Below are 72,089 nucleotides of genomic sequence, written 5' to 3'. Positions count from 1 at the left end.
AATTAGCAATGTACTCAGATTAAGATGATGCACACACCCTTTACTCATCAATTCTACCTAGGAATGTAGCCTCTCTAGATGTGCTAAGCTACACTTATCAGCCTAGAACAATGCGCCTGACACAATACAGACACTAAATATTTGTTGAATAATGTTTGTGGCAGCACTGAATGAAAACAACAAAAAAGACCTTTAATATGGAGGAATGATTAAATAAATCAAACCTGTTCAATAAACTATATTATTATATGCAGCCATGAAAAAGTATCAGTTGATCTTTATGTATTTGAAAGATCTTCAAGCTATTTTCTTAGGGACAAAAAGCAAAGTGTAACCACAGCATGTATGCATGGTATGCTCTCATCTAAGTAGGGAAAGAGACACACACAAGCTTAATAAGCAGAGTTGAGGCCAGTGGTTCCCCTCAGGGAAATATTTTTGGTTGTCACAACTGAGGGGTGAAACGGGGTCACTAAACATCCTGCAATCCACTCCCAACAAAGAATTAGGCAGCCCAAAACATCAACAGTGCTGAGGCTGAGAAACCCTGGTCTAGCATATAAAATATACAGATTATCTCCGAGAGGACACTAAGTAGTTGCCTCTTGAAAGGGAGAATGATGATGAAGTATCTAGGGTAAGAGAGTGACTTCCTTTTGAGTATCCTGTTGCATTATGTGAATTTAGGGACATTTGAGATTTTGCTCCCTGGCATATGTTGATAGCTTGGCTCAAATAAACTCTTATAAAAATTTTTAAAATCCATAAGCATAATTTACTTTTAAAATAAAAACCCCTAATTAATGAAAGCATACTGTTTATCACAAGATAAATTCATTGTGAAACTACAAGTTCATTTTTTAACTAAAGCATTTGATTGGTTTTACTTACGTGTTCAGGCTTATCTTTAAGAAGTTGTTTTATCTTGTTTACTGCTGAAGGTGTCTGAAAAAGAAAATGTTATTAAGTTTTTAGCTACAAAATTTGCATTCTTTAAAGCCTTGCATTTTCTAGTCTTTAAGACTACTCAAGTCTACCTGCAGCAAATTCATGTGATAAATTTATGTTCCATTCTCGCCAAAGTACTTTGTATATTTTATATACAAATAAACGAACTCTAATAAGTTAAATTCATTCTTTGTTTTTATTTTATTTTATTTTATTTTTTTTACCCTCACCTGAGGACATTTTTCCAGTTTTTGTTCAGATAGAGTGGGAAGAGAGAGAAGGAGAGTGAGAAATATCGATGTGAAAGGGACACATCGAGTGGCTGCCACCCACATGACCCAACCAGGGCCGGGGACAAACTGCAACCGAGGTACATGCCCTTAGCGGAAACCAAACCCGGGTCTTTCTGGACCGCAGGCCAATACTCTAACCGCTGGGCCAAACCAGCCAGGGCTTTATTTTTTATTTATTTATTTTAAATCCTCACCTGAGGATACAGTTTTATTGATTTTCAGAGAGAGAGAGAGAGAGAGGAAAAAGAAACATTAATGTGAGAGAGAAACATCGACTGGTTGCCTTCCACATGTGCCCCAACCGAATGTCGAACCTGCAACCTAGGTATATGCCTGCAAAAGGAATCAAACTCACAACCTTTTGGTGTATGGGACAATACTCCAACTGAGTCACCTAGCTGGGGCTTAATCACTCTCTTTATTTTTAAACTATCTTCTAGCAACAGCCTTTTCATCTTGCTCTCCCCAGTGAAGGTCCACTCCCTGTCATAATCTCTGTGGTACTATCTTCTTCCACCATAACTTAATTTTTGTAGGGAGCAGCTATTTTGTGCTCCTACTGTATGCCCAGCAATAAGCATCTGTCTGACATATAGAAGGCACTCAATAAGCCAATGAATGAATCAAGTACCTCACTGGAAAAGCCAACCTTCAGGCATTTTTCCTGTTGATTATTAATATTAACCACACTGCTCTTTTTACTTACCCAAAATCTATATCAATCCATCAAAATACCTAGAAGAAAGAGTGCTACCAGCATCAAACAACCCAGAGTGTGCCTCCCGTCCTAGTCCCACCAAATGTTCATCCAGATTCTAAAGTTGGCTTAAATCAGTATTTCAGGGTATCTGAGCTAGTCAACAACAGAAATAAGAAAAGGGAAGAGTTTTTCGGGAGAAATGCTTTTAACCCAGCCTAGCTATCCTCAAAATAAAAATATCACAACGTATTGCATATGTATAAGTCAGCATCACCAACCCCACTTTCTCGAAAAGGAGGCTGTTAGGGACAAAGTCTGTTCCAAGGTATTAGTGGTCCAGCTCCCAGATATGTCCCAGCCCATTTCTTGGCTTAAATGGGTATAAGAGTCCCTCCTCCTCAGGATTCATGAAGGAGCATTTAGAACAGTGCCAAATATAAGCCAGCTGTAGTCACGATGAACAAATCATGTCCTTTGTATTTCATTAGCTCCTCTATCTGGCAATGCTGTGCTGATCCTCAGCTTTTTGTACTGGCATTTTCCTCATTTGTGAAATCCCAAAGAGTGGACATCATGACCTGTGGCTGGGTAGTAACTGTAGCCAGAACTCAAGCCTGTGCGGAGGTAGCCAGACCCAGTGGATGGCCCCACATTATGTTCTTCTGCTTCGTCTGGTGGGGGCTCACCCAGATGAGCATGGTGAAGCAAAGTCTGACCCAAATGAGAAAGGTCATGAAACCAATTCAGGTCATTTTTTAAAAAACACAAAATAGAGAACAAGGCATTGTACTTAATAAAGATGAATGTGTAGTGAAACTTTGACTTCAGTTATTAATATACAATGAGTATGTGTGTGTAGTTTTTTTTTTTGATCCTCACCCAAGGATATTTTTCCATTGATTTTAGATAGAGTGGAAGGGAGGGAGGGGGAGAAAGAGAAAGAAACATCGATGTGAGAGAGACACATCGATTGGTTGCCTCCCTAACAATTCCAAGAGGAACCAGGGATTGAACCTGCAACCTAGGTACGTGCCCTTGACTGGTATCAAACCCTAGACCCTTCAATCTGAGGGCCGATGCTGTATCCGCTGAGCCAAACCAGCCAGGGCACATATGTATTTCTTTTCAAAATTTTTTTTCCCTTTTATTGATTTTAGAGAGAGAGGAAGGAAGAGGGAAAGATAGAAACATTGATGAGAGAGAATATCAACTGGCCGCCTCCTGCATGTCCCCCACTGGGGATCTGGCCCACAACCTGCGCATGTGTCCTGACCAGGAAATGAACCAGCAACCTCTTGGTGCATGGGTCGATGCTCAACCACTGAGCCACACCAGCTGGACACATATGTATTTCTTATTGTGTGTCACTGTAAAAAGAATGAAATCACTACCAGTCTCCATAATGGCCTTTTCTCACAATTTTATCAGAACAAGACGTAAGCAGCCCAAGATACAGAATAGTAGTATGCAGAGGGAGGAAGAAAATGCTGAAGAGAAGAATTATGGCTTTTATTTTTTTTGGGAACCACAGAATACCAACCTCAAATAATTACAGAAATATTAATGGAAAAACATTTTTTAAGTGCTCATTTACCCTTCTAAATGATTGCCAATGAAAACTAGCTTGCATAATTTTCATGGTCATACTTCCCACGAACCCTAAAAAAATTAATCAAATTATTGTCAAAAAGCAGAAGATATCTGATTAAATTACACAAAAAAGCGCACAGCCATGGGAAAATATTCCTTGGAAGTACAACCTAAGGCGTAGCCTTGGTTAAAGCTGGCGGGTCAAAGGTGCTTGAGGCAAACAAAACATGAGGGGCCTGCACACTAAACTATCAATAAGCTCCAACGGTTTTTTGTTTCTAAGTGATCTAGTTTAGTTTTACAAAATAATATATTTCCTTCTTTTTTCAACTCTTAAAAAACACAGAAACGTAGGCATATCTTAATTTTCCCGTCAGGCAAAAACCAAATATACTCCATTGGGAGCAAGTGTTGCCAATGATGGATAACGCAGTTGAGTACTCATTTAAGAGGAAAGATATGGTTTTTATAACTTTTCAAGTGAGGGATCTGATTTTCAGAACAAGTCAGAAAGACTAAACAGGAAACATTTGGGACTAAAGGAAAACTTCTGGCTATCAAAGGTACTTTTTTTTCTCAGAACCAGGCGGAAGCTAAGGTGCCTACTTTGTGCTGCATCTATCTGCATATTCCAGCAACTTTGCACTTAAGTCAATCAACCTGGGGAATAGTGTAAAAACTTCAACAACATGCTGCAAGCCTAGCCGCCTTTCTATTTCACCAAACAATTAAGAAACTCATAACTTTCCAAGAAATGTATGTATAATTAATAATTAAGTCACCTTAGATTTGGCCAGTGAATTAGAACTTGAGATTCTTAAAACGCAATGAAATATAATGATGGTTTTAAATCTACTTATATGTATATCAAAGAGCAAAACATTCTTTCAAATGAACTTTTTGAGTGAGATAGTTCAGCCTTTTAGAAAAAGACTTCATTTGTTTTTGGTGTTGAAATTATGGGAAAAGGCACTATAAATGATGCATTTTTCACCTACTTCATAGCAACATAATTTTATCCAAATGCCACTGGTTTATATTCCTTGTAGCAGAAATTTCATCCTAAATACTGCGTTTCCTTAAGTAATTACCGAAGCAATTTTCATTTTTTGCTGCTTAAGAAAATAAAATTAAAACCCAAAGTTAGCGCTAGCCAGTTTGGCTCAGCAGTTAGAACATTGGCCTGTGGACCAGGGAGTCCTGGGTTTGATTCCTGCCAAGGGCAGTACCTCGGTTGCAGTTTGTCCCCCACCCAGGTTGGGGGTCATGTGGGTGGCAACCAATTGATGTGTCTCTCTCACATCGATGTTTCCGTGCCCCCCCCCCCCCAACTCTGTCTGAAGATAAATGTAAAAATATCCATGGGAGAGGATTAAAATAATAATAATAATAATAATAATAATTAAAAAACCCAAAGTTAACTCCATGATTATGTATACTTAACATGTATCAACTACAACCTATTTTAATTTCATTATAAATCTAGCACTTTAAGGTTTAAAAGATGGTAGATAAATAGCGAACAAATTCCAGTTTATTTTGTTTAACTAATTCTTTAACAGTAACAGCTGGCATTATGGTGCTGTTTCCCTTTTGTTTTTCCTTATCCTGTGTGTGTAATCTGAGTATATATACACGCGTGATTTTGTAGCCCACAGTTTAAAAGTTTAACATGTTTCTCATTTGATACATAGTAATAAACATATAGTCACCATTTATTATCTTCTAGGTGCTTAATGGTTTATATGCATCATCTTTTTATTCTTATAATTCTGTGATTTTGGTATTAAAGATTAAATAATCTGCACAGGGCTAATAAGTAAAAGAATAAAGAGATGCTCCCAAACTTAAAAAAAAAAATCATTATTTACAATGACTACATAATATTTTACCAACATGATCTATTCTAATCTACTTAACCGATCTTTGATTGTTAGACATTCAGGTTACTTCTATTTGTTTCCTATGTAATAGCCCTTACATTGCCTACATGGTCTATCTACATGTACAAATTTTATGGCTTGGTCACTGTTTCAAGGGGAAGTCCTTCAACAAGTTAACAGCTCCTTATTGAGCACCAATGTATTTAATATCTATTGTTTCCCAGCCCTTCTCCACCAGACACCAGAAAGATAAGCCCTAAGGCACCCACTGCACATAATGAATTCTCCTCTGCATCAAGAATGATGCTGGCTATGTACACCATTTTCTCACAACTTTAGTAGCTTTGGGTATCCCTAATCCTAAATTACCGTTGTACTAATTCTGATTTATACAAACTTGGAAATAAAGGCCTCTGCCAGAGGCATAGTGTTAACTCTTCAGGCTCTTGACTCATATTTTACCTGGCTCCTACAAATTCAATTCCATTTGTCAATTCCTGGGTATATAGGAAAGTAAGGAGAGGGATGTCATCCACCCTGGATGTGCTATGCAAGTGGTCCAAGGGTACTCACTTTGATGTGGGGGTTGAAGTCTTAAAGCATTCAATTAAGGAACTGTCTATGGTTTGCATAAAAGTGTCATGGACAGCCTGCCATCAGCCTTTTAAGTCTTTCTTTCTCTCCAGCAAACCACCAATCCTCTTCTGGATTAACATCACTTAAAGCAGATAATTTAGTGTTGACAACATGAACTAGGATTTCATTCCTTTTCCTAGCCTCTCACTGAGCTCTGGTAGATTTCATAGGTACTAAACTTCTCAAGGCTGCAACATGTCAAATTCCTGATGTCAAAATTTATACGTATATCTAGGTAATATTGAGCTCTTCTTACCCATTTCATTGAATTACCTATAGTTTCATTTGCTCTCATCTTGTCTCTACTCTTCTTTTTTAATTCTCACCCAAGGATATTTTTGCATTTATCTTTTGATAGAGTGGGAGGGGGAGAGAGAGAGAAACATCAACGTGAGAGAGACACACTGATTGGTTGCCACTGGCACAACCTGGGCCAGGGACAAAGTGCCACTGAGGTATGTGCCCTTAGCGGGACTCGAACCCGGGACTCCCCGCTCCACGGGCCAACGTTCTAACCGCTGAGCCAAACTGGCCAGGGCTGTCTCCACTCTTTACCTTTGACAACTTCACTCCTTTTACATTTCATAGAACATGTTGGAGTTAAAAATGTTTGCACGAACACTTGAATACTAAGCACAAATGGCAAGACATGCAGGCCACAGTGTCTTAAAAGTAGAAAACATATGCTAGGATAAAAATGACCGCAAGCCTCTTATTCCACACTGTTGGTGGAAGGCAGCACTGACATGCTTTTTCTCTAGCACCATCTTCTACGAAGATCACAGAGAAAAGAACTAGAGTCAGCCAGATAATTAAGTAGGATGAATTCAATTAATGGACTCCGGCAAGTTAATCAGAACAGTGGATCAAAGGTAACATGGAGCCCTTATGAACTGAGAATTGATAATGATAAAGCAGTGCTGGTAGTAGAACTGGCCTGGTTAAGTGGTAACCCAGGAGTTAAGTGTGGAGAGAGAGCCCAAGTCTGAGAATGTGGGCAGTGTTATTACGTCTAGTAATTCCTACAGGTGGCAAAAGGTTGGCCTGTGATTATGTGCCTGGAGAGTGGGAACCGTGTAACATTTATTTCTTATCCAGAAACACAGCAGGTCTTAAATGTCTGTGGAATGGAGAAGAAGGGGATGACTCAGAAATTTTAAAGAAACAGGCAACATGTCAAATGGTAGAGAAAACAAACAAAAAAGGCAAAAAAGGGTCTCTGCACTTCCTGGCTCTACCATTACTAGTTGTAGAATTCATTTGAATTCTGAATAATTTTTACTGAGATTAAAAGGAGACACAAAGTGTGAGTCATACCCTCTCATTTTTGTTATTTCAAGACCTTAGAAAATCTGGATAATCGATGGTGTATCTTTCAAACATGAAAATAGGCTTGGTGGTACAGAAGGTAATACAGAATACAGTACCCTATATAATCAGAATAACCTTCTTATGGGCCTAAAACATTGTAAAAATGAATTCTCCCACATGACCATGACTTTCTTCTATTTTGCTATAACTAATTTTCTGGCTTGGGGCATTACAATCACTGGAACCAGTGATTCCATTTAAATACAGTAATCTATCTTTCCAGTCTGTAGGTGATGAATGCTTGCACAAAGTCTTCTCCTTAACCAAGGGGAGCGGGAAGTGTGAGAGAAGAACACTGACCTAATCATAAACTTCCCAATGAAATTAATCTTTCCAAACTGCAAATACAAATGACCGCTTAACGGATACAGGGCTTTCTTTTGGGATGAAATGTTTTGAAACTAAGCAGAAGTGATGTTTGCACATTGTGAAATGCACTAAATGCCACGTTACTGAACACTTTAGAATGGTTAATTTTACGTGATTTCCTTCGGTTAAGAAAAACAACCAACCACTGGGTAGTACGTCGGGGGCCCAGTATGACATTCTTAAGTATCTGCGTTTGTACTCTAGCGCCCTCTGAGTGTGTCAACCTCTCACCCAGAAAACGCAGTAAACAAATCCAGAGTGGAAACCTTTATTCTTCTTTGTTCTTCGTAAAAGCTGACGGAGGCCTAGGATGGCCGCAGCACAGAAGGTGTTTTCAAAAAGCCTCTGCTGACCCCAACACCAGGAAGTAAGGTGCCCTGCAGCCTTCATCTCCGCCAGGGGGTGGGCTTTGTTGGGGACGCGCTCTCCCTGCCAATCATCGCACTTCCACTGGGTCCGGCGGCAAGCTCCCGTCCTCCCCCACATCTCAAGGGTAAATTCTGGATTCTTCTCCCAGCTATGCCCCGCCCTGGCGCGTCGACCTCTAAACTTGCGACCTCAAGCACCGCAGCCCCAGTAACCGCAGGCGACCCTGGGCTCCAGGCAGGCCGCCGCGGACCGCCGGGGGTCGCGCGCGCACACGGCCCCCTCCCCAGCACGCGGCGCGCGCGGCCTCACGGGAAACGTAGTCTCCGGACGCCGGCTGCCGCGGAGCAGCCCCTCCCGGATTTATTTTCCCAGCGGTTCGGGAAGAGGGCGTCCAGCCGCGGGGCGGACTTGGGCCCCGCCGCTCGGCCGCACCGCGCTCTGCCGCCGTGACCTCCCCTTGCGGGACGGAGGTGAACCAATGTCACGGCCCGGCCGCGAACCCCGGCCACTTACCAGGGTGAGGGCGGCCCGGGTAGGCTGCAGCTTCCTCTTGCTCACAGCCCGGACGGTGGCCCGGACTAACGAAGCTGACATCCTCGCCCTCCCGGCGCCCTGGTGCCTTGTGCCGGAGCTCGGACGCCTCAACCTCTCACCATGGACACAGGGGCGTATTGACGCCACAAGCTACGGCGCAGTGCGCCTCAGGCCCCGCCCCGCGCGGCCCACCCCTGCTGCGGCCATTGGGCAGGCCACTTGAGTGACGGGCGGAGGGAGGGCCTCGGCCACGTGACTGGCGGCGCAGCAGCGCAGAGGCCCAGGAGGAAGGTGATCACCGCCAGGGCATGTGGTCGGGAGTGGGGCAGGGGCAGGCGGAAGGACCTGTGACTTGTGGATACTGAGGCACGTCGCTCCAGGCCTTGCCCATTGGCCAGGGCGCCACCAACACTTAACACGAAGGAGTCATCCCAGCACGAAGCTGGTGCTTTCGAAGGCAGAATGATTCCGAAGCCTTAACAGAAACAGACATTTGTCTCTTGTTTGGTCCAGCTGCGTAGTTCTTAAGAAGATAGAACTACCGCAGAGTCGTACAATCAAGAGCCCCTAACAAGCGTGCTGGACTGCCTGGGATGTTGTAGGTTGATGCTAAAGCAATTTTCGGTTTAGGTGTTGATTTTGGAACCCTACCCTACTGTAAGATGTGACTGGGCAGCTCTGGATACTCAAATTTATAGCGAGACCCAATCAATAAGCTTGACTGAACAACTTTGTCAGACCTTGTTGTGGCTGCTCAGGGGTCCTGCCTTTTAATTCTGTTAATTCAGCCAATATTCCTGAGCACCAGGCACTAACAGTAAGCCTGGTAAACGGGGAGCCCAGGGAAGAATGAGGATCCTGGATGGACAAATGTGCAGCACGGCTTAGCAGATGGGAGGACATCAGGATAGAGGGGCATTTCTCGCAGAAGTGCTAGAGGTAAAGGGAAAAAAAAGGTTCTGTGGGGTGGTGCTGTCCGGATAGATTCTTGCTCAGTGTTGTTGTTGTTGTTGTTTTTTGTTTGTTTGTTTTTTCATTTATCTTCAGATAGAGTGGGAGGGAGAGGGGAAAAGAGAGAGAGAAAAACAGATGTGAGAGAGACACATCCACTGGTCCCCACCCACACGACCCCAACCAGGCCGGGGACAAACTGCAACCAAGGTACATGCCCTTAGCGGGATCCGAACCCAGGACTCTCTGGTCCATGGGCCAACGCTCTAACTGCAAAGCCAGACTGGCCAGGGCTCGCTCACTGTTTTGATGTGGAAAGAAGAATTGGTGCAGTGTGTTTTGGAGCCCAGTTTATCTTAAATACCCTGGAGCCTACAGGATTGGATAGTTTGAAATCCCGTTAGGTAGTTTTCTCTCCCTGCTACTAAAATGCAATTGCATTGACAATAAGAGGACGTGTTATTTCCCCCCTAAAGTCCGAAGCACACAGAAGAAACTGGGCTTAGGGGACAGAAGTGTGGTGGGAAACAGTACAGTCGTTCCTCGCCACTTCGCGCTTGGACATTTCGGCTTCACTCTATCGCGGTTTCAAGAACTATATAAATAAAAAATTCTATTTTGGGAAATTCGTTTATCGCGGTAGCGTCTGGAACCGATTAACCACAATAAACGAAGGCCGACTGTAGTTGGGTGATTTAGGAACAAGGTATTTTTCTTGTCATGTCCTTCCTCCTACAGATACACTGAAGATTAAATGAAAAGTCCTTAGAAGAGTGCATAGCACACTGTAGTATCCAGTAAACGTTAATTATTAATGGATATTTAAAGATGCCATATATTTTTCAAACTCTCTGACACTACAGTGGTGGATACATTGCCATTATATATTTGTCCAAACCCATAGAATGTACCACAACAAAATGAATTCTAATGTAACCTATGGACTTTCGGTGATATTGTGTAGGTTCAAGGATCCTAACAAATGTCCCACCCTGGTGCAGGATGTAAATAATGGGGGAGGTTGGCCTGTGGGGGACATAAGGACACTACTTTCTGCTCAATTTTGCTGTGAAACCAAACTGCTCTAAAAAATGAAGTTAATAAAAATGTACAAAAAGGCCCTGGCTGGGTGGCTCTGTTGGTTAGAGCATAGTCCCGATATGCCAAGGTTGCAGGTTTGATCCCTGGTCAGGGCACATACAAGAATTAGTCAGTGAATGCATAAACAAGTGGAACAAAAAAACAATGTTTCTCTCCTTTCCCCTCTAAAAATCAATTAAAAATACATAAGGAAAGTCCTTTAAAAATGTAAAAAAAAATACGTTATCATTTTTACCAATTATTGAAACAAGTTGTGTAGCACTTTACAGCTCTTTTTTATCCTCACCCGAGGACATTTTTTGTTCAGATAGAGTGGGAAGGAGAGAAAGAGAAACATCAACGTGAAAGGGACACATCGAGTGGCTGCCTCCCACAGGGCCCAACCAGGGCCGGGGACAAACTGCAACCGAGGTACATGCCCTTAGCAGGAACTGAACCCAGCCTCTCTCTGGACCGTAGGCTGACGCTCCAACACAACAGCTGAGCCAAATTGGTCAGGGCACCCTTTACAGCTTTTAAAAGAACTCTTGACCACAGTTATAGTAGCCTCACAACTCTGAGCTGTACAGGACAGGAATGTTGGTGCAGCTATTTTACAAATGATGCTTTAAACTCAAGCCTTTCAATATAATGCATCAGACACTATTTTTAAAATTTAGTTCAAAGATTTCTGATTCATTACCCTGTGTATATTAAACAACCTTCTTTCCTTTAATATACACTAGTCAACTTTTAATGTGGTTAGGTGTTTTGCATGTTAAGTATTAAGTCACAAAATCTACTTGTCAGTGGTTCGGTAATACCTAATGTTACTTGAAACTGGCACAGGTCCCTTAAATTGGTGTTAGAAGAGTTTCCATAACTATAAGAAACATGTGCGTCCTTTATCTCAGAGCAGCAGCTGTTCTGTGGTGTCGAAATGAGGTGAGGGTGGGAACTGGTTGAAGGAGATTGCAAGCTGTAACCGTTTTTAGATTTCCATTAATAGGTTAAAACTTTTAACAGGGAATCGTTCAAGACTGCACCCCAGGATTTAGTTTCATGGTTCCAGACATTTTAAAATGTCTTTTCCTAGTAAGATCTCAACTGATCCTCACTACAATGTGGAAGAATAGGTATGATTTCCATTTTATACTCAAGGAAACAACTGCCAACAGGTTAGGGGGAGTGCCACACTCTTAACTGGAAAACTGGCAGAGCCAGACCCACATGGTCCAGAATTTCACACAGTGAAGTTTGCTCAAGTCTTGACTGCTGTCCATACACACCTGCTTTCAAAGAAAAAAGCATGGAGCACAGTTTTAGTTTTATGGGGGGTTGTTAACTTCTCTATTTGCTTTTCAACTTTTTTTTGCCTATAACACTATGAACCTTTTGACCTAGCTACCCACATATTTTTCTACTTGAGAAATATTAAAAAAAACCCAAAACATTTGTGAAATACCTTTTAAGATGAAAAAATAAACTGCTTATCTCAGAACATTTAAATAACACCTCGAAGTGTGCACACTTTTGACATTGTACATACTGAGCAACAGATTAATAAGTTTGATTGGGGCTATAAAAATGGATTTCATATATTTGTTTTTCCCTGAAAGAAAAAAGAACCCCAGTAATGGGCATTTGTAGAGCCTGTTAACTGAGACAGGTCAGCTGCATTCAAAAGATAGCTATGCCCTGGGAACTGGACATGGTGTGGAGCAGATATATCTGTCCCCCAGGGGCACTGAGAGGGTCTGTACCAAATAAAGGGAACAGAGAACCAAAGGCAATCTATTCTCCAGGTCTGCTGGCAAATATTGGTCACTGTCCCACTAATGGATCCAGTGGGAGGGAATTAAAATAAAAAATGTAATATAGTAGGTAGAATCTACTTTGGAAATCAGAATAGAATGCAGGAAACTAACATCCCAAAAAGGATGTAAGAAAACATGGTTTCTATGAAAAGGAAGACAATAAAAATAAACTAAAATGAGAAGAAAAGGAGGGTGGGTAAAGTCAGTCAAGAAAATCAGAAGTGAAATGACAAAATTTGTTAGAAACAGTACACAGAATGACACTGAAAATCAAGCCAGTCTTCTGGAGATTAAATTTGAGACATTTTCCTAGCATGAAGGAAAACGATGAGAGAGGAATATTAAGACAAAAGTATGTTTTTAAAAATCTTCATCTGAGGATATTTTTTCATTTATCTTCAGATAGATTGGGAGGGAGGGAGAGAGAGAAACATCGACATGAGAGAGACACATCGACTGGTTGCCTCCCTCATGACCCTGACCAGGGCCAGGGGCCAAACCGCAACCAAGGTACGTGACCTTGACTGGAATCAAACCCAGGACTCTGGTCCAAAGGCTGATGCTCAAATTGCTGAGCCAAACTGGTCAGGGCAAGACAAACGTGAGAGGGAAAAATTAAGACCACAGATACTTTCTCAAATTGATTAAATAAAAAACTTGGGTAGGGAGATACACTGGATTCAATTTTGTTTAAGACAAAAGTTACTGGGATAAATAAACATGGAAGTACCCAAGCAGAAAAATAAAATCTACAAGGGAACAAAAAGGCTGGCCTCAGTCTTCTGCTATAATGCCAGGAGAGAGCGTCAACAGGCTTTGCACAAAAAGTGTGATAAGAACTGTATACCCAGTCAAGTTGACTTGCGTGCATGAAGGGCAAGAAAGGAACTCAAAAGAGCAGCAGCTGAGGAAAGCCATGTAGAGCAAGCAGAGTTTCAGCCCAGACTGCATAATTCACTTACATTTGTGTTCATTCAAACTGAGTGAGCAATGATCATGAATTCTTTCTACCACAACTTCCAATTCTGAAGTTAATTTTTATATGATTCTTCTTTAGCTGGAATGTTTTCAAGTAATTTGTTTAAAAGAAGGGCCAAAGGTGTGTGTTTTTTGAGTTCTCTCTTCTCTGGGAACGCTTGCCCAGCAAGCACCCCCTGCATCTCTACGTATTCGTCCCCCTACGTACTGTGCCTCTTTGCGCCCGCCCAGTGCATGCCACAGTGGGTATCAATGAACACCAGGTTGCATGAGCACAAATGAAGGGAGCACGAGATAAAGAGGCACGGATCTGTACTGCCCATACACACCCTTCATCTACTTTCCTCATAAAGCTAGGATTCTCACTAGAAAGGGATGTGGATACAATTACTGGTCAAAATTTTGCTTTTATTTCACAATCAAATTGAAGCATAGTTCTGACCATGTACTACTTCTGAAGGGCTTGTGAAGTTACAGAAACATTTCCATAAGGGTTCCAGTCAGACTCAAAATGACACCAACCAAACTTGTGATTGGTAGAGATGGCCTCTTTAATCTCCAGGGATTTTTTAAAGTTCTCCACCCTAATTTCTGAATATCATAAAAATTGAAAAGAACTTTTATTTGTCATTTTTCCTTTGAAAATGTTTTTAGCAGCAAACAGGACTACTTGTTTTCCTCACTTCATTTTTATGAGCATAGGAGTAATATGTCAACTTAATTAGAATTAGAGAGGGGGGAAAAACAAAAAGCCCTTCATTGGCATTGCTCATCCATGGAAGACACATAAACAGATAATTATGTTCATGTTATCACTTCTACAAATATCAATAAAGTAAGGTTTGTAAATTGTAAATACAGTAGTAGCAGTTCACACATATTTGACACACTTTCACACAGGATTCAGTAAACAACAATAAATATAATTTCCCCTCTTTAAAACAAAAAAGGGATTTACAGGAAAGAAAGGATTAATTTACTTGGAGTTTATCAGCACACCATTTTAGTGTGTTTTGAAAGAATTAAAAACCACGAAATTGTATTCACTGAATACTGGCCCATAGTTACATTTTTTTTTTTTTTAAAACCTGGTTTAAATACATACATCATGGCTTTCTATTAAAATCCTTAAATCTATGAGGATTTGTGGTACATAAGACTACATTAAAATTTTTTCCTTATTATGAATTTCATTCAGTTAAAAAAAAATCTGACATTTTCATTAAATGTTAAGTTGATCTATGCTTCTGAGTCCGGTAAAATGAACCTAATTTTCAAAGTGATTAGGAACGCCTGAGTGGCCATGTAGAACGTTGCCTTTCCCTTCCCTCATGATTCCTGCTGGGTCCTCTTCGCTGAGGCTTTTCCCTGAGTCATATATTTACTGGAAAGGCTACCTAGAGGAGAGGAAGAAACAAAACACAACATAAATAAAGTAAGCCTCACTTCATCGCACAATCCGTAACATCACTTCTTACTGTTAATTATTCATAGAAACTTTTCACACTAGAAATGGTCACTTGTTTCGACTTAAGTAATTAGGCTAGAAATAGAAAAGTCTACAGTATATGGAACATGATCTATCAAACATAAGCCTAGTCAAGTCTTTTTAAATGCAGACAGGTTGTTAGAGTGACATCATTTCAGTACAGTTTCAGCAGTGATTACTAATAAAAACCACACCACAGAACAGTTAACAATATATGCTATGACTAAACAGTCTGACTTCTGGGTACACAAACCCTACAGAATCCCTCACCTATGCTCAAGGACACTCACACAAGAATGTTCACAACACTGTTCATAACAGCAAAAAAACAGATGCAATCTAAGTGCCCATGTATGTACAAGGTAATAGATACATACAATATTCTGCATTCATATGATGGAATCCTATATAAAAAAAAACACCCTAAATCTATGCACAGCAATATGTATAAAATTTAAAAATCATTTTGTTAAATAGATATGAAAAAGTAGGTTGTAGATCATTTTATATAGCATGCTATGTCATTTAAATTTTAAAATTCACCAAGGATAGTATGTTATGTAAGAGCTTTCAAGAAGGGAAGGGTTCCTGAACTCATAATACTGGATGCCTCTGGGATGGAGGGGGACATGACTGTCAGAATGGACCTGGGGTGGTAGTGAAAGGGCACTTTCACTATTTTAATCATTTACTAAAAGAAGAGACTGAAATGTGAAAAAAATGCCAATTCTCTAGTAGATGGATAGTTTTTATGTGTATCTTTTTATATTTTCCCTAAAGTGTTAAGAAACCATTCTTTTCTAATGGTACTAATAGTCATATTACTGTATCACATAAACATGTAACCCCCTATATATAAAAATAAATCTCAGCCTACCTGAGGATACTGCAAAACTAATAGAAACAAAATATAAATGAACTTTAATGTAATCTGGGGGAACAACATGAAATTCATAAAATTGTGCAAGCATGACTTGAAACTACCCAAAAGTTTGCTTGAGATCAAACTACTAAAAGAAAGAAACAAGCATCTGTACGGCAAAACAAATCATAAATGAGGTTGAAAGAATAAATAAACTGGGGGTAAAGGTGGTGAAGGATGTTGTAACACATTTGACAAAGCATGAATGAATTTCTACGTAAAAAGAACTAAAACCAAAGAGGACTACTCTAATAAGAAGTGCAGAGGTAGAACATGAAGAAATACAAATGCAAATATGTAAAAAGTGTTAGGGTTCAATGGTAATAATAGAAATTCAAGCAGACTAACGAAAAAGACTATTGTAATGAAGTGAGTGAGTAGGAAACAGATTGTGAATGACTCGCTGGGATTGCCAATAATCATGAGTTGGCATTATTGGTCCCACTATTCAAATGTACATATTTTTAAACCCATCATTCATTCTAACTAGGAATTTATCTTGAGGTTATATATACCCAAACAAGTATACAAATATTCTTTATAGTGTTTTATGTACAGTGATCTTCAAACCTGGGTATATGTATTCCTGAGTTGACTTAAGACAAGTGGGGAAAGAGTGTTAAAAGAATTGACCTTACAGTTTCTATCTGAATTCTGAGAATGCCTTCATAGCCAAGCCCTTTGGCAGGTTCCTAGGAATCACACCAACTTTACTTTCCAACTCCCCCTTCACAATTCTTCTCTTACTGTATTTGCCCATTTCCTAGGGTGAGATCACTGTACTATAAAAGACAGGCATATCTCCAAACCAACCAAATCTTAATGTGGTACACTGCCCTGGAGTGAAAAGACCTGGAGAGGTAAGAAGGCAAACATGATGGTGTGTGATAAATGCAAATGCCTCTAATAAAAATACAAATTTTTGGTTTTTGTAAAATTACATTAATAATTGATAATACCATAAATAATTTCTGATGCTACATTACATTGTGATTTTTGGTCAGTGAATGAAAAAGGAGTCACTGTTGTAACACATCTTCCATTCCCAAACTTTTAAAATAATTTCTATTATTTTTAATTTGCTATCAGTGAAGACTACTGAGGTTTCTAAATATTTACCAACCATTAAAACAACAACAACAAAAAGAAATAGTAATAATAAGGAACAATGTTTTCATTCTTGCAATAAGCAGTATTGGTCCAAAGACAGATAAATGCACTGGGAGAAATACCATCTATTTCATTACACGACAACCATTTTTAGTATGTAAACATAAAAAGTAATTTAAAAAATTTTTTTATTTATCTTTAGAGGGAGGAAGTGAGAGGGAGAGACAGATAGAAACATCGATGAGAGGGAAACATCGATCGGCTGCCTCCTGCATGCCCCCTATTGGGGATGGAGCCTGCAACCCTGGCATGTGTCCTGACTGGGAATTGAACCTTCGACCTCTTTCTTGGTGCATGGGTTGATGCTCAACCACTGAGTCACACTGGCTGGGCCATAAAAAGTTAATTTTAAACCTAAATTTGCAACATTTGCTTTGATCAATTGTATTGTTCTAATAACTGTAAAAACAACTTAGAAGAAAATTTTACACTTTTGAGACTTAAAAGCTTACAATTCCAATTTACATACATATTTTTTGTTGCAGATAAGTATGATAGGCTAATCAATAAAGTGCTTGAAATATATGATAAAAATGTATCATTTTGCCTTGGCCGGTGTGGTTCAGTTGGTTGAGTGTTATGCCAGGCACCATAAGGTCAATTATTCTTTTCCTGGTCAGGGCACATGCTGCCTAGGTTGTGGGCTCGATCCCAGTGGGGGGGTGTAGGAGGCAGCCAATCAATGTCTCATTGATGTTTCTCTCTCTCTACATCCCCCCCACTCTCAAATCAATAAAAACATATTTTAAAAAATATATCATCTTAAAATAAAATTCCGTGGAAGTGAAACAAAGGTACTCAAGGAGAAAAAGAAAATGATGTAAAGTTTCTGCAATAATATTTGTATTTCATTTGATACATTTAAGGCTGATTTAGAAGTTGTATTTTATAATGCTAATATTCTTAATCCGCGCCCCCCACCAAAATTATAAGCTTTGCAACTATGAAGAAAAATTTTGTGTCAACTTAAAAATATACAAGGAGATATACAGATCTTCAATATTATGGGGAAGAGTATGTAAGCAATAAGGTTTTGAAGACATTCATATATCATATATTTGAAAATAGTCCCTTAATTGGGAACGATTAAATAATATTCATATACTGGAATATCAAGAATACTGGATATTGAAAGGGTGATCTAAATTCACAGATAATAAGCTCTCTCCATACTGTTTTTAAAAATGCAATTCTATTAAATTCACTATCATAAATAGCACTTTAAAAAAATAAGTTTTAACATTCTGGTCAAGGAAATAAGTTGTATAAATATACATCATCATGAGGGAAAAAAGATACCCATTAATTTCTTTTCTTTCCTTTCCTTTTTTTTTTTTTTTTATCCTCACCCGAGGACATTTTTCCATTTTTTGTTCAGGTAGAGTGGGAGGGAGAGAGAGGAACAGAGAGAGAGAGAAACATCGATGTGAAAGGAACACATCGAGTAGCTGCCAACCGCACAACCGACCAGGGCCGGGGACAAACTGCAACCGAGGTACGTGCCCTTAGCGGGAACCGAACCCAGGTCTCTCCAGACCGCAGGCCGACGCTGTAACTGCTGAGCCAAACTGTTCAGGGCCCCATTAATTTCTTTATAGCATCTTTAATTTTTAAGATTTCATGGAATTAAAATGGAATAAATGAAGAGCCAGTTTCTTTAGAAAAGTGGTTTTCTTTACAAAAATGAGGGAGGATTAAGGATCAGAAATGTTAGTTTCTTGAGATTTTCATACTAAATAAATTGTTATATATAATTATGCCAGAGTAATTAACTTATGCATAAAAATCAGTTTATAACTGCAATTCTCTAATCTCTACATTTTCATTTTATAAAGAAATTCCATTATATATTTGTCCTATAAGTTAAATAAATTATAGCAAGGTTGGTATTTCCTGTTAATCCCAGTAACAAGACTAGAGACAGTTTATTGAGTGGTATGTGCCAGATGCTGTGCTTTACATATATGAAATTAATCCTTACTGCCCTGTAGGTGTTAGCCCCAATTGATAAGGAAACTGAGTCACAGAGAGGTTTGAAACTTGCTGAGGGTAATGCAGCCAGTAAATGGTTGGGCTGGATTTTAAACTCAAGTATGTCTGACTTTAGAAGCTCACATTCTTAACCATTCTGCACTTTATTGTTCCTTCAAAATGAGTATACCTCTAATCAGTACAATTTACTGGACATCTAATGTACTGTGATGGCCGTGTGTATGTGGGCAAGGGAGGAAACAATGAAGAGCAAGGAAATTCGTGACATTTTCTATTCACTACTGTCTCATGTAGGAGTTAATAACTATATGTAACCTAGTGGAAAGGAGTGGAGGAAGGTATTAGGAGAGAAAAGGGAACTTGGTTTACTACAAACTGGGTGCATCATTTCCGCACCCAGTGAGACAGATGGTGCTACTGCAATTTTAGAGATGAGACATCTGGAGCTCAGAGAAGCTAACCTTTTGCCTAAGGTTAATACAGTCCACATGCAAATGCAGGGGCTGTCCACACCAACAGATTCTGGTTAGAAGGAAGAGCTTTGGGGAAACTTAATACTACTTATAGTCAGACACCTTTATAACAATATAGATAATTTGGGTAAATTTATCAAGGATAAATTTGACAGTTTTAACAGCTATCATATACTTATGTGAAGAGTTTAGTTTATTGGAAAGGATAGATTTTCACCACAAAAAACTTTTTTTTCCCTGGTAGTGTACTAATTTTTTTCCTGTAGTACATTTAAGTTTTATAGTTGTTCAAAAGATTTATAAATGTCAGTTTCTTACTTAGAAGATGATCACAGAAATCTTAACTTACTGTCATTGGTAATGTCTAACATCTGTATTCCTCCAGCACTTAAAAAATTATAAAATTATAAATTCTACTTGCAAGATGTGTGAAACCTTTAGCAGAGACAGTGCTGACATATCCTTGCAGAAATATCAATGAATTACCACTCCTACACATCTCTGCTCTGTTCTTGCTATATGCATGTGCTGTTTTCTAAAGTGCTTTTCCATGGATTTCTCAACATCCCTACAAATCAGGTATTGCTAATACTATTATCCCCTTAGAACAGATGAGGAAACTGAAGCAAATGGAAGGTAAGTAGGTGTTTCAAAATTACAAAGTTAGAAATTATCATGCAATCTGACAGAGCCAGTGCTCTTAAACATTTCATCCTTGGCAAAAGGCACGTCTAAACTAAGCAGGAATCAGTATTTTTCCTATGTAACATGTTCTGGAAATGTCTGTTCAAGGCTGAAGCTTGTAAAAACAACAATCTTTTGGCTTGTTTACATATGCTAACCATGTGACCATCAAACTCTCAGAGGATCTATGGGAAACAATCCCATAAACTGCAGTGGAGTTGATTCCCATAGGTTTTCATCTGTTGAAAGTTGCTTCCAGGGGCAGCCTGTCAACCTCTTCATCCATCTTTCATAGCTGCTCTCATTGTCAATTAAATCATCTCACTACAGGCTCCATCTCATTTCACTTCTTTCTATTTGGTTTTGGGGGTTTCCCAGTAGCACATTTTTTTTTTGTTTTTGAGTCCATGTTTTCTACTAAGAACAATTACAAAACTGTCCCAGGAAACAGCTGCTCTTGAATTTTCTCACCGAGCCTGTCTTTATCTTTTCATGTACACCATTCCCCTTTTGGGTAAGGGTGGCAATTCTTTGAAGATTTCTGTTTCTCTTTGAATCACTGACCTTACTCTGTGTACCAGCCTCAATCCTCATGCCTTTGAAATTTTGATTGTAAAAAGATGTAAAAAAGATTTCTTTTTCTTTATTGATTAGAGGAAGAAGGTAGAGGGAGAGAGAGAGAGAGAGAGAAACATTGACAGGAGAGAACATCAACTGGCCACCTCCTGCATGTTCCCCCACTGGGGATTTGGCCCACAACCTGGGCATGTGCCCTGACCAGGAATCAAACCAGTGACCTCTTGGTGCATGGGTCGACGCTCAACCACTGAGCCATGCCGGCAGTGCTGACTGTAAAAAGATCTGATGCCATTTCAAATGTTTTCTCCAATTATAAAAAAACTCACCACCTGTAAAGTTCACAGATCATAAAATTAAATGCCTATTTCTTTTTAGATTATTTTATATACTTCAGATAACTGAGATTGGCGCTGACAGAAGTAAAAATAAATAGCTCAATAATTTCATTTACTTTTCTCTTGTTAACAATGTTCAAAGCAGAGACAACCAAACACTGCTTGCCTGGAGCTCTCTCAGTTTCCCGAGGGTGAGATCACTGTGCCCTGGCACCGGGCCAGTGAAAGCAGGGAAGATTAAATGCAGGATTTAAGGTTGCTGAGGATCTGAGAGTGCTACATCTTAGTGAATGACACATGATAATAGAGAAAGCTTAGACTCTTCACATTCTGCAACTAATACAGGCATCTCCAATTTAAAGGCTAACAGTTGTTTGCACATTAGCAATAACATGACATATACAAGCTGAGCACAAGATGTGAGTTGTTTGACATGACATACAAAAATGTCAGGTTACATCAATGAAGTTATAAAAATTCAAAAATGTAACTTTTCTCATAAATTATACAATCAAGTTCAAAAGACTACACATGCTTATATAATTTCCCTCCTTCAACTCTACTCCATTGAACAAGATGAGAGAGGGAGAGAGAAGAAATGAAAGGAGGTTGAGGAGTGAGAGAGAGACACGTTTAAGCCAAGTTACTAAAGACACCTGCAGGCCAGAAGTAAGAATATCTACATCAAGTTTATAGTGTCATCCCTTTTTACCAAAAAAACTGAAAACGTTAGCATGTTCAAGTTACTTTATTTTTCTTTTCTGCCTCAATTTTCTCCCTTCCATTTCAGGACTCAAAAGCCCTCTTGAAACACCAGAAAAAGGCATTCAAAGTCCCCGTTTCCCCTTCCTTTTAGCATCTGTCCATAGACCTGGGGACCTGACACTTTGTGCCCACAGCTGAAGTTACGTTGCCTACAATTCCTCTTCCAGCATTTTCACCAGAACTCCCTGTAATCAGGTTTTCCGCCCCTCCACTCTAAAGAAACGGCTCTTTTCAAAGTCACCAGTGACTTCTGCATTGACAAATCCATTGCTTAATTCTCTGTCTACAGCTGCAGTAGACCTGTGAGCAGCAAGTCATACAACTGGTCCAACCCTTCTCTTTGAGGCACTTTCTCCATTTGGACCCAGCTCTCTTGTTCCCTCACTGACCATTTCTCCTCTGTCTCCTTTATTTTCTTTTTTTATCCTCACCTGAGAACATTTTTCTATTTTTTGTACAGATATAGAGTGGGAGGGAGAGAGAAACATCGACGTGAAAGGGACACATCGAGTGGCCGCCAAGCGCACGACCAACCAGGGCTGGGGACAAACTGCAACTGAGGTACGCGCCCTTAGCGGGAACCGAACCCGGGTCTCTCTGGACCGCAGGCCGATGCTCTAACTGCTGAGCCAAACCGGCCAGGGCTGTCTCCTTTATTTTCCACCTGAGTCTCCAAATGCTTTTCTCTTTTCTATCTGCATTTACTTTTTAGGCGATCTCACTCAGACCCAGGCCTTTAAGTACTATTATACACAGATAATAATCAAATTTACATCTGTAGCCTGGACCTCTGCTCTAAAGGCCAGGATTGTATATTGAATTGGCTATTAGGCATCTCTACCCAGAAACCTAGCAGGTTTCTTAAACTTACATGTCTAGAACTATACTCTCTTCCTCCCCGCAATATGCTCTTCCTGAGTTGTTCCCCAGCAGAAAAAAAATCAACTCCATTCTTCTAGTTGCTCAGGCCAAGTATCAAAATGTCATCTCTGATTCACATTTTGTCATCCAACCTGTTAAAAATCATGTTGGTGCTACCTTCAAAATACAGTAAACGCTCTGACTTAATGTCATCAATAGGTGCTACATTACATGATCCACACTCATCTACCCTGACCTCACCCCTCACCTCCTACAACCCTTGCCTGCTCATTCCATTCAGTGATGCTGGAGGACAAAGACTGTTTTCAGGTCTGCTATAACAGTCTAACTCCAATTTCCCCTTGGCTTGCCCCTTCGTTTATTTGATTCTTTGCTTAAATTTAAATATTACTTGATCAGAGAGGCCACCTCTCTCTCCAACATTCTTTTTCCCTTTTCCTACTTTATATTTCTTAGCACCTGTCACCACATGAAATATTTATGTCTCTCTCTGACAAGAATGTAGAGAAAATGAGAGAAGGGGTTATGCTGGTTCAATGCTGTATCCTCAGTATTTAGGCCCATGCCCTGATTTAGCAGTGGGGTGCTTAAATATTTGAATGAATGAATAAATGACCTAGTGAGAGAGAGTGGAGTTCAGACCGATTCCTTTCTTTTTTTTTCCCCCCAGAATAAGAGTTTATTAAATTTATATTAAATGTAAACAGTTATATATCTAACGATTCCTTTCTTTTCTTACTTTGGGGCAGCGAATAATCTACATGAAGAGATTACACTGTTGACAACACAGTGTTAATTTCAAAGCAGAAACAAAAAGCGTGGAAGACTATGGTTCCTTCTCAGGGATGGCATAAATCACCTACAACATTAAAAAAATACACAGACAGGCCCAAGCCTAACCCTCGAAGAATCTGATTTAGGAAATGAAGATGGGGTCAGGGCATTTTTAAAAGTTCCCCAAGTGATTCTAATGTCCAATCCCTGCTAAAACCACTTATTCAAAAGAAGTATCTCAAAAGGCATGTGGTAAACTATGCAGTAAATAAAATAACACACATTTGTTTGTTTTTTTTAACCCACATACCTGACTGGGGACTCAAAAATATAGTTTCTTTTTGTTTCTTTTTGTCTTCATGTAAAAGCACTGCCTAAAAAATGAAATACACTGGTTTACAAAATCGAAAGGAATAGCATCTGAAACAGCTTTAAAACTGTAACCATATCCAAGAAGAGCTGAAATTAGGCATGTGGGTGGTAGAGCTTTGCAAGTTAATTTTACAGCAAGACACGTATGCAGGGATCCTTAAAGCACACCTTGCCACCCTGGGCACAGCAAGCCTCCTCACCACACTGCTGAGGGCAAAGTGAGGTAGCCAGGGGGGTTAGCAGGAAGGAAGGAGTCAGGGCCTGGGCCTGCCCGGCACCTCTTGGACCCGGCACAGAGCTGCTAGCACCCAGTAAATGTTTGCTGAATAACAGACAGATGGCGGAAGGCCTTCTTGCTCAAGTCTGAGCTAATTTTACCTGAACAAATGTGTCAGTTGATCTCAAAGGACTAGATGAAGAAGGGGATCCATATACACAACCTGATTTAAACATACCTGAGAAAGAAATCAGCACTTTTTGTTCCTACTATAAATGGAAAGCAGTCACCTGTTTATAAAGTTTCACAGGAGGATTTTTCTGTTGATACGACAGAAGCTCCACTCAGTGTATCATGTGGACAAAATACTAATTTGAAGAAACAAGAGGGAGCAGCATAGCTTTTAGATAGGAAGGAAGAAGCAGCTAATTATTTTTCATTGCTATTGGAGGAAATTCGCCACAGTCCAGCCCCATTCCTACCTTCTTTTACTTTTATAACATGACAACTACTTGATTTCATGTGGACATATGGCATTCTGAAGTAACCAAGATTCTAATGCTTTTCCTTTGGTTGGATAATGCCCACTTCTTCCCCAAGATATCCCGTCTCCCTCTGATCTGTGGCTGCCCTAGCCTGCCAGAATCACTGCTCTATTTTGAGAGCTTCACTAGTAGACAACTTAAAACTTGCTACTAGCTAGAAGGAAGAAATCCATCATGCTGGGGACTGCAGAGGCATTGCTTCACCACTTGTACCAAAAAGGAACACAATGACATTGTGCTGCAAACTATTGTTAACACCGACCTTGAGTTCCTCTGAAGGGTAGCCTACAAAACTAACTTTGGCAAAACTTCATTACATCTTATCTATACTGTTTATAGTTTCCTCATCTGTAAAATGGGGATATCAGTAATACCACATTTGATGGGGCTGTGGTGACAGATGAAATTATCCATGTAAAGTTGTTAAAATAGTGCCTGACCTATATTAAGCACTTAATGAATGTTAGCTATAGCCATTATTTTAATTTCTCTTAAAAATATTTACCTCATATAGTCATAAAAGAAAATCATTTTATTCTGGCATCTGTCCCACATCAGAGCAAAAGAGCTTAAATTTGAATTTGTAGAAGTAGGGCAAGCTGTATCTTTTTTTTTTTTATCCTCACCCGAGGACATTTTTCCATTTTTTGCACAGATAGAGTGGGAGGGAGAGAGAGGAAGAGAGAGAGAGACATCGACGTGAAAGAGACACATCGAATGGCTGCCACCCGCACGACCAACCAGGGCCGGGGACAAACTGCAACCGAGGTACATGCCCTTAGCAGGAACTGAACCCGGGTCTCTCAGGACCGCAGGCCAACGCTCTAACCGCTGAGCCAAACCGGCCAGGGCAAGCTGTATCTTTTATAAACATCAAAGTCCTATTTTAAAATCAATAATTAAAAAACATACTTCTTTGAATATAAAGCTTGTTGAAAAAATAAAAGTACAGGTGATCTAAACATTCCTGCCTTAAAAAGAAAGATACCATATTGCAGATGTAATAAAATGGGGAAGGGGTATTAGTGTTCTAGGAACATTAACACTGGAGTGAGCATTTTAGGGAAATTGCCAGCAGTGTTGACTTTTTGTATGCTGTCCACAAACATACAATTGAGGACAGAAATAGGGTTACTATTTTAAGAAAACATTTATGTCTCAGATTTTCTAAGCTAATTATACCTCCACATTCACAGGTTTGTTCTGAGGAAGTGAGAGTATATAAATTGTTTGTAAATCATAACTTACTATACATATACAAGGTACCCTTACTCTTAAGTCTGTAAAAAGGTACCTTCAATGGATATTTGACCCATTTAATACTGATCCGACAACTTAAAGGAGCGAGATATGGATTACGTTGAACTACTGATTGATAATATATTTTTTCCTCCTCATAGTAATCATGCTTACTGCAGAAAAATATTTAAATGATAAAATCCTGCATACTTCTCCTCTGCAGTTAGAACAACTGTTAACTGTAAAACCCATTCCTCCTAGTCCCTTTTCTGTGCATGCGCATGAATGTACTTAAATAGAAATACAAGAGGTTCACTGTACACAGTGTGGCCTCCTGAGATAATTTCATGCCTCCTCTGTAGCTGGGCAGTGCTTTGATTTCAAAAGTGCATATGTTGAGTAGCAAAGCTTGTTATAACTTATTTTATGGTCACTTAGGCTATAGTTTTTAGGTACTAGAAATGACCAGGTTTTCATTTCCTTAATTATCTTACTAACGAGTCAACCAAATGACTTTCATAAGCCTCTAAATCAGTGGTTCTCAACCTTCCTAATGCCGAGACCCTTTAATACAGTTCCTCATGTTGTATGTGGGCGTATCTGCATGTGGGCGGACCGCCTGGAGATGGATAGAGGAGCGGTATCTCAGTTCCTAAGACCATCAGAAATATGTGTTTTCCAGTGGTATTAGGTGACCCCTGTGAAAGGGTCGTTCAACCCCCAAAGGGGTCACAACCCACAGGTTGAGAACTGCTATTCTAAATAAAACCAGGAATAAGTTTTTAAGACATAAAAGATCAGAATTAAGGGCAAGGGAGCATTTCGCTTTCTTAGAAACACAATCTTTTGAGTCATTAGATTTGTTACAGAAATAAATATAACTAAAACAGTAACAATTTCTAAAAAAGAGATTTCCCTTGAGGTGTGATTGGGAAAATCAGTGTGACTGTTATCCATACCTGGAGAGCCTTTAAACTGTGGGCATTCCTTTTTAATGTGCCCTTCTCGTCCACAAATAAAACAACGTTTTTCTCGCAAGTCTTTGTCATCCTGTCTCTTCCATTTTTCCATTGGTGGCCTGAGCATTTTCTCTCTCCCCAGATCAACAGCTGCCTTCACTGGCTTCCCTTTCTGAGGTGTGCACGGCATGGGCTTATCCTCTTTGGCTGACACCTCTCTCTCTGTGTACTTGTTTTGAACTTCTTTGTCCTCTTTGCTTCTTTTCTCTTTGTTCTCAGGGTATCTTTGGTTTAGGGTATCCTCCTGATCTCGCCGTCGCCTCACTCTGTAGAAGATATAATACTGGTAGAAAAAATCTAAACAGAAACCTAACAGAAGAAGATAACTCCAGATTTAGGAAATAACAAGAAATAGAAGGTATCACAGGGCAAAACATGACTTTAACAAACTTAAGTGTATCTTTTCTATTAAGAAGCAATCTCAGCGCTGGCTGGTTTGGCCCATTTTACTAGGGACTGGAAATCTGAGGTGTGAAACTTTAAATACATTCATGCACATACCTAGAAAAGGGACCAGAAGGAAAAAGGTTCACAAGGGAGCGATGGTTATAAGGAGATTTAAGGTTCTTAAAATATTAAAATCATTTCTTCCTTGTCCAACATGATCAGTGAATATTAGCTGTTACTTGAATAAAAAACAAAAATGTACTAAATAAGAGCCTCACATTCCAAATGATGACCTGTTTTTAAATGAGCATATTATTGTCCAGTTAAAAACACTAATACCGCCCTGGCCGGTTTGCTCAGTGGTTAGAGCGTCAGTCTGTGGACCAAAGAGTTGCAGGTTCAGTTCTGGCTAAGGGCATGTACCTCAGTTGTGGTTCATCCCTGGCCCTGGTTGGAGTCATGCAAAAGGCAACCAGTCGATGTGTCCCTTTCACCTCGATGTTTCTCACTCTCTCTCTGTCTCCCCTTCCCACTCTTTCTGAAGATATTTGAGAGAATATCCTTGGGTGAGGATTAACAAAACAAAAAAACCACCACTATCACCCTGAACAATAATATGTTCCAAGCAAGCAACCAAAACCATGTTCCCTTGCTCTCCTGCAAACACAATGCAGAAAAAGGCACGGTGACCAAACTGAGTAGGTCACTATAGCAATATTAAGGGTTAAACTGTGTACAAGTGAACTGTTCTGCAGTTCGGTAAACTGTCAGTGAGTCCAAATCCCAACCTGGTACACCTCAGTTATTGTACATTAGTAGTGTAACTGACATCCTGAAGGAACCACTTTTACTTTCATTGAAATGATTCCGAACTTCTCTCACTGACGTAAAAGGGAAGAATTTGTTTCGTCTTTTCACTTCCAACCAGGCTGAAGAGGCTATGACCAAATGACTGAGAAATGATTAGGGCCATGAGCAATATTAGGAAGAGGGACCAGGCCCAGAAGACTGTCATCTGTACACTGAAGTCAGTCCTCGTCATCTGCACTTAAGGCCATATTTTAAATCACTTTATTTTCATTATAAAAAATCCTAAATTTATCTGAGAATAGCTGAATTTCCTACAGGTTTATTTTCTGTTACAATAGAATCATTTAAAAACTGGTATATTAAGAACATAATAAAACCACACCTTTTGAACATTCACTTACTTTTTCCTCAAAGGACAGTCCTTCATGAAGTGTCCAATTTTCCCACAAATTCGGCAACATCTATCATTTGGGGCCAACTCTCCTTCAGTTAGCACATCTGGATCAAAAAAGTACTCCTAGAATAATGTAATATATACAAATATGAACTATTAACATGAGATCAAAACACAAAAACTAACCCAACCAGCAATCAGGAATCTTCTATCTCGACACTGATGTTATCATTATTTTAACAAATATTATTTACACTGTTTAGTTTCAAAATCTAAAACCACTGTGAGGTCTAAATCAGGATAGTTTTAGCTAAACTCCAATTTTATGTATTCCTTCCTTTTCATCATGCAGAACTCTGTTTATCCTTAACCATAAAGGCAGCTTCCTCCAGCACTTCTAAATAAGAGCATCATACAACCCCAAAGTCAGCTGCCTCAGGACTTGGAAGGAGCTGAGTCCAGGTACAAAGGCTTTACTGTTTTCAATAAATGAAAAGGCTAAAACCTAATGAATTGAGGAACATGATTTGTGTTATACATTCCAGAGAAAAAGAAAGAGGCTATGTGCAGCTTTGCTTTGTTGTGGCTTCTTAAGAAAAGTATCAGAAGAAAGGAAAGACAATGGTCTGGACTTGAGCCTCTCTGCTCCCTCTTTAAGGTGGGGGATCAGCAGCAGCAGAATCACCTAGGAGCTTGGAAGAAATATCAAGTCCTCCTGAATCAGAATCTGCACTTAACAAAGTCCCCAGATGATAAGTCTGAACAATTTTCGGAAGCACTAAAGGACTGCCACAGCAATATCTAGCAACAACTAGAAGTGTATGTACAGTCATCCCTCACCACTTCACGCTTCGACTTTCATGGCTTCACTCTATATTGCGGTTTTTAAAAATACTATACTATATTTGAAAAAAACCACGATAGAGTGAAGAATCCTACTTTGCGGAAATTCATTCATTGCCGTACGAGTCTGGAACTGATTAACTGCGATAAATGAGGGCCGACTGTAGATATAATCAAATGCTGAATAGTTCAGGTTCATTAAAAGTGTGGATTCAGACAATTGAAGCAGAAAAAAAAATAACTTTATTCTAAACACAAAACCCTCTAGCTCTGTCCTAGCTGGTGTGGCTCAGTGGCTGGAGGATCATCCTGTGCACCAAAGGGTTGCCAGCTTGATCCCCAGACAGGAAGCAACCAATACTTCTCTCATACATCGAAGTTTCTCCCTTTTACTCCCTTCCCCTCCTCTCTCTCTTCCTTCTTCTCTCTCTAAAATCAGTAAAACATATCCTCATGTGAGGATAAAACAAACAAAAAAAACCCCTCTAGCTCCTAACCCTGTTTTTTCTCACTGAAATACATGTTATGTTCATAACGTGATTTTGTTTTGTTTTCGGTGAGTACAGCTCAATAGAAACCTGAGTATTAGGTTATATGAGAACAGATAGTCCTCTAGCACAGGCAGCACTGTCCTATTAAAGGGTTTATTACTCTTTGCAAGTATAGTAATAAAAAAATAAAATGAAAACCTAGACTTGATATGAGAGTGGAGAATATCCTTAGGTATGTGTGAACTGGGCTTGGCAGAGGCTGGCATGGAGCTCAATGCTGGTTGGCACAGTAATGCCACCTATATGTGTTACCAAAAAAAAAGCAGCAGCACCAGAATTACTAATTTTTCCCTCCCAAACTCTACTTCTGGCTATTTCTCCCTGTTCTCCTGATGAATTGCTTCAAAACAGGAATGTTTTAAAAAGGATATGATTGTTTATCTTGGCTAGACTTACCAGATTTTCAGAGTATTTAAGTTATTACTGAAGTAATGTGTACAAATTAAGTGCTTAATGAGGGCCTTTAGAATTGTTTTTTTGACATTTCCAATAAACACTTACCATTTTTGAGGGGTAGTCCTTTGGAAATCCTTTGACTGGAATACCAAATACTCTTCTACCATTGATAAATGCTTTCATGATAAAATTGGTCACTGAAAAGAAAAGAATAAGGGCTAAATTGAATGAATTAAATAAAAGGAGATCACGCCCTGGCCGGTTTGGTTCAGCGGTTAGAGTGTCGGCCTGCGGTCCTGAGAGACCCGGGTTCGGTTCCCGCTAAGGGCGCGTACCTCGGTTGCAGTTTGTCCCCGGCCCTGGTCGGTTGTGCGGGTGGCAGCCACTCGATGTGTTCCTTTCACATCGATGTTTCTCTCTCTCTCTGTTCCTCTCTCTCCCTCCCACTCTACCTGAACAAAAAATGGAAAAATGTCCTCGGGTGAGGATAAAAAACAAAAAAACAAAAGGAGATCACGTTAATATTTACAAACAAAGTTAACTTACTTTTCCTTGACAATCCAGCTCCAAGATTATGATTCAAATCAAAAGGATCTAAGTAAAAAAAAAAGAAAATAAGAAAATCAAACAAAAAGTGCCACTATTTATACAGTAAGTGGTCTACAGAACAAGAAAGTGTTACACAATTAATCATTAAAAGTATTAAGTAACCACCTTTTTAATGAGTTTTAAATCTGTTATACAGCTAAGAAATATATATTCCGAAATATAAGGCAAGTTTACACTCATGACAATTCATAATTGAAACATTATGTGTAGATATTTAATTATTTCTTATAAATGCTTAAAAACACATGAAGAAAAGCAAAAAAACCCCCAAAATCTTTGGGGGCAGCATATTGAAAAAAGGGAGAATTTCACATATTAGTATATACAAAAGGAGTACAGAAGCAAAAAGAGGTACCCTTCAGTTGTCTGTTATGCTTCTATAGTATGATAGCCGGGTGTCTCAGGTAGGGATTTATACTCACCGAGAGTACTGAGGCAAAGGACCTGTCCCTCAGCTTAACCTTACACTAATAATTGCTATGATAAGGTTCCTTCTTAATAGGTTTGGTCATGCTTTCTTCTAGTAATCTTGGTTGTTCACTTGGGGTAGTTGAGATACTATAACCTTAGCTACTATACAGTTACAAACAGTACCACCACCGCTGAAATTTCTCAATTCTAGAATAGATAGTTAAAGGTTCTATGTTTTAGACACAAGAGATCCTGAAAAGTTAAAACCGTATCTGTAACTCATTGTGATTTGAATTTCATTTTACATATGTTCACATACCATCAATAGGTAGAAGTAATGATGAAAGAAATAACCTAGAGCAGCGATTTTGTACCTGTGTGCTGCTGCAAGAATTTTTAAAACATGCAATAGTTGACAATTTAGTCAGGGGCACTGACCTATTTTCCCTTAGACTGTCAAATAAAAATATGACAACAGCTAATACAACAGCCGTTCAGTGTAAATGAATCAAAAATATACTTTTGTTGTTGTTGTTAAGCCTTACCGGAGGATATTTTTTCCATTGATTTTTAGAGAGTAGAAGGGACGGAGGGGTTTGAGAGGGGGAGAAGGGGAAAGAAAGAGAGAGAAACATCGATGTGAGAGAGACATGTCAATTAGTTGCCTCCTGCACATGTCCGGACTGGGGCCAGAGATCAGACCTGCAATTCAGGTACATACCTGTGACCCTCTGGTGTGTGGGCTGACACTAATCACTGAGTACACTGGCCAGGGCAAAATTTTGGTCATATCAACAAAAATATATGTATTTTGGTATGCTACATAATTTCAGTAATTAGTTTATGTGTGCCATGAGATGAAAAACGTTGAAAATCACTGACCTAGAGGTAACACATTTAGGTGATATAACTACATTAAAAAACAAAAGAATAAAAAAGTATGATTAAAATCAATATAATATTTCTTAAGTCATTTCTCAGTTCATTATAAGCACTTAAACTTCATTTGGTCTTTTTAAAATGAAAAATCAACAGTCAATTATAAACATCACTAAGTCCATGGATCTGTGCATTCAATGCTAAGAAAAGGGTTCAACACGGTCAAACTAAATGTCAAAATTTATATATAATTACAGATAGGTAAAAACCCTCCATTAGTAGCAAATAAAGTTCTTGAAAATTTACTCGTATTAGGAAGGTTTTAAAAGTCCCACTGATGCCCTGGCCAGTTTGGCTCAGCGGTTAGACCATCAGCCTGCGGTCCAGAGAGACCCGGGTTCGGTTCCCGCTAAGGGCAGGTACTTCGGTTGCAGTTTGTCCCCGGCCCTGGTTGGTCGTGCGGGTGGCAGCCACTCGATGTGTCCCTTCACATCAATGTTTCTCTCTCTCTCTCCCTTCCTCTCTCTCCCTCCCACTCTATCTGTACAAAAAATGGAAAAATATCCTCGGGTGAGGATAAAAAAAATAAAATAAAAAAATAAATAAATAAATAAATAAAAGTCCCACTGATCTCGAAGCTGGCTTATCTCTACTGACCTTCCTTATTCTCTAGTAAGTATTCAATAATAGTAAAAGATCTGTCTTGGTGATCAAAGACTTATTGTGAGAGGCCCCACATGAGGACATCAGTCATTTAAAAATAAATCTTTAGGCGGGAAACAAATGGCTCCACCTGCCGCAGGCAATGAGGGGCCGGCTGCACATCCCAACCAGTGGCTCATGGCTGCCCAGGAAGAGCTCTGGAGGGATGAAGAACAATGCCCTCCTAATTCAAACTCTATTTCTATTCAATCTGAAGTTTTGATTTCAATACCTTCAATAACAATATATTTTGAGGTCCACTGTTTCTTAAAAGTTGTAAGCAGACTTTTTCTTCTGATGCTAATAACATGTTCTTTAAAATCAAACTCCTCTGTGTAGAAACGAAGAAGTCCCAACCAGAGTTGTCCAACAGATTCTGTATTTTTTCCATATTCTGGCCAAAAGCTAGGCTAGAAATAGAAGAAAACAAGGGGTGACATGATATATAGTAAAGTGTTAATATCAATATTCACTTCTATCTTATGATGTAAATATGGACTTATTTCTAATTAACTAGAGTTTAAATATACAAAATATATAATTCTAAAACTTTTCTTTCACATTTTAAAATACCACTTACATGAGTTTATTAATCTCTACCCTATGACTTGGAGAGCTCAGGGTTTTAAATATCAAACCTCAGAATACATGTTAATGGAAGAATCTTGAAATAAATGTTAAGAGTCTTGGTGATAATTAAAAGTCTTTCCAAACTCTCTGTACAAAATCACAGAGCAAATATTCGTTCATTTGGAAAAAGTTACCAAACCATCTGAAATTATCAACCATGAAAGAAATCCTGGATATAGTCTATGAACACTCATCTAAACATTAATAAAAAGGTTTTCAACTTCTAAGGAAACATCTACATGCTAGTTTTGTTTTTTTTTACTATCATAAAAATAAATATATATGAATATAACAAATAATCATATAGTTGTTGAACACCTATCTACACTACAGCATAGTATAGCTAACTTTTAGTCAAGGATGTTAAAAAAAAAATCTTTACTATTAAAATACGTACCAGTTCATCTATTTGATCAAAAAAATAAATATTCCAGCCATCAACAAATATTTCAGGTTTCTTTTCACCTTTGTATATCTGCAATTAATTTTTACACTATTAGTATGGATTATAAACTTAATGCACTGATACAAAAACTTATAGAAAAATTATTGAAAATGTAACCACAGAACCACAGAATTTCTGAGAAGGAAGAGGGCTCAAAGATCACCCCCCTTTACAGATAAGAAATGTAATTGTGTTTTTAGTAATACCTCTTGAAGGACAGGAATGACTGGAGGAGTCCTCTGCTGGAGAAAATATAGCACCATAAGTGTGTATGCATATGACGATAAGCTGCCTCTGGACGCATCGCCAATATCACACATCTAAGGGAAGAAAGAGGAGGAACACAAAGGAAAGTTTCTGCTTACAGCTATTCTACTATCACTAAAAGTGCTTCTGTAGGGCACTAATATATAAATTACATTTTCAAATGCTAAAATATACAAACAAAACCAAATAAGGAAAAAAAAAACCCAAATGAAACAAAACAAAGAACCCAACAAAGCAGTAGAACAATCAGTCACAAGCAAGATCATATAATCATGTAAAATTTAAGAAAAAATTTGAGCTTGTTGGGCAGGGCTTCCCAAATAGTTAAAAGAAACTTTTGACATGCTTATGGTTCTCTAAAAAAAGACATGTTTTCAACAAGGTCTGAAGGTATAATAAAATTCCCGGTAAGTCACAACTGGAAGCATACTTGCCTTTGTAAACACTTTCATGGTATAGCATAAATATTTCACTCTGGGATCAATGGCTGAATAAGCAGATAAGAGCCTTGTGTTATGAAGAGCCTGTTAAAAAGGAAATTACACTATAAGGCTATCATTTAGAAGAAAAAGTTTTAAGCTAGATATTCTGAAAAGGTTTATATCATAATTCATTTTATTTATTTATTTTTTTTATCCTCATCTGAGGACATTTTTTCATTTTTTGTTCAGATAGAGTGGGAGGGAGAGGGAGAGAGGGGGAGAGAGAGAGAGAGAGAGAGAGAGAGAGAGAGAGAGAAACATCGACGTGAAAGGGACACATCGAGTGGCTGCCACCCGCACGACCCAACCAGAGCCGGGGACAAACTGCAACTGAGATATGTGCCCTTAGTGGGAACCGAATCCGGGTCTCTCTGGACCGCAGGCCGACGCTCTAACCGCTGAGCCAAACTGGCCAGGGCCCATAATTCATTTTAGAATAAACACATTTAGACTAAAACAAGTATTTCTTCTCCCAAGATAAGTTTTTTTTTTAATTTTTAATTTATTTTTTTGTTACAGATATTTCACCTTTTTTACCCCATTGGCACCCCCCACCCCACCCCACCCCCGCCTTAGTTGTCCATGTCCATTGGTCATGCATACATGCATATAAGTTCTGTGGTTTATCTCTTCCCTCCCTCCCCCCCACCCCCTCTTCTGAGGGATGTCAGTCTGTGCCCTACTTCCATGTTTCTGGGTCTACCGTATTCCTCAGACTGTTATGTTCATTATATTCCGTATATAAGTGAGATCATGTGGTATTTGTCTTTTTCTGCTTGACTTATTTCACTTAGGATAATACTTTCCAGGTCCCTCCATGTCGTCTCAAAAGATAAGAGATCTTTCTTTCTTACTGCTGCATAGTACTCCATTGTGTATATGTACCACTGCTTTTTTATCCATTCGTCTATTGGTGGACACTTGGGCTGTTTCCAGATCTTAGCTATTGTAAATAATGCTGCTATGAACATGGGGGTACATATATTCTTCCTGATTGGTGTTTCAGGCTTCTTAGGGTATATTCCCAGCAGTGGGATCACTGGGTCAAATGGCAGTTCAATTTTTAATTTTTTGAGGTAGCACCATATTGTTTTCCATAGTGGCTGCATCAGTCTGCATTCCCACCAGCAGTGTATTAGAGTCCCCTTTTCTCCACACCCTCGCCAACACTTGTTGTTTGATGATTTGTTGATGGCGGCCATTCTGACAGGTGTGAGGTGATACCTCATTGTTGTTTTAATTTGCATCTCTCTGATGATTAGTGATGTTGAGCATTTCTTCATATGTCTCTTGGCCATTTGTATGTCCTGTTTGGAGAGGTGTCTATTCAGCTCCTCTGCCCATATTTTAATTGGGTTCTTTGTCTTCCTTTTGTTGAGTTGTATGAGCACTCTATATATATTGGAAATTAACCCCTTATCTGATACATCATTGGCAATGATGTTTTCCCATACAGTGGGTTGCCTTTGCATTTTGATGATTGTTTCTTTTGCTGTGCAGAAGCTTTTTAATTTGATGTAGTCCCATGTGTTCATTTTTTCCTTTGTTTCTGTTGCCTTAGGTGATGTATCAGTGAAAATTCTGCTCCGTATGATGCCAAGATAAGTTTCAATAACTTATGGGATAATAATTAAGATTGTAAGTGACATCTGATTTCATGATTTCCATTACCTTACTATGTACTTAGTCTGAACATTCCTAAAAAAATTAGGGATATTAAAATAATCCGTGTCCTAAAAAAAAAAAAGAGTAAAAGCCCTGGCCGGTTTGGCTCAGCGGTTAGAGCGTCGGCCTGCGGTCCTGAGAGACCCGGGTTCGGTTCCCGCTAAGGGCATGTACCTCGGTTGCAGTTTGTCCCCGGCCCTGGTCGGTTGTGCGGGTGGCAGCCACTCGATGTGTTTCTTTCACATCGATGTTTCTCTCTCTCTCTCTGTTCCTCTCTCTCCCTCCCACTCTACCTGAACAAAAAATGGAAAAATGTCCTCGGGTGAGGATAAAAAAAAATAATAATAATAATCCGTGTCCTGTAAGTAGATGGATGAATTCCCCAAACTACCCTGGTATTATTTAAATCAAATGCCCTTAGGGACCAGAAAGGTCCCATAAAGCCCTAAAGCAAACCAGGTATGAGACCAAAGATAACACATACTCCAAAATTAAAACAAAGTTCAAGCCAAACAAAAGTGACTGCCACTCTGACCTCACTTTAAGTGAATGCTAATATTAAGTTAATTCTTCATTATGTCCCCATCCTCAGATCACTGCCAGGCACACAGCAAGCACTCATAAATTACTGAAAGAATGCATAAAGTGAAATGAATGGCTTAAGAGATATTTGTTTCCCCTTATCTCCCTGAAGAAAGAGCCTAGAAGATATATCTTACCAATGTGTTATACAAACTGATGTCCACTTCCAGACCACTTCTCAAATGGAAGAACTTTACAATGGGCACCTTTGCTGTTGTAATAGGCAAGATGTTTCTCAGCCCTAGGTTGAAATAAGAGAGTATCATTAAATATAGCTGGGCAAAGAAGCTCTTATGTGAACATTCCAAAATAAAATGGATGTAAACCTGACTCTGGCTTGTTTCACTGTAGTCAGTAGAACCAGTTCAAGAATTCTCAGTTATTAACAAATACCTGGGAAGACTCCTTTGGAAAAATTTACATTCATTAAACACACCCATATGTAAGTATGAGAATCAAGAAGGCAGCCACTGCTTTCTAAGAACTCACTGGGTCATGTGTGTGTGTGTGTAGGGGTGTCAGTTTGATAAACACCAAAACAGAAGAATCTACTAGAGTCTGGACTATGTGGGCCTCAACTATTCTTTCATATGACTGTATCTGACATGGAGAAAGTCTATGGGACAATCATCTGAACCCTTAAAGCAAAAGTCACTTGTCATGGAGCTAGAGGTTATGACAGTAAAAGGAAGGAATCAACTGAAAAAGGAAAGAAGAAAATTGCCTTAGCTAGGCTTTGAAAAAGGAGAATAGGCAAAAACAGAGGAGGTTGAGGGGATTTACCAGGAAAGGAAAACTGCAATTGGGAAGGGTAGATGTCTGAAACCAAATGGCATGTTTAGGGAACTTCCATGGAATTGTGCAGGATACAGTGGACTTGAGGAAAAGAAACAACAGGTAATAGGAGAAGGAAGAAACTGGGAAGAGTCCAAATAGAGAACATACATATCCTACAAATTATCTCTGGAGGCGAAGAGAAGTCAATACACTGGTATAAGTTGGGGAGAATCACTGACCACACCTATTTAGACAATGGTTCTGGCAATGGATGGATTGGAGACACCTGGAATAGAGGCAGGGTGACCATTATGAAAAATGATCTGGGCCTGGCCCTGGCCAGTTTGGCTCAGCGGTTAGAGCGTCGGCTTGCGGTACGGAGAGAGCCGGGTTCGGTTCCCGCTAAGGGCACATACTTCGGTTGCAGTTTGTCCCTGGCCCTGGTTGGTTGTGCGGGTGGCAGCCACTCGATGTGTCCCTTCACGTCGATGTTTCTCTCTCTCTCCCTTCCTCTCTCTCCCTCCCACTCTATCTGTACAAAAAATGGAAAAATATCCTCGGGTGAGGATAAAAAAAAAAAAAATGATCTGGGCCTGAACTGTCATGGTGGCACAGGAATGTAGAGCGGCAAGACATGTCTGGGAGCATCTATAGATGGGTTGGGGAAGTGGAGGCAGGGTGATAAGGGAGGAAGGCTGTAACAGTTAAGAGTTCCTGTTTTCTGAGTACCTAGAACCTAGAATCCTTTACAAATGTGACCTCCTAAGACTATTCACCTGCACCTCACAGATGAAGAAATCCAGACCCAGAGAAATGAACTTGCTTAGGAATATGCAGCTGGTAAATTGTGGAGCTGAGATTGAAATCTAGGTATGACTGATGTTAAGCTTCTACTGAATCGAGTCCAGGACAAGTTTATTATCACTTCATCCATTCTGATTCCAGGGATGCCAATGTCAACAACCAAGAAAGAGGACTCGGAAGGGAGCAGAAGGAATGCAGTAAAGAGGAAAATGAGTTCATGCTGACATGCTGGAGTATGAGTTTCTTCTGAGAGTTAAGTGGTGGTATCTAGAGGGCAGATAGATGGTGATCTGAAATTCATAGGTAGGGGGGTGAGAAGTATGTAAATGACAAAAGAAATTTCAGCACAACAGGTCTGTGTGGGAGACAGAGGAAGTCTAACTTACACTGATGGAAAGGAAGGACAGGGAAGCTCACATTTACTGAAGCCACTATAGTGTTTTAGTGGCATTAGTAAATTAAGTTTACTAATAAAAAGACAAAAATATTTTTATGGCACGCTCTCTCTCACTGCCCACACCTTCCTTTTCTCCTGAGCTCCAAGGGACCTTCTTTTGCCTTTGTAACTTGTTTCCTGAGCCCATGCAGCCCAGCTGGCTCAATTCCTCCATGGCTCACTTCTACCTCTATGACTTTCTAAATAAACCTTTGCTGGTATATTTATATATGTGTGTGTGTGTGTGTGTGTTTAGATATTTATATTTAGAAAAAATTTATAGAGATACCTGAATGTTTTTTGAGGACTCTAGCCAATTCTTCAATAGTTCTTACACAGTCCAACCCCTGTAACAAAAATGGAAGACAGGTTTCTAACCTATAAATAGTTTACATTACCTTCAGAAATAATGAAATTATTTTCAACTCATTCTATACACATTTTTCTCTTTTAGGTGAGCATTAATTGGTATTCATAGGAAGTATCCTAAGGATACAACCCCTCCAATACATTCTACTTACTAACTGCTTTTGGAGGCTCAACAAAGGCTGAAATCTGAACCTCCAGTAGTCTCTGAACCCATGAGGACCTCCATTTTTTCTCTCTATGTAATTTTGTCACTAAGAAGTACCTATGTGCCAGCATAAAAAAGAGGGAGCTTTTGTGCCCTGTCTAATTCATTCTGGGCAGAGCTGCATTATAGTTTCATTATGAGCTGATGAATTGCTATGGAGAGTAACTGAGCTCAGACTGTTTCGCCATAGAACTAGACAAAAATATAACATACCAAATTAAAGTCCTACAGCAAATATAAATATTTCAAATAGATCATACTTTTAAAAAAGTTGGGATGACCCTTTCCAGCATAAGTCTTTTTGAAGGTTATATACATCTCAGAATATATTAGAAATTTTATTTTAGAAATGCCTTAAATACTAGTATATAAATCATGTAAAACTTCCATTTGGATGATATACATGAAGGTCATTCTATATATCAATCCCAATATTGCATATCTACCTTAGTCACCAAAGTCAGGCTAGATAACTTGGCTATTTTCCCAAATCAGATACATCCTCAAAAGACAAAGACTTGAAACTAAGAAAAGGCATAAAAAGATCTTGGGCAACAACAGCACCAATCACGTAGATATATAGTATCTGGACTCCTGTTAAACATTTTTAAAGAGTAGGGATTTGGTACTTCTCAAATTTTATACCTTCACAGTAGTTTATCTTTCATCTTCACCAGAACTGGCAAACCTTTTGTTTTGTGGACCATATAGTCTGTTGCAACTACCCAGTCTCCAGTTACAGGGTGAAAGCAGCAGTAGATAATACACAAATGAAGAGGTGTGGCTATGTTCTAATGAAACTATATTTACAAAACAGGCAGTGGGCAGAATTTAGCCCACAGACCATAGTGTTTGCTGACTCCTGACATACATGAGTCAAGCTGATGTGCATAACAATCTTCTAAAGCAAGAGGACCAGAATTACCAGTTTCATTTTATAGATTATCAACCAAAGACCACAGGAGTAGGGACTAATGAAACCAGGTGGGTCTTGAATCCAGGTCTCTGGACCGTGTACGTTTAGCATTCTTATCATTATACCACATTGCCTGCCTGCTACTCTAAGTCAGCCTAGTGGCCATGCCAATGGGACACTGGAGAGGCTGGTTTGGCTTTCTGGAGTCCCCAGATATCGCTTTCAAATCCACTTTGTACTACAGGCTGAAAGTACAAGGCTTTCTACTCCTCACATTCACCTCTAGACTTCTTACTGTATTTGGCCAGACAGATTGTGTCCTGATACATTTGGAACACACCAAGCTGTACTGTCAGTTAAAGCTGTCAAATCACACTGCCACAGCAAATGGAAGTTTATGTGGTCACTGTACCTCAGCAGTTTCAAGTCCATTAATTGTCATACAGACGTCAAGGTCACTCTGTTTGAACCCAAATCCATTTTTGGAGGAGCCAAACAAGCTCAATTTAGTTCCTGTTAGGGATATATGAAAAGTAATAACTAATTATCTGAGTACATTTAATTTTCAGATCAAAACGTCCCTCTCATGAATCAAGTTACCCAGTTAACTATCCAATATTAATCTCATAATTATGTTCGCTTATTAATCAGTCATTTATTATATCTTCTCTCAAACTTTACCTTAAATAAATACAAGGATAAAGACTACCAAGTGCCACTTTATTCTTAAATGTAAGGACATTTTGAGGAAAATGTAGATCACCTAAACATATTTAATATTGTAAGCTTACTACTTTCTAAATAAATTCACTTTTTAGAGGTGTAGACTTTTGACTCTAAACATAGTCCTCAATGAAATTCACATTGTGGCATCTGCTAAGCAAAATCCTACACTGCCACTGTCTTCTCTGTTGGGAGCTATGACTGGGCTGACCAAAGACTGCCCTGGGCATGCCTATCCCCATCACTTCAAGATTACGTTCTTATTCTCCAAATTAACGTGCCTGTAACACATGGGTGCTTTCTCAAGGAAGGTCACACTACCCTTCTTTTCTTAAAGGTAAAATATTTACCTGGAAACTCCTGTCTTATGAAACTTTCTAGGTTTTGTCGAATATGTTCGCGAGCCTGATCTTCTAAAATAGTCGGAGAAAAATCCTCTGTTTAAAATAAAGAGAAATATTCAGAACCAAAAATTGTTCACATTCTCTGAAAACCACATTTTTAATAAAACAAAACCTAACAGGCTTAAAGGGAAAAACCCCTAAATTTTGTGTCTTCTCGGTAGACAGCATAGACAATGTAAAAGAGGATGCCTTTAAAAAACCACATTCTATCACCAAAAACTACTTCTGAAATGGAAACTAATCTGAACAAGGGTTCTAGTACTGGGTTTCAGAGACCCAGAGCTCTAAAGGCGTGGCCTCAGGGAACTCTCCAAGAGCATGTGCATATATATTTAATGAGGACCTACATTTTCCTTTCATAGCTTATAACCTCCAAAAAGGTTTAAAAAGTTAAATCACTCATAAAGAACGGTCATCTTCTAGCACAGACAGACACCTCAAGAGGTGGCAGTGGGATGCCTCAAGTTCTACTCTAAGTAGCTGCATCTCAATTTAAATACCAGTGATGCCCAAACCGGTGTTTCTTAGAGGGCTGTTATGAAGGTTACTAATTAGCGTTAACCAAAAGAAAGATTTAAATAAGTTCTTCACCATATTTCTCAGAAGGCTTTATAATGCTAATGTGCCCTGGGAACCCCTAAGGGAGAGAGCAGGAGGTAGAGTTATTCCCTATTGGACCTGTGGAATACTTCTTAAACTTTTTTTTTGTTTATTGATTTTAGAGAGGAGGGAGTGGGAGGGTGGGAGAGAGAGTGAGAGAGATACATTGACTGGTCGCCTCCCATATGCGCCCTGACATGGGATCAAACCTGCAACCCAAGTATGTGCCCTGATTGAGCCACACTGGCCAGGGCAGTGTGGAATACTTCTTGTCACAAAATACTATTAACTGTACCTAGAAACACATTCCAAGAAATATCAGTTGGGAAATGATAGTACTCTAATCTTAAGCCTTTAAAAACCTGCCCTAGCCAATCTGGCTCAGCTGTTAGAGCTTGGGACCGCAGACCAAAGGGTCGCAGGTTCAATTTCCGGTCAAGGGCACATGCGTGGGTTGCAGGTTCCATCCCCAGCCCTGGTTGGGGTCATGCAGGAGGCAACCAATTGCTGCTTCTCTCTCATATCGATGCTTGTTTCACTCTCTTTCCTCATACCTCCCTTCTACTTTATCTGAAAATCAATGAAAAAATATCCTTGGGAGAGGATTTGACACAAAAGATTTTAGCCCAGGCTGTGTGGCTCAGTGGACTGAGTGTTGTCCCATGGACTGAGAGGTTCCGGTTTGATTCCCAGTCAAGGCACATGCCCAGGTTTTGGGCTTGATCTCCAGTTGGGGACATGCAGGAGGCAGCCAATTGATGTATGTCTCTCATATCGATGTTTCTCTCTCTCTATATATATAAATCAATAAAAACATATTTAAAAAAAAAGACTTTAAAGATCCTCCTTCCCGATCTTTTTTTTTTTTTTTTTTTTAATCCTCACCCGAGGACATTTTTTTTTTTTTTCCATTTTTTGTACAGATAGACTGGGAGGAAGAGAGAGAGAGAAACATCGATGTGAAAGGGACACATCAAGTGGCTGCCACCCGCACGACCAACCAGGGCCAGGGACAAACTGCAACCGAAGTACGTGCCCCTAGCGGGAACCGAACCCGGGTCTCTCCAGACCGCAGGCCGACGCTCTAACCGCTGAGCCAAACCGGCCAGGGCCTCCTTCCCGATCTTTAACAATTATTTATTGTGTGTCCTAAATGCAACAGGACACATAGAACACTGTGGATACAATGGAGAATGGAACAGACTTAGTCCCTATAATGAAGCTAGCAGGTTAGTGATTCAGATGACTTTGAGAAAATGTCAATGTAATACTTTAACAAATCAAAGGAAATATTGCCTGGCCAGTGTGGCTCAGTGGATTGAGTGTCGTCCCATGGAATGACAGGTCCCGGTTTGTTTCCTGGTTAGGGCACATTACTGGGTTGTAGGCCCAATCCCCAGTGGGAAGTGTGCAGAAGGCAGCCGATCAATGTATCTCTCTTATATCAATGTTTCTCTCTCTCTCTTCTACTCTCTCTAAAAAATCAATAAAAAACAAAAAAACAAAAGAAATGTTAATAACTTACTATAACACTGGATGCAAACTTGATCTAGGATATTTGTAAATTTGGGTGTTAATGGTGGCAAAGGTTCCAGCTGGATTCTTTTGAAGTCTTCAGGGCAATCCTTCTTTAGATGACCCTCTCGTTTACATAAACTGCACACTACTGTAGGAGACTGCAGGAAGAGGGCAAAGCAAAACAAGACCTAAGATAAAGTTTTACTTGACAAATAAAGGGGTCCTGAATCTTTTTTTTAATTACATAGTCTACTCTCCGCATTCCAAAGGAATGAAAATACAATGTGAAGCCATTCCAAATTATGAGAGACACCCTGATGGCATAATCAAGAGGGAAAGGCAGTTACTTTCACTACCAACAGCATTCCCTTTCTCCTATGCAAATTCCCAAGAGTCTAAGGAAGGAAATGGACAAGTACTGGAGTTAAAACTCAACTCATGAGCCACTGCTAGAATGGCGTGAGCCCTGTTCTAGTATACAAAATTGCAATTACATGCATTAAAACTGTTTCAAGTCTTCTAGTTCTATGTCTAGGACTGGTACTGATCACCTACCTTGCCTTTTGTGAAGGTGAGTTTACTAAACTCATAGAAGAAATCAGATGGACCCACAGTTGAATTTTCTTCACATACACTTTCCTCCTTAAGACTGATTTTATTAAGTTCCATTGGTAGAACTCCATCCACATCTTTTCCACTTTCTTGTAAGTCTTCATCCTTAGACTTGCCTACCTCCTCATCCTCTTCAGACAGGGCATCCTCATCCCCTGATCCAGTGTAGGCAGTGTCCTCATCTTCTTTTCCAGTAACAGAGAGCCTGGGTTCTTCATCCTCCTCCCCCTCCTCTTCCTCCTCCTCATCAGAGTGGATGATTCCTGATATCTGGCCTTGTCTTAAAGGGGCAAAATGACTCAGAGCATCTTCTAGTTCATCAGGACCTTCTAAGCTTTCATCAACATCAACACTGCTATCTAAAGTAGCAAATCCATCGCATTCTTTAACCATAGGATTTTCAAAGCCCTCTAAATCCAAACTGCTATCTGTCTCAGTATTTCGTGTGCTACCCGAGACGAGAGGCTCTCCACATTTGCTACTGCTTATATCTTGAGCATCAGCAGTCAAAGGATGCTTGCTCTTCCTTCCAATTTTTTCTTTCTCTGTTTTACTTCCTGTTTCTTGATGATGTACATTAATATCCTCATGATGATCACAACTGACTTCTGTCTTGATATAATCTGTGTTTTCCAGCTGTACACTGACGTGTGTGTTTTCTGTTCCCTCTGTTGGTGGGCTTCCAAAGCTTTCAGGAGTCTCTTTTAGAGTAAGTGGCTGTACCTTGCAGGTGTTTGCAGCTGAACTGGGAGCACTAGGACCCTGAGCCACAACTGAGTTTTTGAGTTGATCATTTTTTGCTTGTAAATCTGGATCACGCTTTGCTACTTCTTTGGAATGTTCTGAAATACATGTAACAGTACTCAGATGCTTTGGGAGGCTGGATTTTGTGATTTTGTGTGGAAGAGCAAAATATTTATATGTTGTCCTTAAACAATGAAGTATGTATTCAAACACAGGTTGATTATTTAGGGTCCTTGCCACATTTCTTTTAACAGAATAGGGATCTGTAACAACAAAAAAAATCCATCATTGCATAAATTTGTAATACATGTTTTAAAAATTAGCTTGTTCTAGATAAAATTAAGTAAACAATTATAAATTTTAGCATATAACTTATCTATTCTTTTAAGAACTTGGGGATGGGGAGTAAGAAGATACAGTTTAAGAACAACAAAAAAAAATGTTTTCTTAAATGTCTGCTCTATGAAGAGAACCCATCTGTTCTGAACCAGTACCCCCTTCCCTATTTTGTTCTGTGACTGTGGAAGTAAAAAAGATGTCATGAGTGTGGGTCTTGTGCCCTGGGGAAGTGAGGGCTTCCCGCCAGGATCTGCTGAGTGCTCTGCCTCCCCACTCAGCCAGACCCTATGATTGTAGAGCTTACCTCCACTCTTCTGCCCTGGGAAGCCCCATCACTGAACTGGCTGGACTGAATTCAGGGGCGAGAGGGAGGCAGCAGGAGGAGACACCACTTCTCTCAATCTTTTCTCCTCCCCTAGACTCCAGCAGGTTAGGCAATTGGCCAGAAGAGCTGAGCCAGAGAAACTGCAGGGGAGGGTTTAAAAAGGTGAGAACCCTATGACTGCACACAGGATTTATGCAAATTGCAAATTGCAAAAAAAAAAAAAAAAAAAAAAAAAAAAAAAAACCACACCAAAAAAACCCTCTTATGCAATATGAAGCTTGAAAAAAAAAATCAAGCAAAAATAAGAGAATTCCATTTAGGATATTCTTTAAATTATTTAAACAAGGAGAATTAAGATTTCTAGAGGGGTTTCAACCTACAGACTTAGAAAACCTGAGAAGGGGTAGTCCATTCAATGAAGTCTATGGGGCACATCAGTGTGTCTTTTATTTTTTAATTTATTTTAAATCCTCACCTGAGGATATGTTCTAGAGAGAGGAAGGAAGTGGGGAGTGGAGAGAGAGAGAAAGAGAAAGACTGATTGGTTGCTTCTGACTGGGGCTTGAACCGACTGAACCTAGGTAAGTGCCCTCACTGGGAATTGAACCTGCAACCTTTTGGTGTACAGGATGACTCCCCAATCAACTTAACCACCTAGCCACGGCCACATCAGTGTGTCTCTTAATGATTTCAATTAAATGAGCCTTCACTAGAAAAAGTGGTTTCATGAATAAGTTTTAAATGTTATTGCTGCAGATATTCCAAAAATGACTAACTATCCTTTCTATGGAGGGGAATCAACAGATAATGTTATTTTTCTTGAGAAAAAGTATTTTCCTCACCAACAATTCATGAAAGGATTGAATCTAAAAATACAGAAATGAGAACATTCAAAGAGAATAGGGGGCTCATACATCACTAGGAAAAAACTTTTTATGGGTTCAAGTTTTTAAGCAACTTACAAAGAAAGCAAGGACTCAGCCAGCCATTATTTTAGTTGCTTAAGTAATTAAGATGTCCTATTGCGTCACTTAAAAAAAAAAAGAAACCAAAAAACTAAAAATGAACAGTTTGATCCCTGCGAATGACCATGTAACTAACACATGCAACATCCTATTTATTTCACTTCTGGGGTCAGGCCTACCTTACACATAGGAGCTGAAAAGAGACTGAAATAAAAAGCATGCTGTTAAGATAGATACCTTTCAAGAAAAAAAAAAAGGCATTAAAGATATACATTTTGAGATACCTTCAATGGCAATGCGCTTTTTGGGCCAATCCTTTGATTCACGAGATATCATTTCTTTGACTCGAATACTTATCACTAAATCAGCCAAATTAAATTCTAAAGCATAGAATCGAAGCAATTCCACCCAGAGCTGCCCAACTGGTACTGAAGGCTGGTGCTTTAAATCAAATATTAATGATACCTATAACAGCAACAAGAAAACAGGTATTTCATATGTCAGCACATTATGAAAAATTAGAGAGCATTCAAAAACATCAACTTTAAACAAATCTTAAAAACCTTAGCAAAAATATAAATTTGACAAACCATTTAGATAAACCACATTCTAGTTTCAATTTTGCTTGTGCAAAATAGCATTCCTTTACTACACTGCTGGAATTAGAATATTGGAAAATCTTGTCATTATCATAGGAATAGACAGGCAGTTGCATGTAATCAGGCAGCACTCCTAATTTTGAAGTTTTAATGACAGGTGGAGAGAACTGTGCATCTATTTCTACTCTTCGCATTGAGCTAGCTGTTTCTGCTGCTGGTGTTACACACACAAATGGCAGCTGCTAAATGCATATAGCAAAAGGAAAAATGCTCCTCTCGTTTGCTTTGAGAAGCTACATAAACTCACTGAATCTGCCAGTGATCCTAAATTGATTTTAAGGTCAAATAACTGTTGAAATCAGAAATTATTGCTAGTTTTACATTCACAGACTCTTGACAGGTTGAAACACACTGTGATGTAATATACTGGAAAGCACATAGGACTTAGAATTTAAAAAAATGTGTTTGATACTAATTTTGCCACTTCATAGTTCTTAACTGATCTGTGACTTAGCTTCTTCATTCTCAGTTGGCAGTTTAGCACAGTGGCTAAGAGAACTGGCTTTGGAATGAGACATGATGAGGTTTGAAATCCAGTTCAGCCACGTACTAGCTGTGTATAATCCTAGTCAAAGTCTATAAGCTGTCTAAGCCTCAGTTTCCTCATGTGAACAATGGGGATCACAGTACCCACCTCATAGGGTTGTTGGGAGGATTGAGTGAGAGAGTGTCTGAAAAGAGCTTAGCACAGTGCCTGGCACACATGTTCAAAAAATGATCGCTATCTGCAGAGTAGGGATGAAACCACCTATAACACAGGATAGTTATGAGGATTAAATCAGAAACAAGGGAAAACAGACTCGGTTGCTCTCTGTATTTTTTCACTTAGATAAAATCAAGTACAAGAAATCCATTTATCACTGAAACAATGTCACAACTCTAAGATGCTCTAAGGGTAATCTAATTCAACTCCTGTATGTTACAAGAGAAGAAACGGAAGCCAAAGAGATTACATGACTTGTCTAAGGTCCCATTGCTTGTCATTGGCAAAATGAGGACAATGTCTCCCAACACAGTACAGTGTTCTTTCACCACACCATGCAATTTCAACAGTGTCCAGATCTTACTTTCAGAAGTGGCAGCATGATTCTTCTCTCCAAATAGCATAAAAATATAAAGTATTTAATTGGACTTAGAGTAACAGCTTTTCCTTCTAAGATATAAAAATTTGTTCCCAGTTGCCCTTTATTATATCAAGCTTCAAAACAAGTGGTACAAATATTTTATTAACCACTAAATTTCAACCACAAAGATTCTGTCTAATAAGACAAAGGCATCTGGTGGATTTACAAGGCAGAACTGGTTGAAAATGGAAGTTGTCTAGGTCCCAAACACTATAGTTGAGGACACAAAGAAAATCCCCAAAATTGAAAGCCTTATTACATTTCACCTCTTTATCATAAGCCATACTCAGCATTACTAAGGATTTTTAAGCTTCTCACAGAATAACTTGATAATACTGTATAAGGAAACTTAACAGATCTTCGACCTATCTAGACTAGTGGTACTTAAGCTGTTTTTTGGGGGGGATTAATGTTTTTTTTTTTTTTTTTTTTTTAAATAGAGAACACTTTCTTTTTTGGCACTGAGTTAAGCATTCTATAAGTCAATGACCCTATGAGAGGGTACCAATATCATCCCCATTTATAGGTGAGGAAACTGGGCACACGGAAAGATTAACTCATTTGCCCAAGAACACACAAACTAGGAAGTGGGAGAGCTGGGATACTAATTCACTTATCTTGGCTTCATAGCCTGTGCTCTTATCTACTGCTGGAACCCCAAACAGGACACAGATAAAACTGTGCTGGTGGCAGAAGAGGAAGAGAGGCACCACCTCCCCGTTCCCTCCTTAAGGATTCTGGAAAACAAAACTGGAGCATCTACGATTCACCACTACCTCTTCTTTCTAGGCATGGACTATGAGCTAGTGGTGTAAAGCTGAGATTAAAATCCTGGTCTCAGAACATACTGACAAACCTCAGAAACAAGTGGGGTTGGGAAAGTCGGGAAGAGATATTCCAAAGAATTTATATGCATATATGCACAACTAATGGACACAGACATTGGGTTGGGGAAAGCAGGAGGCGGGTGGGAATGGGGAGGAGGAGTCAATTGGGGAATAAAAGGAGGGACATCTGTAATACTTGCAACAATAAAATTTTTTTTAAAAAAGTGATGAGAAGAATAGTTATACTTATGATAAAATAAATAAATAAATAAATAAAAATCCTGCCCTGGCCAGTTTGGCTCAGCAGTTAGAGCGTGGGCCCACAGACCATTGAGTCTCGGGTTCAATTCTGGTCAAGGGCACGTACTACTTTGGTTGCGGTTCGTCCCTGGCCCTGGTTGGGTCGTGCGGGAGGCAGCCAGTCCATGTGGCTCTATTACATTGATGTTTCTCTCTGTCTCTTTCTCTTCCTCCCTCCCACTCTGATAATAAGTAGAAAAATATCCTCAGGTGAAGAAATTAAAAAAAAAAAAAAAAAAATCCTGATCTCAGAAGTAATTTGAGGATATTGTCATTTCACTCCAAAGGGTTATAAGGAAGGTTGTGGGATCTGCCCCAATTTGGGGCAGAATCCTATTCTTACTAGTAGTATAATTATACTGCTCAGACTTTTATTTGAAATTTATATGGCAATTCTTTCCTTGTGCATAAATTCCCCTGCCTACCCCTAATGGCTGAGTGGAAACAAATTCATATACTTAATTCATTATTTTAGTATCTGGGGTGAACTTTTTATCTATTTAACTCCATAATACCATCTAAGACCTAAATACTTTGAGGATAGATAGGGATTTAACTTTGAATTCTCATTATCTTTCACAGGACCCTGCACACAGAGCTACACCAATAACTATAAATCTAATGACGTGAATTTAACCTTTCTCATTATTTGTCTATGCAAAGGACTACACAGACTAGGAAATGAAACAGTTAAGATAGCTGAGGAAAGAAGAGAGGACTGATTAACTCACAAACTCTACAATTAATGGCAGAATTAAAAACAGATGGTAAAATTAGACACACGTGAGAACAGACCTGTCCCCTTTTAACAGGTATTTTTTTTGGTGCCTCTTCTTTTGCTGTGTTTACATCCCCTGTGGCATTATCAGTGTATTCCCAGACCACGACATCTTTCTGAATATCTTTTAGGCTGAAGTTGCCTAGGTTTTTTAATGAGAATCCTTCAATCTAGGAAAAAATTAGACACAGTATTACAAGGTAGAAGCAATTTTGTATCTATCAGAGCATATTAATCCTTCAAGGAATTAAAAGGTAACACACTTATGGTTCATTGAAAATATAAAAGGTATCAGTTATAAAATACCTCTGAGATATCTATAAATTTCAAAAATTTAAAGTAATAAACAAAGTTTTGATTTGCAAAAGGGTGATTTTGTGAAGTAATTCTTTAGTAAATAGTTTAAGAGAAAACAATATGGCCAGGCCTAAGGCCATGAGTTCTGCCGTAAATCTGTCTGGGATCAAATCTCAACTCCTGGAGTGGCGGTGAGTAAAGGAGGGTAAAGGAGGGATAAATGGTGATGGAAGGAGACATGACTTGGGTTGGTGAACACACAATATAATATACAGATGATATACTAAAGAATTGTACACTTGAAACATATACACTTTTATTAACCAATGTCACCCCAATAAATTCAATTTAAAAAAAAAGTGAAAGGGAAAAAAAAAATCTCAGCTCCCTCATGTACTTTCTTGAGGTCTCAGGTTTCTGTTAAAAGGGATAACACTAGAATCTCCATCATGGGATAGTTGTGACATGAAATAATGGCAATAAAGGATTCAGAGACTGGGTGTGGCAAGTAGTAAATGCTCAAGACATGTAAGACATTGCTTCTAGGGATATTGTTGAGATACATATTGCTGAAGAAAATAGTCTGGGCTTAAAAGGTCTAAGAAACCTGGAACAAATCTGAACAGATTTCTTTAGTGTACAATGAGATTTATCACAAGTCTTGAAACAGGTTAATGTACATAATGAATGTGAAGTGGGATGTGGTATACCATTTCCCAAATGTATTTCTACATCAAATGGATTACTTCTTTGGTTTAACAGAGTAATTCTTCCCCCACCAAAAATAAAAAGAAGTCATATTACTCTCAGTTACAATGGCTTCCTGCAAACTCAGAATGAAATTCACAGTCCTTTCCAGGGCCTAGAGAGGGCCCATTTCATCTGACCCTTTGTTACTTCTCTGATCCATCTTCCTGGCTCATAGCTGACATCCACTACTGCTCGGAAGGTTCTTTCTCCCAACAATCAGAGAGCCCACTCTCCTTCAACGCATTGAGGCTCTGCTCAAATATCTTTTTCTCTGAACAGAGTCTTCCCTTTCACTTTCTGTCCTTCCCCTGGTTTATTTTTCCTCAGAGAAATTACTGCCACTTGATATGTACTTAACCTTTCTCACCTCACTGGATATATAAATTCAAAGACAAGGACGTTGCTTTGTTCACTGCTCTAGCTCTAGCATGTAGAACAGTGCCCGGCACAGTAAATGCTCAGTAAGGACTTGCTGACTGACTGAAAAGAACAAACCGCTATCTTACAGAAAGCACGAGGTGTGGCAGCTGTTTGTTAGAGGTATGTAATCAATATTTTCCTTCAATTCTGTGGCTTGTGTTTTTATTTTTTTGAGAGGTTTAGAGTAGTAAAAAATTTTAAACAGTTTACCAATATTTTCCTCTATTGATGTGGTTTGCACCTTTAGTGTTCTACCAAAGAAATCCTTGCCTTTCCCCAAGCTGCAAAGATTTTTCTCCTGGAGCATTTTATAGTTTTAATTATGACACTTATGTCTTTGATTCATTCTGAGTTCATTTTGGGGTATGTTGTGAGGCAAAGATTTAATGTTCAATTTTTTCCCTTAAGGATATCTAGTTTTGTGCTTGCTTCGGCGGCACATATACTAAAATTGTAATGATACAGAGATTAGCATGACCTCTGCGCAAGGATGACATGCAAATTCTTGAAGCATTCCATAAAAAAAAAAGGATATCTAGATTTTCTAACACCAATTGTTGAAAACCTTTCCTTTTCCCCAATGAAGTGCCTAATTCATTGCTTAATTGGGGGAAAGTCATTCAGATTTTCAGTCTTCTACTTGGGTCTGTCAGAAAGGGTTATCTATCCACTAAGGGCTGACTGTGCTCTCTCACTCTCTATTCCACCAGGGGAGAGCAATCTGGCAGAGACATCTTCTCAAGGCCCAGAATTCTCTCATTTTTAGTACTGCAAACACAAAGAGAGCTCCCTTTAGGCAACTGGGACACACAGTGGACTGCTACCCCTTATGCCAGAACAAAGATTATAAGGGGCTTATTCTGCTTTAGCCTTTATTCCTAGGTCTTGGCTTAATTCTCAATCTATTAAGTAAAAAGAAAAAAATGCCCATAATAATTTTTCCCCTATGTATCAATAGTAAAGAACTACTGCTCTGGTACATGCTCCTTAGATAATGAGAACCAAGGTACTTAAAATAACCAATGTGCCAAAGTTAGCTTTTCACCAAGTAAGACTTTCTATAAAATAAGTGGACACAGATTTTTATCACGACAAATCCCTAGGGTTAAATACCTAGTGAAGTTTCTAAGAGGTTGAGAATAACAACATTTAGACTTTGAGATGGCTTATTCTTATATCTTATTATATGAATAAATCAACTGAACTTTATCCAGAAAGAGTAGTCACGTTACTGAAATCTAATTCTTCTTAAAGATAATATCAAAGTATCATTCAAGAGGTGACTACTAAGTTCTGCATCAATAGCAATACTTATATTTTCTCTGTTTCACAGGGATTGGGGAAGAAAGAGAACTAAAGACTAGAAACAGAAAGTAAGTTACAGTGAACCAGATGCTTCCTATAGTCTGCCTGGAGGTGATATATAAATTCAAGTATCAGATTATAAATCTGTACCCAGCCCTGGCCTATTTGGCTTAGCAGTTAGAGCGTCAGTCCACAGACCAGAGAGTCCTGGGTTCGGTTCTTGCTAAGGGCATGTAACCTCAGTTGCAGTTTGTCCCCGCCCCAGTTGGGGTCGTGTGGGTGTCTCTTGCACATCAATGTTTCTCTCTCTCTCTTCCTGTCTCCCTCCCGCTCTATTTGAAGATAAATGCAAAAATGTCCTTGGGTGAGGATAAAACAAACAAACAAAAAACTGTATCCAAAGACAGGGTGTACCAAATGATAAATTTAATACAGGTTCACATGCTCTTGTTTGAAACCCTCAGGATCACATGTGTTTCACAAGTGTTTTCTTCAGTTTAGGAAAGTTCTCCCATCAGAGTATAGTGCAGCATCATTAATATTTAATATTAATATTTCAGCAGTAAAAGGTATGAATATTTACAGTAGTAGGATAAATTCATGTCAGTTCAGAGTAGGTTATTAGATTTCGAAATTATGTACAGGTATTGTGTGGCTCTGTAATAAAAATCAATATTGAATAAATAACCAAAAAAGTTTTATACCCATGATCCCAGATAAACAGGCAGAAGGGGTTCTTTCCTCTGTTGAAGAAAGAAAACGGTCATCAGGGCAAACACATAAGGTGGCAAACCTCCTTCTTCAGGGTGATCTATACTGCAAAGCTGCAAATGAGAGAAAAGAGAAGCATTCTTTTGTACCAATTTGTCATATACACAATATGGTCTAAAACTTGTAACTTCTTTTCCTTGTTATTACATGATTTACTCCCCAGAATAAAACACCACAGAGACAAAATGTAAAACCTCCTTACACATTTGGAGCAACCACGTATTGTGGTTTTGAGTAACAGCTTTGATTTCAAATTTTTAATACTGTTAACTACACTTAATTGTCATGAACCCTAAAATAACATTTGCTGTTTCATTTTTTGACACCAATAGTAATCCAATCACTTGGTGTGGTTCTAAGAGCCAGGTTTGCTCAGTTTAATGGTCACCTGATCCTAATCTACTGCCTTGAAAACACATGCTTTGACCACATAAGTGATCAGGGGAGAGAATGTGGGTAGACTAATTAACACAACAGAAACAACTTAAAAAACATGGTTTAGCCCAGCTAGAATGGCTCAGTTGATTGTCATTCTGTGCACTGAAAGGTTGCTGGTTTGATTCCTAGTCAGGGCACACACCTGGGTTTCGGATTTGATCCTGGATTGGGGTGCATACAGGAGGCAAGCAATTAATGTTTCTCTCTCACACTATGTTTCTCTCTGTCTTTCTCTCCCTTCCTTTAAGCATGTCCTCAGGTGAGGATTAAAAAAAAAAAGCCCAGCCAGTGTGGCTCAAGGTTGAGCGTTGCCAGTTCAATTCTCGGCCAGGGCTCGATTCCCATAGGGGGCATGCAAGAGGCAGCCAATCGATGTTTTTTTTCTCTCACTGATGTTTCTATTTCTCTCCCTCTCCCCCTCTCTAAAAAAATTCATTAAAAAAAATAGCATAGCCTATTTAGTGATAAAGCAGGAGGCAGCATTCAAAGGATGGCATACTGTAATTATCAACTCACCAGACAAGAGCAGGGTATTCTCTGTTCATCCTGGACTAAGCCACAGGAACTATGCATTGTTACTGCTGTATTATTTTAAATCAGTAAAGCTTTGGATTTTCTCTATAAGGCATCTGCAGAGCAATTCAATTTTATAATCATGATGGGACCTTACATTTGGGGCAATGTTAAATCCTCTACTGGCATTTTAATTGAGGTACTATATTTAAAAGATTATGAAAATGTAAGCAAGACCAGATAGCGACTTTCACTTATTGGAGTCTCTGGGTACAATACTGGAAATGAAGCTTGATTTCAAACTTTCCTGTGCCTAAGAATCACCTCATAAAACTAGTTAAAATGTAAATTCTTGGGCCATGTTCTCTGGGATATGATCCACAAATCTGATTTATAACAAGCCTGATAAATCATCTGGATCTTTAGAGTAATACTGTTATATAGTGAAACAGAAACACTGAATTTCCCTTTCTGTGCACATTAAAATTTCTGTTCCAATATTCAGATGCCTACTCTCTTGGTGTCTATAAATATGTATCCAAACATATAAGATTAAATTAACCAGGCAAAAATCAAAGCGTATTGCTTATGCACACGGAGTGAATTTACGCACTGAAGCAATAAACCTACCTTTGCCCAGTACCTAAATGCAATCACCAAAGGAACCAGCTTCGATTCTAGTTTTCCAAGGGCAGTTAAGTGATTTGTTGTCTGACAAGCATTTTCATTTCCTGCACTCACTTTACAAAAAAGACCACTGGTGGGGGATGGGTTGAGGATGAGGAGGAAAAAAAGAAAGATAAAAAGTGTTATATAGGTATGGGGTATCTTTTATGCCAACAATGACTAATTTACATTGATGATAAGTACTTTAAAAATGAAAATAAAGTAAAAAAAAAAATCACTAAATATTTATGGGTCACTTAAGACATTTTCATTTTTAAAAACATAGGGCAGCTATTTTCTGAGTAAATTTTATTTTTCAGAACAAAAACCTTTGTGCTTTCATATATTAAAACTATTTTTGGTGGAAATGAAAATAAGGGAAATACTATATGTTTCAAATGGAAGCATGGATTCATATATGTTAAGTATAAGAGAATGTTCTTCTCCCAAGAGTTGGAGGAATCTGCTTAGTGAACAATCAATATAGCTTACAAACCACCCATTTATAATATTGATAGTAATTCCAGATGGAGGGAGAGATACATGTGTGAAGTCCTACTAAGTGCTATTTAGTAGTGCTAAGAATACTGCTTAAAAAGATGGCTAAATGTGATCAGAGCAAGTAACTGATAATTCTTTTTTTGCCATGTTGAAATGGATCAAAATGCTTCCTTCATTTTTCCTTTTAAATAATTTTATTCTTTAAAAAATAAAAGTTTCCTTTTGCATCAATTGCCAAAAGTATATACCAAGAATGCTAGTAGTAAGCCTATGAAATTAACCACACAAGGAGTTTATCATTCTAGAAACTGGACATTAAGGCTTAGTGAAGTACATGTGCTTTTGGCAAGTTAATATTTAATATATAAACAGCTTAAAGAAACAGACCTTTGCTTCTCTCTGCACACCACCACTGGCACCCTAGCATGGAAATCGGCATCAACATCAATAAAAGAATCTGAGGAAAGAAAAAATATTAAGAAAGGTTAATTATATCTTTGTTTAAAAAGAGAACTAGATAAAGTATAATTCCAGTTGTGACTTATCTGCTCAGCATTTTTAAAGACCATTACCAAGGAAAGCTCTGAGATGACTTGAAAAGGAAAAAGTATATTCAACAATTAAGTAATCACATTAATTAAAAGCCCTTATTTGGAAAATGACTATATTATTGACTTAGAATGTTTAAATGTTATACGAATAACATAATTAGATGTATGAACAGGATATTCAAACAAAATTACTGCAAAAGCTACTAAAATATTTGAGGTAAAAAATATATAGACTAAAGTATAAAAATATATATTTACATGTTTAATTTAACAAGAAGGATGGAAAAGACTAATTCAAGAGATAAAGACAGTTGGATGAGACCTATGGAAAACCATAAAGCTCCAAGCTGGACATTACCTGGACAACTGACAAATCTACCTTGGAACAACCATTTGTTGATTCATTAATCAGGATTGGGTCACACCTATTTGCTATTAGAAAGTATTAATTGAAACCATTGAATAAAGCAAATTACCCTTTAGTTTTACTCTCAAGAGTAAATTTTACATATTTTGTGTCTTTTTAGTCTTGGTCTAGGACTCATTTAATCTTTGAGTTGTGACATTATCATCAAGCTGAAAGCTTTACTTACAAAATGGTTATTCTGCATAGTACAGTAGATGTAAAATACCTGTTACAACTAACAGGACTCTAGTTTGTTAGTAGGCATTTGCTCTGGCTTTTGTTTGGATAATATCCAAATAATTTTAAAACCATGACTTCCTATTTTCAAAGTTTCAGAAATGATATATTCAAATTACAGACAAAAGAAACATTTAAGAGCAAAAATGTGGGAAGAATTTGGCCTTACCACTGTTCTTTAAACATTCCTGAACAAGCAGAAGAACATCTGGCTGAGACATCTAGAAAATAAATCAATAAATACATAAAATAATCCATAAGTAGTTTTGCTTCACTGAGATAACACATAGTCATCTGAATCTATCCAAATTAGAAAGCCCATTACTATCAGAGTAAAAAATTAATCATTACACTCTGCACATGTTGGTCAGGTACAGAGAAATGAACACCAAATGAGGATGAGTATGGGCAAGAGAGACCTACTACGCAATTAACTCCTAATTAACTAAGTCCTGAGTTACGTAGCCTCTCAGCAAATTTCAAAAGTTGTGCCTAGAACCTGTCAAACCGTGAACAATATTACCTCTCACTATGTAAGACTACTTCAGCAGATCATTTACTTGGTGTCCACTTCAGTCTTGCCTTTCTCCAATCCTTGCTCACAGAGGAACCAAAACTATTTAACACATTGCGTACCACATAGAAATCTCTAAGACATACGCCAGGGACCGCACGTTTTTGGGCAAACTGCACGTTAGGTTCTGAGCTGCACTCATTTGAACCAGCATATATCCATTCCCTATAGAAGGGTGTGCTGTTTTTCGAACTTCGACCCTCAGGGCGAAAAGTCACAAATACAATAATCCTATATTACCCTGAGTTTCAAAAACTGAAATAGCTAATGCAAGTGCAAACCTGAGTTAACTCGTGTGCGGTTGGGCAGGAAAACACTAACTTGTGAGCGGTCAAAAATGTGTTAAAACCATGAATTAGATCAAGTCTTGCCCCTCCTTAAAACTCACAATGGCTTCTTACTGCCCTTAGGTCAAATGAAATTCTTTACCATGGCCTACAGATCCCCCAGCCTACCTCTCTGTCCTAATCTTATGCTCTTCTTTGTCTTGGTCCCTTCACCACAGCTATACAATCCTCCCTTTAGCTCCTTGAATATATATGCCAGACTCTTAAAGATTCAGGGTTTGTGAATGCTGTTCCCTCTTCCCTTTTACCTCTTTCACTCCCCTCACCCCTTTTTATCTTTTGGGGCGCAGCCTAAAAGTTACATTTTTAAAGGGGCCTGCATGAATGCTGTGTCTGCACGTCTCTTGTTGTTTTCTGGCACAGAACCTTGTTTCCTTGCATAGCTCTCTTTATAATTAATTATATATATGTAATTACCTATCTCTTTCACTTGATATTCATTCTATGAGGGAGAAATCATTTGTTCTATTCTCTAGAACAACGGTTCTCAACCTGTGGGTTGCGACCCCTTTGGGGGTTGAACAACTTTCACAGGGGTGGCCTAAGACAATCGGAAAAGCGATTTATAACAGTAGCAAAATTACAGTTATGAAGTAGCAATGAAAATAATTTTATGGTTGGGGGTCACCACAACATGAGGAACTGTATTAAAGGGTTGCGCCATTAGGAAGGTGGAGAACCGCTGCTCTAGAATCTAGTGTAGAGCCTGGCATACAACAGAGACTCAGTGAATATTTGCTAAATAAATGAATGACATGAGATCAAAATAAGTGCTATGATGGTAAATTACCTTGAATCCTAATTCAAAGTTAAAAGAATAGTAAAATCTATTAGTCAGCTGACCATGGAGCTTTAGTAGCCCAGGATGGCAAAGAATGAGGCTGCGAAATAGAATATTTGGCGTGGTGGGGGGTGGGAGGTGTGGAACCAAGGAATCTGTATTTTAACTAGCAACCCAGGTAAATGGGCATGAATCATCTGCAAACTGGGCTATGGGAACCACCAGTGGATAAATGGATAATCAACTAAAGTACCTTTCCGTTTTAAAATTCTGACTCATCAAAAGCTTTTTGAATCATGTTTAAACCAGAAAGCTAGGTCAGGTGTGGTTCTTCAAAGTATAATTAACAAAGTAGGTGTATAAAAAAGGAAACCCAGGAGCAAAGTAAGCTTTTAGGTCATAAATGTTTATATACCTACACTGCTTAAAATCTAATATTCTTTCCTGCCACTGGAAAGTTGACTTTACCACGGTAATTTAATCTTTTCAAGTTAGCAGAACCTAAATAGCTCCATAAGATTCACATGGTAAGAAAACCACTGTTTGAAGTATGAAAGATCTAAAGAGTAAAGTAACTACGAAAAGCTGCACCGTATTAAAATAATGCCCTAAAATTGAAGACAGGCAAAAGAACATAGAAATGAAAATTGTAGGAAAAAGAGCTGCCACCATTACACTTAAACTATCTTCAAATCTCTAAACTATATTCATATTTGAAATATAGCTCATGTTTGAAACAAGAATTTCCATACCAGTCTATGAAAATTACAACAGTTCATTTTGTACTTACATTGGCTGGAAATTGAATGTCAATGTTTACATCTGAATTTTTGAAACCCAATAGGCTACAGGATGACCCATATAATCTCAGAGAACAATCTAAAAAAATTTAAATAAATGAAAGTCATAAATAAAGTAAAATTTCTTGAAAGTTATAATAAAACACTGCTATTTCAGAAACAGAACCATCAATTAAAACTATACACAAAAGCAAAATAGTATTCAAGTCTGGCATAGACAGAGGATACCAAGGGTGACTCTTTGCTCTTCCTTTATTTTATTTAACAGGGAAGCCTGCACTGGCTGTGATTTACTTAAGGGCTACTCTTTTCAGTTGTAAAACATGCTTTAAAAATTCCTAAATTATCATGTCATACTTTGTGCAAAAACACTACCTGCTATCATTTTGTAAATGTTAAAACGTGAAAGTAAAAAAAAAAATGCCGCCCTGGCCGGTTTGGCTCAGCGGTTAGAGCATCCGCCTGCAGTCCGGAGAGACCCGGGTTCGGTTCCCGCTAAGGGCATGTACCTCGGTTGCAGTTTGTCCCCGGCCCTGGTTGGTCGTGCGGGTGGCAGCCACTCGATGTGTCCCTTTCACATCGATGTTTCTCTCTCTCTCTCTTCCTCTCTCTCCCTCCCACTCTGTACAAAAAATGGGAAAAAAAAAAAAAAAAAAAAAATGTCCTCGGATGAGGACTAAAAAAAAAAAAAAAAAAAAAAAAATGCCTACCTTTGTTTTATATTTATAAACCTAATAGTAAACTAAAGAGTCAATGCAAATGTCTCACCTTTTAGAAAGGCCATATAGGTGTAATTTACTCAAAGATTGTTTCTGTAAACCAATAACCATAAAAATGACCTTCAGCGTAAAGTTACTTTTTTAAAAAAATGTTTTTATTGTTTTTTTAGAGAGAGGACGGGAGAGAGAGTGATAGAAACATGGATCAGCTGCCTCTTGCATGCCCCTTACTGGGGAGCAAGCCCACAATCTGGGCATATGCCCTGACCAAGAATCGAACCGGGAACTCTCAGTCAGTAGGACAACGCTCAATCTACTGAGCCATACTAGCCGGGCCATAAAGTTACTTTTTAATATAAATACTCATTACATTATAAACAAAGGTATTTCACATAATATAATCCCTTTAGGAAAATTTTGGGGAAATAATTATATAACTGATATAATTTAAAATGCTAGGCAACATTTGATTCATTTTTCAGAGAAAAATATATGTGTAGTGCCTATATTTATTTATGACATTTTTTTCCTCAATGTTTTGCCACTATCGTGCCAAAAATTTGTCCTTTCTCATCAGTGAACTTTATGCCCCCCACCCCCCACCCCCCACCCCCCACCCCAGGCCAAGTCAAGTGGTCAAGTGATTTCTTTGGGCTTTAAAAGTTTCTCATGAAAAAAGTACATCCAATCTTACAATGGAAGTCTATGGCAAAAATAATAGAAATTACAAGTGACTTTTTGGGAACTGTCTACAACATAAAGGATGAGGAACCTATATACAATGAAACAAGCAGATTCTCATCCTTTATTTTTTATAAAAGCACATATGAGTATGAATGACATACTATATGTAATAATCTTTCAGGGGAATAAATAGTTCTATGGGTAATATGGTAATAGTTTAAACACTGATTTCAACCCTAGATGTGGTTTAGAATCACTTGTGGAACTTTCTAAAAAATGGTTTTCCATGGCTCCACAGATATAACATGGAAAATGAATTCAACATTACACAAAATCTAATACAAATTAGTTCACAAAGCTCATTTCAGATATTGTAATTCTTTTAAGTGTGGTTAAACAAAACCTTTTTTTTGATACAGATACTTCTCTTTATTTTAACTCAAAATAGTATGTCAACTTAAAAAGGCAGGAAGGTAAACAAATATATACGCAAGAGTCCCATGGTGTCTTAAAAACACGGGGCATTTACTTTCAAGTACATGCACATAATGAAATTCACAGTAAGGACAGGTTTGATGACGATGCATGTAAAAGTCTTTGCTACCTTAGGGGAAGCCAGGAAAAACAAAAACACGCAAAAAATTAAGAATTTCAGGATATAGTAAATCAACTATTAGGTGAAAATTATTACTAGTAGGAAAATGATTGAAGTACTCTTAGGTAGCTAAATAGAACAACAAATCTAGAAAATACCTGGTAACTTGTGTTGGAACACATTTTCCATGATACGTTTAATATCTAGTCTCTGTTCCATGTTCTCATTGTGTAAGCCAAACTCCTGTACCACTCTGTCAATGGCAATACCAATTGCATTTATCTGGGAGGGCGTAGGCGGGGGTAAAGTAGTGAGCAACTCTTCCTCCTGTTTTTCCTTTTAAGATCAATGTTGAGATTAAAAATGACTCACATGTTTTTAACCTTCTACCATTTACTGAGACAACACACTATAGAATATTCTGGAATATTTTCCCTTAACCTTTGCCTTCACTTTAACTATGTTAGTCTTCATGTTATCAAACATATTTCTTCGTGCACATAAAATGGTGATAGAAGGAAGATAGGAATAAGAAAAAAGGTGCCAAAAAAAGAACATTAAAAATAGCAATGCCAAATTATTTTCTTTATTATTACTGGCATAACGACATATACCTAAGTCCTATCAATGACTGCATTCATCTTGATACTGTTCCCTTAAGGAAATTCACAAAACTACCCAGCAAAACATATCTGACCAGCATAAAGTATTTTGGGTAAAGTAAATTCAGTAACATAAGTAGTGAACTATTAAGGTGAAGAAAGTCACAAAGAAGACAAGCAATAACAATTGACAAATAATCATTTGTTTTGGTTACATTAAACTTACCTTAATGTTTTTCTTGTGCCTCTTCTCCTTGATATGCTTATGGGCAAATGCAATGGATTCAATTAAAACATCACAAAGTTTGCAGGTGTACTTTGCTGTAGGGTAGTTTCTTGGTCGCTATAATTTGAAGAGATTTATAGATATATATCTTCAAAACTACAGCTTGACAAAAAGCCAGAAAATGATTTCCCCTCCACTTTTATTTATTTATTTGGTTTTGGCCAAATTTTTTATTTAGTATTCTATAGTTCCTTAACACACACTTAAATGGTCTTATTGGGGGAGGGGAGAAGAGGAGGTTCTTGTAGATTCCCAAAGAAATATCAGAAAGGCAAAATATGGCCAACACTATCCATTTGTTTTGGGTTTACTGGGTGAATAGTACTTTCTTTACATAAGCATCTTATCTCAGGTTTTTCATACTGAAAACATTTGAGATTTCAGTTTGAAAACAGTATCATATCCTAAGAGTAGCATTCCCCAACCACCCTTTAATATAGCTCGCTTGTTTGTATAGGCAGAGGAATTTATCTCTCCATTTTAGATGGCTAGATGTTTGTAGATCTTAGAAGTGTTTGCCCCATTTACTGGGGGAAAAAAATAAGAAAGTGGCCTTTAGGGACACTTTTACTTGGAAAATTACAACACTAATATACAACATTTGCTTGTTAACGCATTCAACATTTGCTTATTGAAAGCAATGTCATAAGATTAAACATGTTTCACCTTTTTCCTCACAATAACATAAAAATTATGAAAGGGGGAACGTAATAGGCAATTTAAAAATGGTAACACAATTTTTTCTTTCAGTGGTCCTTTGGTGGTTATGACAGAATAGATTCCACTCTTTGTTTCTTTGAAGAAGGACTTTGGTACAAGGTTTTGTTTTTAATATCTGCTTCTGCTGTCCCCTCGATCACCGGCTTCCTCCACGGACACTACCCCTTGGTGCTCCGCAGCTTAAACTGCTGCTTCAGGAATCACATGGTCCCCTCCACTTTTAAAATTGTTAATATGTTACCATCTCTCTTTATCACTATCCTAAGTTATTTTTATTTAAGTAATTCATTAAATCAAACTGACTTTCACTTGTAGCATGTAGTGCTTCAATACTAATAAACAAAGTAGGATAGCTAATCTAATTCATCAAAGCACATATTCCCAATTACTAACATAGTTTAAACAAAATAAGGATTTTAACTAACAAATAAAAGATGTTACCCTTTTCAGCCTGTCAATACAGTCTCTTTTCAATCGCTCCTCAGCCTGCTGTAAACCCAGGAGCTCCTTTGTTGAAAGCACAGACTCATCAATCACAGGGCCTTCCAAGTCTCCGTCTAGTTCATTTTCCCCATTTCTCATCCTCCGTGGCTTCCTAGGTCTGGACTTCTGCTTCTTGTTTTCTTAAGTTAGGGGGAAAATAGTATTGGTAATTTTAAGTAACAGCACTGAATAAAAAGCAGAATTTATGTATTTATTAATAAAATCATGCAATATCTGAATGACAGCTGAACACAGAGCAAAAGGAAAGGGATAGCTCTCCCACAGATAGAATGCTTGACTACTCATTAAGCACCTCATCTAGATACATTAATCCATATAAATAATTTCTTTTGGGGGGGTGACTTAAAAGGAATTCTACTTCAACCATACAATTTGATTTTATCATCTCTTCTTGGTATACTGCTGAGCATAATCAAGCAATAGTAAAAATTATCCTTTGAAGGAAAGTATACCTGTAATTCTAATATACCTAAAATATCACAATATATAACAAACATGTATCTACTATATTATAGTATACTTGTAAGCATACCTGTTACTCTAAGGAAAACTTACACATTTGCTTTCATTTTTATAAGTGAATAATATCAACAGAGCAAAGATAGACAATAAATACATCCCCAAAGAACTCAGAGATCAACTATATTCTTTTTTTTTTTTAATCCTCACCCGAGGATATTTTTCCATTTTTTGTACAGATAGAGTGGGAGGGAGAGAGAGAAAGGGAGAGAGAGAGAGAAACATCGACGTGAAGAGACACATCGAGTGGCTGCCACCCGCACGACCAACTAGGGCCGGGGACAAATTTGCAACCGAAGTACGTGCCCTTAGCGGGAACCGAACCCGGGTCTCTCCGGACCGCAGGCCGACGCTCTAACCGCTGAGCCAAACTGGCCAGGGCTCAACTACATTCTTATCTGGAATGAAATCGATCATTTAGTTGTAAATTTAGTGTTCACATAATTGCTCCTCCCCATTAATAGCAAGAAGTTTAAGCCAAAATTTTATTTATTGAGGACAACTATTTTCCATTTTATCTTTACTTTCATTTTAACTTCTTGGATGGCATGCATACTGGGCACATTTTTAAAAATATATGTTCTTATTGATATTTTAAAGACAGAGGGAGGGAGAGAGAGATGGACACATGGATGTAAGAGAGATACGTCGATCAGCTGCCTCCTTCATGCACCCTACTGGGGATTGAGCCTGCAACCTGGGCATGTGCCCTGACCAGGAACTGAATGGTGACCTTTCAGTCCGTGGGGACAACGCTCAATCCATTGAGCTACACCAGCCGGGCCACACTGAGCACATTTCAAAGGAAAGAAACAATCAGCAGTTGAACTAAAAGTTTTCTGCAAGTACAGACTTTTATTTGTTTTTTTAGTTCTACAATCCTTATTATAAACAAATCTGTTCCTTTTTTAAAAGCTTATAACTCTTCAACCTGTAAAACTGAAGATTACTGTGGGGTTGCTTTCCAAAAAAATTATCTTAAATAACTTGAATAGCTTCTATCAAGTTCTGAAAATGAAGCTATTAGAAATACATTCAATTAAAATTAAATGTACTTCCTAAATTAAAATTGTGATAAATGGACCAAATAGTTTCTAAATGGCTTACCAATAACTACTCTGAAAATAGAAACCTACTGCAATGCCCTGCATGAGGCAATTCCTGTCAAGTTTCCAGTGGAACTTATTACTTGTACAGCAGCTACAATGAATCAGTTGATTGAAAAAAAATTGTCAGAAAAGGGAGGTACAGGACCTTTACTTTAAAAAATCCATTGCCAACAATTCTAAAGGAAAATCAGCAAACAGCTTTTATACTGCAGTAAGTGGCAATTAACAATATCATAGAAGCATTAGGACAAATACAGTTTTTAAAAAAAAGCAACTGAAATGGACCAAACAAAAAGAGTAAAGCATAAGCACTCATGGGAAGAGAAAAATCAGTCTGCGGTAATATTTGCTTTTATTTATTTATCTTCTTAATAATTTTTCTTTTTTGATTTTAGAGCGAGAGAAAGGGAGAGGGAGAGAGATAAAGACATAGATGAGAGAGAACATCGACTGGCTGTCTCCTGCACGATGGGGCCAAAAACCTGGGCATGTGCCCTGACTGGGAATTGAACCAGGACCTCTTGGTGTATGGGTCAATGCTCAACCTCTGAGCCACACCAGCCAGGCAATATTTGCTTTTAAATATACCCCTTGCTCCCAATTTAATTATCAATCTCTTGGTTTGCCTAAACTTTTGAGATAAGCACGTCTACTTTAGAAGTGTGTCTTTTTTCATTTAATTTGCTTATCATTACAAACTCTACTCTAAAAAAAATTGCATCTGATTTCAGTATTCAAGACTGAACTTTCTTACTTAGGCAAACACTCATTAGAGATTTACACCAATATGTACAATACCCATTAGGAAAGTCCATATTAGTTCACAAAACACTAACATATGAAATCAAATTCCTTTTTGAACCCCTCCATTCTCTCCTGATCACAAAGGCTTCTAAATATAACTTATTTACTGTTATATTCTAAAAAGAATGACTTCAATTTCCATCCAAAGAACACAATTAACTCCTTATTGTTTTTATCTAGAGAAGTAAGGAGCTGCAGAAAATTTGTCTGATGATGAAACAGATGCAGTGCAAGCAGTTTATGTGCACTACCTCATTTAACCCCTACAGTCATCCTGTCATGGATGCGAACATTATCCCCATTGTAGAGATGGGGAAAATGCTGGTCCAAGAATGTAAGTAACTTCTCCAGGGACAGATGACTAAATCAAAGTAAAGGGATTTGAAATAGAGATGAAAGCATAGAGGACATTCTTAAATTCAGCTTTCTAACAATATATATATACTAAAGAGAATTAATTAAAATCCCTTCTTGCAGCATACCCAATTCATATCTAGAACAGATCAGAAATGATAAGACAATGTAACCTTCTGAACTGAGTCTCACAGGCCTGCATGGTAAAAATGATCAAATAAGATCCTGATGTTGGGAATCCTGGAAGGCAAAGCTGGGTATTACTAAAAAATTCTCATAATTACTTAAAGGTAGACTACCTGGTTGATCCCAGGTTTTCTGTAATATGAATTCTCTATATACAGTATTCTAAGTTTCCCATTTTATTTGCACACGGACCATTGTTCACAAGATCATTTTAACAGCATTATCTCAAATAATGCTAAATTGGCAATCTAAGATATTTAAGAGAAGTGTGAGTGGTAATGGAGAACTAAAAAAATAGGTAGTATTAAAAACAAATCAGCTCAAGATAATTTCATTACATCTTCTCCCATCACTTAAAAAGATCTTTTCTTATTAAGACAATTTCAGTTCCTTTAATGAGATCCTTTTTAGGAATCTCTGAGTGTAGTGCAAAGTTTATACTTTAAATTAATTTCTCTCTACAGTAAGCAGTGTTATACCAGAGCTTAATATTTCCTGTATGAAGATTTTTCAAGGGATAGAGACTGAAAAGTCCTTCATTTAGCATTTGTGAAAGCACACACCTGTATAAAACACAGGGGCTTTTGGACTGCTTTCAGTAAGACAGTAAAGATGTATTTCCTATTCAAAACCACTTAAAATCAACTTCTTAAAAAAATTTTTTTAAAACTGATTTTAGAGGGAGCAAAGGAGAGAGAGAGATACATTAATATGAGAAACACTGATCGGTTGCCTCCCAGAAGGGGCTCCAACTGGGGACTGAACCCACAACCTAGGCATGTGCCCTGAATGGGCATCGAACCCGTGCCCTTCTGGTGCATGGGACAACATTCCAACCAACTGAGCCACACTGGCCAGGGCAACTTTTTTTTAAAAATACTCACCCGAGGATATTTTTCAATTTATCCTCAGGTAGAGAGACAAGGAGAGACAGGGAGAGAGAGAGAAACATCGGTGTGAGAGAGACACATCAACTGGTTGCATCCCACACGACCCTGACCAGGGCCAGGGACAAACCACAACCGAGGTATGTACCCTTGGCTGCAGCTGAAGCTGAGACATAATGGTCCGTAGGCCGATGTTCTACCGATGAGCCCAACTGGCCAGGGCCACTTCTTTTAAGACTAAACAAAAATACATATAAGAGGTTTTTGGTATGTAAACAGTCCCTTTTAATATCTTTCTGGCTGCCAACTCTTGATCTAGAAATCTTCCTTTTTATACTGCTATTCAAGATCAAATTTTCCTTTCTAAAAATCTATTGGCAACTAAATTATAATGTCCATGTCCCATGGACACAGTAATACACAAATATGTAAAAATATACAAATTTTTTTTTTAAATCCTCACCTGAGGACATTTTTCTAGATATTGTTCAGATAGAGTGGGAGGGGGAGAGAGAGAGAAACACTGACATGAAAGGACACATCGAGTGGCTGCCACCCACACGACCCAACCAGGGCTGGGGACAAACTGCAACCGAGGTACGTGCCCTTAGTGCGAACCGAACCAGGGTCCCTCTGGACCACAGGCCGATGCTCTAACCGCTAAGCCAAACCAGCCAGGGCAAAACACACAAACTTTTAAAAAGAAAAACACAAATCGAAAGCCCAGAGTGATCTGTCAGATTTCAGTAATACTGAGTTAACAGCCAGAGCAGCACAGTACATGATCTGTTTCACTTCCTCATCTACCATTCTACATAAACAAGTCTGGATAAATTTAACCTCTGAGCCACAGCTGTCTGCTTTGTAAAATTTTGATTCTACTTTTGATATTATCATGACAGAGAACTGCATGAGACAATTCCCTCAAGTTCTTTATAGCTTCAAGATTTATAAGGCTAAGGTTTTATCTCTCCCTACTCTGATTTCTAATACCTCATTTGGTTTTGGCTGTTTGATTCAAAGCATTTTCTTCTGCTTTTCCTATTTAAAAAAATATATAAAAGAATACATTTTCTCCCATTTAATACTTTCATAAGACCCTCTAGAGATAGAATAAGACTTTTTCCTTACAAAGTCTTCTAAATGTCCAGGTCACAAACATCCTACAGGATGGATGGATACACACTCACACATACACACACACAAACACCCACACACCCACACTGACCACTGTGAGATAACATGAAGAAAAAGGGCCTCTGCAGACCTAGAAAGTGCCAACATTGCCTAAATGCATTTAAATTTAAAAAACTTTAAAAGAGCTGGCCGGTTGGCCTTTAAAAAAGGCTTGCAAGTTAACAAACTTAACAGCCCATTTTTCCAAGCATAAATTTCTAAGCATATTTTGCACCTTCAGGCTAAATATTGTTTTATTTTTCCTTCAAATTTATGACTTCACTTCATTTCGGTAATTACTGTCCATTAGATAAAAACAATTTTCCTCTTTATAGATTTCACTGCTACATGGGCAAAATCTACGCACCTTTTAGAAAAATGTATAATTGCTTTGGGACAATTATTACCAAGCATGTAGGGCACTCAGAAAAGGTTTTTTTAATTTAATTTTTTTATTTTATCCTCACCTGAGGACATTTTTGCATTTATCTTCAGATAGAACTGAAGGGAGAAAGGGAGGAAGAAGAGGGAGAGAGAGACAGAGAGAGAGAGAGACATCGACTGATTGCCGCCCACACGACCCCAACCAGGGCCGGGGACAAACTGCAACCGAGGTACGTGCCCTTAGCGGAAACAGAACTCAAGTCTCTCTGGTCCGCAGGCCCATGCTCTAACCGCTGAGCCAAACCAGCCAGGGCAGAAGAGGGTTTTGGTTTTACTGAAACTAAAAGGCAAAGCTTTTATCTGTATTTCTGACTTTCTACACTTTGTCTCTCAACCTGTTTGCCATGCTCACTTTTGAGGGGACAAAAAGAAATCTTGGACTACCTTCCTATCCCTCGGTGGCAGGAAATATAGGCAGTCTATATTGTGCTTTTACATCAAATAAAATTTTGTTATTTATATTATTTATGGACACATTCATTTTTCAAATACAAAACCGTGACACGTAATTTAGAAATTATATACACACCACTCAGAAATTATAGTCTCCAGGAGGATATGATCACCTTCTTCTGTAAAAAGCACCAACAGGAAATATGTTTACTAAAGTAAAATGAGGCTTGTGGCAATGGAAACTTTTAAACAATAAACACAAGTGTTGAAGTTGCCCAAATATCACAACTGCAATCCTTAAAATAATCACATTATATAAGCAAAAACTATGAAAAATTTGAACTGAATTGCTGAAAATAATAAAACTCATTTGGATGAAAAAAAAAAGACATTGCTGACTTTGGGTTGTAACTTGACAAGCTGTAACACATTACCGTGGCTTCCTGCTTCCACTTCTGACATGGTTTCTAGGCTCGTCAGGTCTTTATGAAATAGTCGCCTTACAGTTCTACAGCCTCTTCCATCTTGCCACCTATATCCATCTTCATTTTCTTGAAAAGAGTCTTTTCTTGGTTGGTTTATAACAGGAATTCTAGGTCCAGGCTTGAAATCTCTCCTATTCTCTGAATTACCAGCAAGTTCATCTGATAGCCATCTCTTACTGTGATCTTTGTGGTTGTCATTTATCCAAGTGGGCTGACTGTAAATTGGGTTTTTAAATGCATATGGATTGCTGGAAACAGCATATGGTCTTTTTCTAGGGGTATTCCCATAGTTCCCTGGTGTTATTTTTTTCTTAGGAAGGCCTTTTTCCATTTTACTATTATGGCCTTTAGCATAATCATCCATTATTAAATAATCTTGTGGAGGGTGACTCCTTCTGAAATCCTCATCATCTATAGTCCCTCGGTCTTTAGGACGCTTCACAAAATAAGGTTTTGCTGCATCTCCCATGGTCTTTGACTTCAATTTTCTTACTTTGCACCTGAAAGAAAGCATTTTTTGGGGGAAAAATCAAACTATAACAAGATATCATACCAAGTGTACAAAACACCACACATGTATTGCATGGATGCTCAAGTCTATAAGAAACTCTTTTTTCCTAATTTCCATCACATTAGAATAATCAGTACATTCCACTAGAAGTTAGGAGGCGTAGTCCGATGATGTTCTTCATGAAGATTAATACTTATGCCCTGGCAGGTTTGGCTCAGCAGTTGGAGCATCAGCCTGCATACCAAGGGGTCACAGGTATGATTTCCAGTCAAGGGTTGCAGGTTTTATCCCTGGCCCCGGTGGGGGGTACTGTGGGAGGCAATCAATCCAAGTGTCCCTATCACATAGATGTTTCTCTCCGTCTCTCCCTCTCTCCCTTCCACTGTCTAGAAAACAATGGAAAAATATCATCCAGTGGGGATGAAAATATACATATATATATTAGTGCTATTTAACATGAAGATTAAATCTGTGACTAAGGGAAGCTCCCTAGTTTCCAGAACTGTAGTAGAAAAATATGTTACTCATACCAAATTTTACCTATATAACAAAAGCGCTACTCTGGGGTAAAAAAACCAACCTTCATGCCAAGCCCATTCTGTTAGAAACTCCCGACACGGTCTTTCAAAAAAGTTGGCAATTACTTTTAAGTGTTACACAAAGCAACCGAATCTTTCTCCGAACGTAGTACATCTCAAAACTCCACTGTTTCCGTCCCTTGTCCGCAGCCCGGCCTCGGCTCTCCTCAGCACCACTATTCAGAACGCCAGGCTGCGACCCCTTGGGCTACGGAGGGGCTGGGCTCCCGACCAAGGCTCCGCTCTGGTCAAAGGGGCTGGGTTTCCGACCAAGAAACAACTCCTGCAACCCTCCCCAGACTTCGTTCTCCAACCCCAAACAACTCTGGTTTTGTCACAGATCGCAGTTTTCCTCTTCAATCTCCATCTGATAGCCCCACCCCCGATCTGCCTCAGTTTCCACCCTTTGGGACCAGAGGCGGAGAAAGAGGAAGCGTCCAGGTACTCCTGGCCACTGAGCCACCGCGGGTACCAGGAAGCAGGAAGTGACCTACCTCCTTGATGGGTTCCGAGGTCCCCCCGGCTGGCCAGGGGGCCGAGGCCGGGCGCCTCCACCCAAATCCCTTCTTCTTCGGCCCTCGCAGGGTCTGACCCAAAGTGAAGACGTAGGCACGAACCCGACAGCTCAGTCTCTGTTGGCCTGGGGGATCCCAGGTCTCGCTAATGGGACAAGGAGGCCGGCGGAGAATGAAGCCAACGTAACTCCTGGGCGGGGCGGGGCC

At 38.7% G+C, this 72,089-nt stretch overlaps 2 protein-coding genes and 1 non-coding gene across 4 annotated transcripts in view; 1 reads left to right on the top strand and 2 right to left on the bottom strand.

The window, feature by feature from the left end:
• The window catches only part of ISCA1 (iron-sulfur cluster assembly 1), a 13,317-nt gene extending 4,472 nt beyond the window's left edge, over positions 1-8,845 (bottom strand). Inside the window, exons 1-2 of one of the 2 annotated variants that reach the window (XM_036261436.1) lie at positions 8,673-8,845; positions 892-945 (exon numbers count right to left, since the gene is read on the bottom strand). In XM_036261436.1, the coding sequence (XP_036117329.1) occupies positions 892-945; positions 8,673-8,753 (135 nt within the window). In that variant the 5' untranslated portion in view covers positions 8,754-8,845. The remainder of the gene's footprint in view (positions 1-891; positions 946-8,672) is intronic. The other variant, XM_036261435.1, reaches the window with a different exon arrangement.
• Positions 8,846-13,906: 5,061 nt separating this feature from the next.
• Positions 13,907-70,762, bottom strand: TUT7 (terminal uridylyl transferase 7). Its single transcript, XM_036261437.1, has 26 exons — positions 70,228-70,762; positions 63,859-64,040; positions 62,638-62,754; positions 61,968-62,145; positions 59,802-59,890; positions 57,479-57,530; positions 56,503-56,572; positions 55,579-55,705; positions 53,931-54,050; positions 50,472-50,624; positions 47,051-47,231; positions 44,337-45,400; positions 43,789-43,939; positions 41,610-41,696; positions 40,949-41,049; positions 39,336-39,393; positions 37,167-37,270; positions 34,735-34,824; positions 34,240-34,353; positions 33,986-34,063; positions 33,191-33,368; positions 30,904-30,951; positions 30,463-30,554; positions 28,575-28,690; positions 26,917-27,242; positions 13,907-14,916 (listed from the first exon to the last, which is right to left on the bottom strand). Exons 1-26 carry the CDS (start codon positions 70,745-70,747, stop codon positions 14,849-14,851), a joined length of 4,464 nt encoding a protein of 1,487 aa, XP_036117330.1. The 5' UTR covers positions 70,748-70,762; the 3' UTR covers positions 13,907-14,848.
• Positions 52,343-52,446, top strand: LOC118630308. The gene has a single exon (XR_004959557.1). It is a non-coding gene; the product is annotated as a U6 spliceosomal RNA (small nuclear RNA).
• Positions 70,763-72,089: the final 1,327 nt, after the last annotated feature.

This window comes from Molossus molossus, unplaced genomic scaffold (assembly GCF_014108415.1).
Source record: "Molossus molossus isolate mMolMol1 unplaced genomic scaffold, mMolMol1.p scaffold_m16_p_14, whole genome shotgun sequence".
Lineage (NCBI taxonomy): Eukaryota > Metazoa > Chordata > Mammalia > Chiroptera > Molossidae > Molossus > Molossus molossus.
Note: the sequence above shows the minus strand (reverse complement) of the source record. Positions and strands in the feature narration are given on the sequence as shown.

What these genes read in the sequence shown, in the direction of transcription:
- TUT7 (XM_036261437.1), bottom strand. Translation starts at nt 70,747, where the DNA reads ATGGGAGATGCAGCAAAACCTTATTTTGTGAAGCGTCCTAAAGACCGA. An exon ending in GTTCCAACACAAGTTACCAG is followed by an intron (nt 59,891 to 61,967) that starts GTATTTTCTAGA and finishes AAATTTTTTTAG; the next exon opens with ATTGTTCTCTGAGATTATAT. An exon ending in CATAAGACAGGAGTTTCCAG is followed by an intron (nt 41,050 to 41,609) that starts GTAAATATTTTA and finishes TATCCCTAACAG; the next exon opens with GAACTAAATTGAGCTTGTTT.